The sequence below is a fragment of the Tursiops truncatus genome, chromosome X, assembly GCF_011762595.2.
Source record: "Tursiops truncatus isolate mTurTru1 chromosome X, mTurTru1.mat.Y, whole genome shotgun sequence".
Taxonomy (NCBI): domain Eukaryota; kingdom Metazoa; phylum Chordata; class Mammalia; order Artiodactyla; family Delphinidae; genus Tursiops; species Tursiops truncatus.
In genome coordinates this window covers 77,245,947-77,317,278 of record NC_047055.1, presented here as the reverse complement: position 1 = coordinate 77,317,278, position 71,332 = coordinate 77,245,947, and the positions used below count along the sequence as shown (strand labels likewise).

Sequence of the window (71,332 nt, the reverse complement as noted above, 5' to 3'; positions counted from 1 at the left end):
CTTTGTTGGAAGATTTTTAATCACAGTTTCAATTTCAGTGCTTGTGATTGGTCTGTTCATATTTTCTATTTCTTCCTGATTCAGTCTTGGCAGGTTGTGCATTTCTAAGAATGTGTCCATTTCTTCCAGATTGTCCATTTTATTGGCATAGAGTTGCTTGTAGTAATCTCTCATGATCTCTTTTTTCTCTGCAGTGTCAGTTGTTACCTCTCCTTTTTCATTTCTAATTCTATTGATTTGAGTCTTCTCCCTTTTTTTCTTGATGAGTCTGGCTAGTGGTTTATCTATTTTGTTTATCTTCTCTCAAAGAACCAGCTTTTAGTTTTATTGATCTTTGCTATTGTTTCCTTCATTTCTTTTTCATTTATTTCTGATCTGATTTTTATGATTTCTTTCCTTCTGCTAGCTTTGGGGTTTTTTTGTTCTTCTTTCTCTAATTGCTTGAGGTGCAAGGTTAGGTTGTTTATTCGAGATGTTTCCTGCTTCTTAAGGTGGGCTTGTATTGCTATAAACTTCCCCCTTAGAACTGCTTTTGCTGCATCCCACAGGTTTTGGGTCGTTGTGTCTCCATTGTCATTTGTTTCTAGGTATTTTTTGATTTCCTCTTTGATTTCTTCAGTGATCTCTTCATTATTAAGTAGTGTATTGTTTAGCCTCCATGTGTTTGTATTTTTTACAGATCTTTTCCTGTAATTGATATCTAGTCTCATGGCGTTGTTGTCAGAAAAGATACTTGATACAATTTCAATTTTCTTAAATTTACCAAGGCTTGATTTGTGACCTAAGATATGATCTATCCTGGAGAATGTTCCATGAGCACTTGAGAAAAATGTGTATTCTGTTGTTTTTGGATGGAGTGTCCTATAAATATCAATTAAGTCCATCTTGTTTAATGTATCATTAAAGCTTGTGTTTCCTTATTTATTTTCATTTTGGATGATCTGTCCATGGGTGAAAGTGGGGTGTTTAAGTCCCCTACTATGAATGTGTTACTGTCGATTTCCCCTTTTATGGCTGTTAGTATTTGCCTTATGTATTGAGGTGCTCCTATGTTGGGTGCATAAATATTTACAATTGTTATATCTTCTTCTTGGATCGATCCCTTGATCATTATGTAGTGTCCTTCTTTGTCTCTTTTAATAGTCCTTATTTTAAAGTCTATTTTGTCTGATATGAGAATTGCTACTCCAGCTTTCTTTTGGCTTCCATTTGCATGGAATATCTTTTTCCATCCCCTTACTTTCAGTCTGTATGTGTCTCTAGGTCTGAAGTGGGTCTCTTGTAGACAGCATATATAAGGGTCTTGTTTTTGTATCCATTCAGCTAATCTGTGTCTTTTGGTGGGAGCATTTAGTCCATTTACATTTAAGGTAATTATCGATATGTATGTTCCTATTCCCATTTTCTAAATTGTTTTGGGTTCGTTATTATAGGTCTTTTCCTTCTCTTGTGTTTCTTGCCTAGAGAAGATCCTTTAGCATTTGTTGTAAAGCTGGTTTGGTGGTGCTGAACTCTCTCAGCTTTTGCTTGTCTGTAAAGGTTTTAATTTCTCCATCAAATCTGAATGAGATCCTTGCTGGGTAGAGTAGTCTTGGCTGCATGTTTTTCTCCTTCATCACTTTCAGTATGTCCTGCCACTCCCTTCTGGCTTGTAGGGTTTCTGCTGAGAGATCAGCTGTTAACCTTATGGGGATTCCCTTATGTGTTATTTGTTGTTTTTCCCTTGCTGCTTTTAGTATGCTTTCTTTGTATTTAATTTTTGACAGTTTGATTAATATGTGTCTTGGCGTATTTCTCCTTGTATTTATCTTGTATGGGACTCTCTGTGCTTCCTGGACTTGATTAACTATTTCCTTTCCCATATTAGGGAAGTTTTCAACTATAATCTCTTCAAATATTTTCTCAGTCCCTTTCTTTTTCTCTTCTTCTTCTGGAACCCCTATAATTCGAATGTTGGTGCGTTTAATGTTGTCCCAGAGGTCTCTGAGACTGTCCTCAGTTCTTTTCATTCTTTTTTCTTTATTCTGCTCTGCAGTAGTTATTTCCACTATTTTATCTTCCAGGTCACTTATCCGTTCTTCTGCCTCAGTTATTCTGCTATTGATCCCATCTAGAGTACTTTTAATTTCATTTATTGTGTTGTTCATCGTTGCTTGTTTCATCTTTAGTTCTTCTAGGTCCTTGTTAACTGATTCTTGCATTTTGTCCAATCTATTGTCCATTCTATCTCCAAGATTTCGGATCAACCTTACTATCATTATTCTGAATTCTCTTTCAGGTAGACTGCCTATTTCCTCTTCATTTGTTAGGTCTGGTGGGTTTTTATCTTGCTCCTTCATCTGCTGTGTGTTTTTCTGTCTTCTCATTTTGCTTATCTTACTGTGTTTGGGGTCTCGTTTTTGCAGGCTGCAGGTTTGTAGTTCCTCCTGTTTTTGATGTCTGTCTCCAGTGGCTAAGGTTGGTTCAGTGGGTTGTGTAGGCTTCCTGGTGGAGGGGGCTAGTGCCTGTGTTGTGTTGGATGAGGCTGGATCTTGTCTCTCTAGTAGGCAGGTTCACGTCCGGTGGTGTGTTTGGGGGTGTCTGTGGCCTTATTATGATTTTAGGCAGCCTCTCTGCTAATGGGTGGGGTTGTGTTCCTGTTTTGCTAGTTGTTTGGCATAGGTTTTCCAGCACTGTGGCTTGCTGGTCGTTGAGTGAAGCTGGGTGCTGGTGTTAAGATGGAGGTCTCTGGGAGATTTTCGCCGTTTGATATTATGTGGAGCTGGGAGGTCTCTTGTTGATCAGTGTCCTGAAGTTGGCTGTCCTACCTCAGAGGCACAGCCCTGCCTCCTGGCTGGAGCACCAAAAGCTTTTCATCCACAGGCTCAGGATAAAAGGGAGAAAAAGTAGAGGGAATTAGTAGAAGTATGAGGAAAGAAAGAAGGAAAGGAGGGTAGGAAGGAAGGAAGAAAGAAAGAAAGAAGCAAAGAAGGAAAGAAAGGAGGGAGGGAGGGAGGGAGGAAGGAAGGAAGGAGGGAAAGAAGGAAAAAAGACAGAAAGAAAGAAGATACAGTAAAATAAAATAAAGTATAATAAAGTTATTGAATTAAAAACTTCTTATTTAGAAAAAAAAAAAAAAGGGACGGAAAGAACCTTAGGACAAATGTTGGAAGCAAAGCTATACAGACAAAATCTTACACAGAAGCATACACATACACCCTCACTAAAAGAGGTAAATGGGGAAAAATCCTAAATCTTGCTGTCAGAGACCACTTCCTCAATTTGGGATGATTCGTTGTCTAAAGGAGGGAAGGAAGGACGGAAAGAAAGAAAGAAAGAACGAAGGTAAAGTATAATAAGGTTATTAAAATTAATTATTAAGAAAAAAAATTAAAAAAAAAAACATGGACGGATAGAACCCTAGGACAAATGGTGGAAGCAAGACTATACAGACAAGATCTCACACAGAAGCATACACATACACATTCACAAAAAGAGGAAAGGGGAAAAAATCATAGATCTTGCTCCTAAAGTCCACTTCCTTAATTTGGGATGATTGGTTGTCTATTCAGGTATTCCACAGATGCAGGGTACATCAAGTTGATTGTGGAGGTTTAATCCGCTGCTTCTGAGGCTGCTGGGAGAGATTTCCCTTTCTCTTCTTTGTTCTCACAGCTCCCAGGGCTAAGCTTTGGATTTGGCCCTGCCACTGCGTGTAGATCGCTGGAGGGCGTCTGTTTTTTGCTCAGACAGGATGGGGTTAAAAGAGCCGCTGGTTGGGGGCTCTGGCGCACTCAGGCCGGCGGGGACGGAGGGGCACAGAGTGCGGAGCGGGCCTGCGGTGGCAAAGGCCAGCGTGACTTTGCACCAGCCTGAGGCGCGCTGTGCGCTCTCCCGGGGAAGTTGTCTCTGGATCCCGGGAACCCGGCAGTGGCGGGCTGCACAGGCTCCGCGGAGGAGGGGTGTGGAGAGTGACCTGTACTCGCACACAGGCCCCTCGGTGGCGGCAGCAGCAGCCTTAACGTCTCCCGTCCGCCTCTGGGGTCCGCGCTTTTAGCCGCGGCTTGCACCCGTCTCTGGATTCCGCGCTTTCAGCCGCGGCTCGCGCCCGTCTCTGGATTCCGCGCTTTCCCCAAGCTCTCTTTTTTTTAAAAAAATTTATTTATTTTATTATTTATTTATTTATTTAGGCTGTGTTGGATCTTTTGTTGCTGTGCACGGGCTTTCTCTAGTTGCGGTGAGCAGGGGCTACTCTTCGTTGCAGTGCACGGGCTTCTCACTGCGATGGCCTCTCTTGTTGCAGAGCACGGGCTCTAGGCACATGGGCTTCAGTAGCTGTGGCACACGGGCTCTAGAGCACAGGCTCAGTAGTTGTGGCGTATGGGCTTAGCTGCTCCGCAGCATGTGGGATCTTCCCAGACCAGGGCTTGAACCCGTGTCCCCTGCATTGGCAGGCGGATTCCCAACCACTGCGCCACCAGGGAAGCCCTACCCAAGCTCTCTTGCCTATCTATTACACTTACCTTACAAATCCCAAACCCTGATTCAACTGGAAAATCTGCCTCATCTGTTCTTCTGCCAGAACTTCTGGAGAAGAATTGGATGCCAGTCAAATGGGTACCACTACAAATGTGTGAGTTCTAATTTTAGTTGTTTTCTGAACACTGTTGATCCTTTGATTTCTATTCAACTCTCTCTCCCATTTCCCTTGGCCACAATTCTAAACCTTTGTCCCTTTTTTGAATAGAGGCCATAGGTATGAGCTCCCCTTCCAGAACTACAAGCTTTTGTGCATCTCCTGGTGTCCTTTTCTCTTTCCTTTTGCTCTCAGAGGAGTGTTCCTTTTCCTGCACAAGGCTAATTCTTCTTTCCGTGTTCTGGATCCAATCATCATGCCTCCTTCTTTATTGACTCTTCAATCTCTGCTGGCTTCTTCCCTTGAGACTACACACACACACACACACACACACACACACACACACACACACACCCCATCTCTCTCATCTTCTAAAAACTCTCTCTTGAGCTTGTATTTTCCTTCAGCTACTACCTTCATGTGTTTGGTCTCAGCTAAGCTTCTTGAAAGAGCGGTCTAATTCACGGTCTCCATTTCCTCACCTCTCAGTTACTTCTCAAACCACAGCTACCAGGCTTCTGCTACTATGCTAACTGCATGGGCAACAGTCAGGGCAGAAGCCACAGGGACATTTGCAATCTTTCTTTGATTGGAACTCTTCTCTATACCATCTGTGTTAACTACTTCTGCCTTTTGAAAACCTACCTTGGGTCTCATGATTCTCCCCTACCATGGCTCACCTCCTACCTCACTGACTAACTGCTTCTTCTCAGTCTTCATTGCTGCATCATCCATATTCTATTTTAATTGAAGTATAGTTGATTTACAATGTTATGCTAGTTTCAGGTGTACAGCAAAGTGATTCAGTTCTATATATATATGTGTGTGTGTGTGTGTGTGTGTATATATATATATATATATATATTCTTTTTCAGATTCTCTTCTATTATAGGTTATTATAAGACATTGAATATAGTTCCCTGTGTTATAAGTACTTGTTGTTTATCTATTTTATACATAATAGTGTGTATCTGTTAATCCCAAACTCCTAATTTATCCCCCCATCCATAGTCTTTTATCTGTATTTTAAAATTTGGCAGATTTGAAGGTCCTGTCCTTAATCCTCATTGCCTCTCTCTATACCTTCTCCCTAGCTAGCTTCATACCAAGGAGTCCTCAAACTCTCAGTCCAGTCAAGCCCCTTGGCTGAGCTCTAGACTTATATATCCAATTGTCTACTGGATCTCGCTTCTCCCTCCTCCTAGTATTTTATATGTCCCAAACAAGCTCTTTACTTTCCTGAATCCTCTTCCATCAAACTATGAAACCAGAGCCCATTGTTTCTCACCTTTATTGGTGACGGTATTATCCATTAAATCTCTCACAACAGAAACCCTGGTGTAGCTATCTAGACTGTCCTCTCTCCCTCAATGCTCACATCCAATTAAACATCAAGTCCTATCGATTCTACTTCCTAAATAGCTGTCCAATGTGTCTACTGCTCTCCGCTGCTACCGTCTTCATTCAGGTCTTTATATCTCGCCATAACTAGTGATACAGCTTCCTAACTTGTCCCTTTGTCTATAGCCTTGGTCCTCAGTGATTGCTTCACCCAGCAGCCAGAGCGATTAGATATTCAGTAAAGTTTTGTTGAATGAATGGAGGTCCAAATTCTCTCCAAAGTGATATACAAAGCCTATTCCTACTTTCCAGCCTCATTTCCTCTCTTGCAATTTAGGTTCTAGCTAGTGAGTGCAAGAACAGATCTCACCACAGGACTTCTGATTCCGAGTTTGAGTGCTCTTTCAACTACAGCCCAGCTGCTTCCCTTTCAGCCTTGGAAGTCCTAAAAAACCCTCTACTTCAGAGCATTTGGATACAGTCCCAACTGGAGGCAAGAGGACAGACAATATATGTCCCCTTGTCAGTTCCTGTGAGGGAATGCTATGATGTTAGACATTCAAGGGAAGGAAGGAGGTAGATTCTGTCGAGGTGTAAAGCATGGAAGAATTCAGACCATAATTACTACATTCATTAACTCATTCACATTCATTTATTCAACAGACATTTACTTTGTGCCAGGCTCTGAGGGTATGATGTGGGTTCTCCTGCCTTCAGGAGTATTGATGGACATGATGGGAAGTTTTTGACATAGTGGGAAGCACAAGGGGATGAGCCAGTGGAGCATGACCTTGGTGGTGGTGGGGAGTGAGCACCTCCCATGTCGAGGGGAGAATGGCCAAAGGGCTGCTCCAGGATGTGTCCTGGCCCACTGCAGTACCATGACAGTGTGACATCATGAGATGGCGGGCAGAGAGGGAGTCATGAGTGTGGAGCAAAACATTACTGTTTTAGCGCCTCAATCCTTGCTGTGACCACCTCTTAGAGCAACAATGACCCCCATCTCCCTGGATACCTTGGATGTGGCCAAGTCAACCTTCCGAGATAGGCGGCAGCATCAACTTCCCTGGGGAGGTGTTATTGTATGGAATGGAGCATGTCCACCGAGGGACAATTTGCCCAGAATTCTCAGTCTGAGTTTCCTCCTATAAGCTTCTAGCTCTTCACTGGTGACTCACTCAGGTGTCCCCCAAGGAGGGTCTTTTATCCAGAGTTTTAGAACTTCTTGGACAGTGTTTGAAAAACCATTTTATATACCAGACAACTGCTGCCAACATCGTTGGTGGAGAAGGGTTGGCCCATCACACAGTCACTGGCCTGGGAGGACTAGGGCAGGCAGCGGGGATTGAGGCTGCAAAGCTTAGCAGGTGGAGGAATGTCCGCACTGTGACCCTCTGCTTTCTCCTCAGGGGTCTGAGCCAGACCCCTAGGCTGGTCTCCTCTGTGCCCCTCCCCTCGGCCCCCACCCTTTCTGGGCATGGCTGTACCAGACCCAGAAGACACCGCCCCAGGGGCTCATAACCTGAGCGAGACAGTCCAATTACCTTCAATTTATGGAGCTCAATTGGAGTGAGTTCAGAAAAGAGCAACCTGAACAATTAAGGGACCAGAGGGCTCAGCTTCTGGGGCAAGATAAAAGGCAGGAGGTCTGAGGCAGCAGTAGTGGTTTCAGGGGGAGTGGTGACTAAGGGGGAGGGCCCACAGGAATGTCTGCCAGCAAGTGAGCATTGAAGGGGTCCAACACCTGGGAGGAAGGGGGTGGAACGAGTAGGAAAAAGACAAGGGCTGCGAGTCCCCAGGAAGGGTAGGCAAAAAGCTCAGAGCTCAGATCCAGCCTTTGGGAGTCAAGCCATGTTGAGCAAGTAATAAATTTCAGCTTTCCTAGCCCAGGCTCTGGCTTGAGGGACTCTCAGGCTGCCCCAGAAAACAGAGCAAGCAGGAGGGTGATGCCTCTGACAGAAAGAAGCCTAGACCTGGGGCCTGTTGAACACTCAGGCCCCATAAGAAAGTCATATGGTGGAGAAGATGGTGGTTTGCTAGGCTGGTTGAGCTCCAAAGTATCCTGGAGCCAGGATCTGTTCTAGCCATGTTAAGATCCCATAGGGAAGGATGCTCTTAATCCAACTCAATTCTTAAATCAGATTTTGTATTCAATACTTAAGAGGTATAGTGGGCATGGCCTAGTACTGGTTGACAGGGGCCCCTGCTTCTGGACCAGACTCTGCTCCTGCCAGGCTGTGTGACCTTAGGTAAGCCTTTTCCTTACTCTTGGTCTGTTTCCTTTTCTGCCAAACAAGGAGACCCTTCTAAGGCAGCTGAACCCTCCCCCTTTTCATGAAATCTTAACAGAACCGTACTAAATAAAACAGATCAAAGCAGTGCTCTGTGAATAGAAATGTGTTTACTGAGTTCAAATTTATCTCATTTGCCTTAGTAGAAAGTAAATCAAGCAGAATTATGGGGCGATTTTGATCAAATTAGTGATTTGAAATGAAGGGTTATGGCTCTTGGTTGCTGTCTGATAGCTACCAACACATCCAATGTTTGCAGAACATCCGAAGCTCATCTCTAAAGCCCGAGGCCTCCACAGAACTCTGGGCAAAAGCCATCACCTCAGTTATCTCTCCAGATTCTCTCCAGTTATCTCTCCAGATTCAGTTATCTCTCCAGATTCTTTCCAACTCAGACTTTTTCAGAATCTATACTGTGAGTCTCTAGAAGGCAGGTGCTCTGTCTCCTTTACTTTGCTTTCCCTGTACCTCAGGACCTTTACACCAGTCCAGGGCTTCACACAGACTTTTAAAAAACAAAAAGGAAAAAGAAAGAAGTCTGTTGGATCAAATTGGGGACCTTTGGTCAGGTAAAGGAAGGGGGCCTTGGTAAGGAGGGTGCCCTACTCAGATGTAGGCGCTCTGCTCCCTCCCAGATGACTGGGAGAAACGCTTTCGGAGAAGGAGGGTTTAAGTCCTGGTCTTCTGGTGCATTTCTCTTGCCAACCCCTTTTCACTTCAGCCGAAATCCCCAGAAGGCTTCACCTCTAGGTGCCAAGGAGGCAGCCCAAACCTGGACTTCGTAGAGGTCTAGTAAAGCCAAGCAGACCAGAGTAGACCAGGTGGCCTGGGCAGGAAGGAGCAGAGTGAAACTGACTTAATTACACTTGGACGTGGATGACTGTGGTGTGGTAGTGACTTCTCCAAGTAGTTTACTAAGCAATGGTGCACTCCATCTGAAGAGGGAAGATTCTGTTCCAGCAGGCAATGGGGGTCCAGTGATGTCAGAACTGCTGAATTTTTAAGAAGATAGAAATCTGGATTTTATGTGAACTCTCCCTAATCTATATACAATAAAAATAGTAATAGCAACAGCAAGCATGTCTATAGCACTTACTACATGTCAGGCACTGTTCTAGGTGCTTTAGACATCCTAACTCAATATTCGCTGTAACTCTACGAGGTAGAGGACTATTGTGTAGCTCCATTTCACAGATGAGCAAAGTGAGGCACAGAGAGTTTAAGTAACCTTCCCAGAGTCACACAGAACAAGTGGCACAGTCAGGATGCAAACCCGGGCCATGCTCTTAATGACTATACTCTTACTGAACTTTTGTTTAACACTCTTATTAAACCTCTTATCGAGGAAACTGAAGTCAAATTTAAGCACTGCACAGACCAACACTGCCAAGCCAGACAAAATGCTTTCGGAAGCCTCCGGTTGGAGACCTCAGCTTTAGAGGCTACCTGGCAAGAAGCTGGCTCTTGCTCTGTTGATCCTGCAAACCTCAATATTGACTGAGTTGCCCTGCCATCATTCAGACCCAGGCAGGGTGTCAGCACAGCCCAGGATCCAGGTGAAAGCCCTTTCCTCTGTTTCACTAACGCTACCTGTGTTTTCAACTGCTCTTGAGAACAGAGTGATGGTACAGGGCCTGGGCCAGTTGGCTTACCTTTGGGTCCTAAACAGGTCACCAAACTGTGGGTGAGAGGGTGCTGGCACTGCTCTTGGAGTTGGAATCTCGGCTTCTAGTCCTGGCCTTTTGCTCTGCGTTTTATTTATGGTTTTCTTTCTCTGGTTTTTTTGGTGGTGGGGGCGAAGGTGGGGCTTTTAGCCTCTCTGAGCCTCAGTTTCTTCATCTGTAAACTCAAACTGATAGTCCCTATTGCACAGGGTTATGGTGAGGAGCACCAGACACTGTGTGTACATGTGCATAGCAAATGGAAGAGGATATTCTTAGCAGTAGAGCTTGTTTGGGGGACAGGAAGCTGTCATTTCCCCGGGGAAGCTACCCTGAGATGGAGTCAGGGAAGATGAGCTGTCTCCTCTTATCCCACCCTTCTCAGGGTTATGTTTTTGATCCCAAGTTCTTTCTTCTATCAGGCCACTCCTAAGACCATGAATGAGCCATATCTAACTCTGGGCACGGATTTCAAGGGCGCAAGCAGCCTGAAATTAACCATCAGTACTTTATTTGCCAATACATCTGCCTTTGCCAATTTTCCTGTTCACTTGTATGCTTTTCCATGTTAATTTCCATGTTTATGTGCTGGGTTCAACAAGGCTAAATTCAGTATAGGAGTCTAGCTACCTATAGTCTTAGCATCTGTGAATATTGTTACTCAAGAAAAAACTGCTGAAAGTGAGACTCAGCATCACAGAGAAACCTGGTCATGCATGTCATCAACCACTTTGTGAAAGGATGGTGTGCCTTTGATGAGTAAAAGCCTCATGGACCAGCAGGAGGGGCATAAAGGCGTGGGCAACGTGGATGGGAAAGGGGACAGGGAGATGGCAGGAGAGCAAAACAGATCCAGGGGACAGGGGAGACAAAGGGAGGAGGCAAAGGAATAAACATGGATATGCTCCCATGTTCTAGGGGAGGCAGGTGCTGTGTTCTCTGCATACCTCCAGCTGTGACAGTGTGATCATGAGTTAACACTGTTCAAACAGATGCCTATGGAGCCCTGTACAGAGTCCCACAGAGCCTCCCACTGTGTTCACTTCCCCTTCCAGCTCCTCTTCTACTCGGGGCACCCGACCAGCGGTAGGCCTTTTACTCTAAATGTAAGTTGAGGAGAGGCTAAAATAGTGAGGTCAGTGGAGGGTCTTGAATGCCAGCTTCCCATTTTTCCAAACAATGGGAGCCATTACAGGGGCAAGATGTCAGGCCGGTGGTCCAGGAGGCTCCTGGTCCTGTGCAAGGAAGTCTGGGCTGCAAGGGCAGGAGGCTGGAGGCAGGGAGGCCTGTTGGGAGGTAATGAGGAACTGGGCAGGCAACAGCAGTGAGGATGGAGGGATCAGTTTAGGATATAGAATGCGCATAGAGATATCGGATACCTGGGCTAACAGCAGTGGAGTAGAAGCGACCAAAGGAGGAGTCCCAGATGACTGGCTTCTTGTTTGCTCCAGGGGCCGAGAGGAAAAGCAGAGCTGTTAACACAAAAGGGGAATTGGCCCCTTCATGGCTGGGGCCCCTTCTCACCAAAAGGCTATCCCTGAGTCCCTGACATCCCTTTAGCTCGGGCCTGGCTGCACCGGGTGGCCGAGCGGCTCAGGGCGGCGGCCGCGGGAGCTCTCTCTCGTCCCTGGGGTCCAGGGAGGCCTGAGGCCTGAATGGGCTGAAAAGGGAGGGCGCCCCTGGACCCCACCCGCCCCTGCGCTCCGCCCGACCTCACTTTGGCCTGGCGGGTCGGAAAGCCAAGGAGAGCCACAGGGGGAGGAAAGCGGGTCCCACTGGCTGGGGTGGGGGCGGGGACGGGAAGGGCCTGGACGCGGGGCAGCGCGGAGGAGGGAGAACGAGGCGGACTAGGAAGAGCCCACGGGGCAGGCGCCGACGGACCCCCGCGCCAAGGCCCGGTTCGGCTGTTGCGCCTCCGCCTCCCTGGCGCCTCCTGCCCGGGTAGGAGGAGCCACAGCGCCACCCAGCGGCCGGTGGCGGGGAACGGCAGTCAGGGCTCTTGCGTGGTCCCAGAAGAGTGAGGGAGTTGAGTGGACCAGGTACGCGGAGGAAGGCTTAGAGGGTAGCGAGTGCGAAGGTGGGGCACATAGTGGTTGATGGACTCTTAAACCAGACCCTACGTTCGCTTCGCCCACCAATCCATACGGCACGTGGCACTAGATGACTCTTCCTCCGGGTCAGCTGATAATACTCCTCTTAAGCTCAACCATCTTCCATGGCTTCCCATGGGCCTCGCTGTAAAGCTCAAATTTCCCACCTTGACCTTCAGGACCTTCCATGTTTTGACCTCAGGCTGTCTTTCAGGCTTCATCTTTTGCCACCCACTCCACGCATCCGACCACCACTCACGCCTGCCCAAATGAACCACTGATCCGCATCCACATCCATTCACTTAGTGAAACTTTACTAAGGCACTGGGGAAACAGGGAGCAGACAGAAAGCGCTTGTCTACTCAGAGCTTACATTCAAGTGAAGAGAGAGGCAATGAACAAGAAAGACGATGTGTAAACAAGATCGTTTCAAATAGTTACCAGCACTAGATCATATAGAAACAAGTGGTATGATAGAGCATCTGCAGGCAGGAAGGGCACTACCATACCCAGAATAGTCAGGAAAGGACTTTCGGAGAAAGTGGCATGTAAGCTGACATCTGATAATAAGAAGGGGTCAGTCTTGCAAAAATCTAGGGGAAGAACATTTCAGGCTGAGGAAGGGCAGGTACAAAGGTCTTGAGACAGGAGTCAGCTGAGTGTATCAGAGGAAAAGAAATAAGGCCGGGTGGCTGAAGGAAACTAAAGGGAGTGTACTGGGCGATTGGAGGTAGGCAAGTGACAGGTCATGTAGGGCCCTGTGGGCCATGGTAAGGGGTTTGGATTTTGTTCCGATTAAGCTGGGAAACTATTGGAGGGTTTTGGCAGGGGAGAGACATGATCTGATTTGCATTTTTGAAAGATCACTGTGGGTGGACTGTGTGTGTGTGTGTGTGTGTGTGTGTGTGTATGCAAAATTGGAAGCAGGGAGACCAGTTAGAGTGCCATTGCAGTGGTCCAGGAGAGAGCTGATGGTGGCCTGGTCTACGTGGTGACAATGGAGGTGGGAGAAATTGTCAGACTCTAGAGGTATTTTGGAGTAATTTCTGTTCATGTGTCCAAAACATCTAAGAATGTTTTTGGAGGGAAGGAAAAGCAAGGATTATGAATTCCTCCTCTGTGCTAAGAACTGTGCTCAACGCTATCACATATACTACTTCGTTTAAGTTAATTTATTTAATTTTTATAACGACATCTAACCCTATCCTTTTATGTTAGAGATAAGTACATTAACCCCAAAAGGAAACGGGACTTTATGAAAGGCAAAGCCGTCATAGCACCAAATAATTCACTATTTTGAGTCCTACATGTAAGTCCCTTCCCCCCCATTTCACAGCCTAATACAGTTTATCCAAACCCATTATGCTAAGGTCTTTTTCAGCCTCTTGTTAATTGCTAGTATTACACAATGCAAATATATTTCAGAGTGAAACTGAAGGTCTCGAAAAAGATATAGGGTTTCATGAAGTCAATGAAAGTGACGTAGAAGACCATCTCTAACGTCATGTGGAGTCATTCATAAATGGAATTTGGCAGAGAGAGACCAGTTACCACCAGCAGAAGAGAAAATTGACTTGGGTAATGACAGGATCAAGGCTTCAAAGAGAATGATTCAACTCTCAAAGGATCACACGAGGTCCTTGGGATAATTGAAGAAGCTCTCTAATTTTGGAAAAATAAAACAAAACTCTGTTTATGATTGCGTGGCAAAAGTCAATATTGTGTTGTCATGCACGTCAGTCAGGAAAATTGTTATCCCCCAATGCTTGATTCATTCTTTGTTCATTCTAAGAATTAGTGCATATGTGCAATTATTTACACATTTTAAATTTAAACAAAAATGTTTTCACCTTTCCAATTTTATTTTCCAAGATAAAGTCCCAGTCAAACCCTTCCCTCCTTTTCCCCCACTCTATTGTGAAATGTTGGTCCCCACTTCAAATGGACTCATTGTAAGTGGCCTTTTTCTAGCACCACTTATCTGAGAATAACAAGGACTTCACATAGCCCCAGCCATCGCTTCATCCCGTGATTGGCAAGCCTGGCTGCACGTTAGAATCTCCTGTGGAGTCTGTTAAACAATACTGAAGCTGGGATCCCAACCTGTGCTAATTCAATCCAAATCTCTGCTGGTGGGACCAGAGCGGAAACTCTCCAGGTGATTCTGTTGCATGGCCAGGGGTGTGAGTCACTGCCGCCGCCCCTCCTGCACATGCTGAGGCTGGAAGAGACTGAGGCTGCCTGCAGCTGGACTGCCCTGAAGGGAGAGCACCAGGGCCTAGGCCCAGCGCGTGAAGGGGTCGCTCAGAGGAGCAGCTGCAGGGCAAAATCCAGGAGTCAAAGGGCAACGTGTGGCTGGTAGGGTCACTTCCTTGGCACAGCCATTGTGCCCTTTACTCCCTTAGCACTGTGGGTATATAGCCTCCTCCAGTCCCTTGCCTCTCTTTCCTACGCTCAAGGCCAAGAGAGCCTGGCTCCCTCATGGACATGTGGTGAGACAAAAACTTGAACATTATAGTAAGCATATGATGGTTGCTGAACACATGACATCATGTTATCTTGTGGATCTATAACGTGTCTGTATTTTACTGCTATTCCCAGCACCCAGCATAGTGCTTGACTTATAGTAATTGCTCGATAGGTATGTTTTGAGTGAGTGAATAAGCCAAATACAGGCAGGATGTGGTAAGTACCATGATTAAGGTACAAAGTATTACAGAAGTACTGAAGAGGACAAGGGGGTGTTCAGCTTGGGAGAGGGGGAATGTGCAAGTCTTCACAGCAGAGGTGGCATTTGAACTGGACTCTGAAAGGCAGTGATGGACAGAGATGGAGAGAGGACATCCCGGGAAAAAGAAACCATGTGAGCCAAGGGCAGGAGGTGAGAAGGTGCAGAGCTCATTCAGTGAAAGGTGGGATGGGAGTGTGTGACAGCCTCAGACTGGTAGGATGGGATCAGAATCCAAAGAGCCTTGAAAGTCATGCTGGGAAGTTTACACTCGATTCTACAGGCAATGTGGAACCATCTGATGTTTTTGCTCACGGGTGTAATATGTTCCCTTTGGGAAGATTAGATGTGTGCTTTACGGCAGCAGTTCTTTCACAAAAATATTTATGGCGTGCCTCCTAAGTGCCGAAGTGTGCAGTGCTGGGGAAGATGGATCGAAATTGGAGTAATTGAAGAAGAGATTAGTTGTGGGGTATTGTAGTAGTCCAGGCAAAAGCTGCTGAGAGTCTGAAGCGGCTGAGAGGGAGCGGGTGGAAAGGAGGGGAAGGAGTTGACGCATGTTACACAGGGAGAATTGACGGAACTTGGTGACTGTTTTAGGTGGAGGTCAAGGAAAGAGAAGAAAGACCGGGTGACCGATGACAATAATAATGATCAATAGTTGAGCGGCTCCTTCATGCCAGCTGTTGTGCGAAGCGCTTTATGTCCATCATCTAAGTCTCACAATAACCCTCTTGCTAGATGAGGACACTAAGGCTCAAGAAAGTCAGGGAACTCACGCCAAGTCGTGAACTCATACACTCGGGCTCCAGAGACCACGCCCTAAACTCCGTGCTCTGCTGCTTTCTGGGGAGTTGAGGGACTTGGGTTTTCTCCGTGAAGGAATTCAGCAGCTCAGTGAGGACACCAGATTCCCTCCCAACTAACTCATGCTCTCCCCTCTCCTGGGTATGTGAGAAGGTGGCAGTGGTGGAGGGCTCTGTCTGTCACCTCTCCTGTGCTCCCCAAGTGCCTTCCTGCCTGGGATAGGAAGATGGGCCTGGTGAGGCAGAGTGCAAGAGATGAGACTGGGAGACTAGAAGCAAAGGCCGTGACGAAGGTGAAAAACTGCTAATCCCCAGGCCATGTGGGGCCTGCAGACATATTTAGCCCACACAGAGGTATATGGGATTTTTTTAGACTTGAGCCAACATTTTGAAATTAGAGGCTTCACGTAAAATTCTCGAGTCCTGATGTCCCTTGAAGAATGAGAAGACCTGGCAACGCTGGGCCCACATTCCCACAAGTCAACCCTGGGCTTGAGCTGCCCCTGTAGACATCCACACCCTGCACTTGTCACCACTTCCAGCCTTGGCGTCCATACTTCAGCCAGCCCAGCCCACTTGCTTCACTCACACTTATCTGCCTGATCCCTGCAGGGGGTTGAATTTGTATTTCCTTCTCTAGAATGGCCTACTACAGAGTTTCCCCTTTTTTTCTGAGACTTGAGCCAACAAGCGGTGGCACAGAGGTTCAGCATCCTCTGGTCCCGCCTCCTCCCCAAGCCATAGACTTTTTCCTTGGGCAATTTTTGACACCACAGAACAAAACCAAGAAGGGAAGGTTATCATCAAGTCTTACCATTTATTTCTTTATGGGGTTAAACAAGAGCAGAGAGGCTTCTGCCCCACAGTGCAACAAAACAGAAAGCGGTACACATACAGAGACTCTCACCGAAACACAGAGGCAGGGGAAGGGCGACAACTGAACCATGGCCAGGTGAGGGAGGAAGGGACAGGGACTACTAGGAATCCAGCTTGGAGACTCAGTCATAGGAACTAGTGCAAGAAAGTCCTACTCATGAAGCACAGTGTAGAAAATGGCGTAAGAAAGCTGCCCAGCTCTGCTGCCTGTGACGAACGGCAGGGGCAGCTGGAGGGGTGGTGGAAGATCTGGGCAGTGGGGTGGATGGGGACAGTCAAATGACTTCGAGGTGGAGTGAGGTGCCCCTTTCCCCTGCCACTGGGCAAGGCCCTGGGCTGGTCTGAGCCAGGGGTCTCCTGGGCACTTGGTGAGGGGGAAGAGGGGATGGGAGTCTCCAAGGGTCCATTCCCTGGGGTCCTAAGGTCCCCCTTTACTTCCCGGTCCCTTTGTCCCTCCTGAGGATGCAGGAGTTACAAGGCAATACATAGAGTCTCTCACATCTACAGAAGCATCTCTGGAAAGGAGCCAGCACCTCTTCCCCTCCCCAGCTGAAAAGAGCACTCTAGGGATGGGGTATGTGGCTAGGCCTGAAATGCTGAAGGCCAAACATGGAGTGTGTGGGCAGGGCACAGGGCTGGGCAGGGGGAGGGGAACACGCTGTGAGAAATGAGAAAACTGGCAGGGAAGGACTCCCTGGCCTCACAAAGCCTATTTGGGGACCCAGCTGAGGCCCTTGAATGATTCCCTCTCTACTAGTGAGGTTTCCCATTTATCCCCCAGCCAGCTGATTCCAGCTGTTCCCTCCCCCTCCCCCTTTTGGTTTCCCCTAATGCAGCTCCAGGCCCACCCCTCCCCTTAACTCACTGGCATTGCAGCCCAGGACACAGGCCCTTCTGGCACTGAAAGCCGCTTGGCCTGTCCCAGGAACACAGTTGTGGCTTCCTTTCTCGTCTGCTCCTATTGGCTTGTAGATGTCCCAGGCCATGTGGCCTCCCACCCCTAGGAGATCAGCACAAGGCTAATGGCCCCCAAGGGGCTCTCCAGGCCTCTTCTCTCGTGCAGCTCTCTAGCCTGACTAAACACTTCAAGTCTCTCAACCAAGGGACCACAGCACATCGTCTTTATTTAGCAGGTCCTCTTGCCAGTTTCTGGACTTTCTCCAGCTAGGGGCACGGGTGGCTGGATTAGGGGACCTGCTACAGGGTGAGGAGCAGTGTAGTGGTTCCACATTTGGGATAGTAACCCATGGGGTCAGGGATGAGAAGGGATGAACACTCTTTGGTAGGCTGGGGACGGGGACAGGCTGGGGATGGGGGAGGCTCATCTCTGGAAAGCTCTGGGGCAACGCCACCAGGGTTTCCGTCATGGAGGCCTGGGCTAGGACGAGTTGGGGGAGTCTGGGGACCCAGGCCAGGCCTGACCCTCTTGGGCTTAAGTCCCTCCTCCCCATGGAGATCAGAAATGGAAACGTCTTTGGCCCCAAGGCCAAGATCTCCAGGACAAGAGTGGCCCTTGGGAGTATGTGCACCTTCTGTAAGATATGGCCCTTCAGACAGCGGCAGTCTGACCATGTGCCCTCAGCCTTCTGTTTCAAGGCCCAAGAACCCAGTCCCTGTGCGCCTTCTCCAGAGGGCTCCTTACGCAACCCTTTCTGATTTGGGGATGTGTCCTCGAGCCTGCCTCAACACTGATCATCTGCCTCCCCAAAGCCAGGTGGTGACAGCCCATTTAGCCATCTCTCTAAGCCCTCTGCCCACCTCTCTCCTCTCCTCTCCCTCTTCCCTATCTCCGCTCTCTCCCGCCACTCATTCTGCACCCCCTTCCTATACCTCATGGCCTAGGGTGCTGGGGCACAGCTTAACTGGGGCCCTGACCTAGCCGCAACTGCGTACACCTCACGTCCCAGCTGGGCCCTTCCCTGTGGCGGCCCCACATGGGACAAGGTGCGCTGGAGCGGGAGGAGGGCCGCTGCGTCGTCTGCCGTTGCCTGCAGGGGTGTGGGCAGGAGGAATTAAGGATCGTGGCAACAAAAGGAATGCGGAGGGGGGAAAGAGCTTCTCCCCTCTGTGCCCCCCAACATTCCCTGAAGAGCCAAGGCTGGGTGAGAAGCCTCCTTCCTTGGGGTCAGGGCTCTCAGTGGTGGTGGGCATTTCCACCCCCCACTACCCCCTTTTTTTTTGGCTAAGCCCCATAGATGGGGGCCTGGGAGGGGGGCACCTGCTGCTCCTGCCTTTTTCTCCTGGATGAGTTTTGCAGCTCCCTGGGGCCCTCTGGCGGTTCTGTTGGAGCTGCTTTTGGAGTGGGGGTTGGTAGGGGGCGATGTGTGATTGCCCCATTTCCCCCACCCCCCACCTGGTCCTACACCTCCCATGGGAGGGGCCCCCGCCCCCTCCCCCTGGGGGGGGGCGCTGGAGCTGATGTCGGTGTGTGGTGGAGGTCTGATCTCCCTCCTTGCTGTCACTCTTCCCGAGTCAGGCCCTCGTCTAGGGCAGGCAGTGCCTCCAGGCCCGGTCCCCCACCACCCTGGCCGCTGGAGAAGGACACCATGGTATGGAGGAGCATGAGAACGAGGACGTAGAGCCGGATCCTGCTGGGACTGAGGCGGGAGCCCCCAGAGACCGGCAGCAGGGAGGGATTGTGGCTGAGGTGGCCTGGGGGGTCGTGGCGGGGGTGGTAGTGGGGGTACTGTTGGTGGTAGTGGTGGAAGTAAGAGTGGTGGAATTGCTGGTGGTGGGTTTTAGGGGCTTCAGACTCCTTGAACTTCTTCTTCTCCGACTCACAGGAGACCCACTGCACGTCACAGCACTTGGTTTCCGGCCGCTTTGGCGAAGTATCCAGCAACCCTGCCAATGGATAAGCAAGGCGGGGTGGGGTGCTAAGGGGGCTGCTGGCTATGTCTTTCTGAGAGAGGTGATTGTCAAAGCTGGGGCTGCTCTGGTAGTCCTGCCCAAGACTCTTCCCCCTGCCCCTTAGCATCGTCCCTTTCTGGACACATCTTCCAGGGACCCCAGACAGTTTTTCTGGGGTAACTCCCTGGCCAGGTATGTTTTGGATACAGATGGCCACTCTGCTCTCTCCCCCTATTCCACTTTGCCCCATCCCAACCTGGGGCCTCACTACCTACTCCTGCAGCCACTAACCTTCTCCTGACCCAACTTCCCTGTTGCCCTCCCTGCTCCCACAGCCCCGACCTGGTGCCTGCTCTGGGCCCCTGGCCTCCTCCCTCCTCCCAGGGCCCTGCCTTTACCTGTACAGATAAAGCCAGGGAGCCCTCCGTACACCATTTCCTCATTGTCAGGGAGGATAAAGGGGCACCGGGTCTGCACCTCCAGGCAGTATTGCTTGCAGGGCACCCAGCGCTGGCATTCCTGCTGGGTCACGCTGAAGTATTCTGAGCACAGCCAGGCCTTGTAGACAGCCTGTAGGGAGAGGAAAAAGCATCAGCCCAGGCGCCAGCCCCTTTCCGCTTCAGAGGAGAGGGATGAGGAGGGGTGTACCTGTACTCTATCGGGGGAGGGCACGGTGTGCTCACCAACCCACCCTCAGGATCCAGGGGGTGGGGAAGAAGGGTTTGGGTCAAGACCACTACCTCCGACCCTAAAATCTCCCATTTCATAGCCAGAACTCCCAAGTCCCCAATCCGCAGTCATCCAAGACTTTGAATTTGTTCATTGGTAAAATCACAAAATGACTCCTATATCAGAGCTGGAAGAGGCCCATCCAACCATACCATTTTATAGCTGGTCCCGCGAGATGTCCTGACTTGTCTGAGGTCACCTATATTGAGGTAAATTTCACTTCCATTCAATTCAGCAAACATTTCTTTGGCTGATGGTGTTAAGTTTCTAAACTCAAGAAGAGAGATGGAGAGGATAATCTTTGCTTTACCTCATTAGGGTGTTGTGTAGATCAAATAATATGACACATATGAAAATGTTTTGTAAATTCTATAGTGCAATACAAATGTGAGGGGTTATTTTTAATAAAAACAGGAATCTGCCTTACCAAGCACCACATGTGCCTTCAAGCTCTACTTAACCCGTGCTCTGTCCTGTTGGCGTCCGCCCTGGAGTGGAGCAGACACCACATTTCATTTGGAAACTTTGCTTGGCCGTTTCACTTCGTGGGTATACTTCCTGCCCCTCATCTAGCCCATTTCCACCAGGCACTTGGTCCTGGCTGAGAAAGGTTCCCTGCTCTATACTCTTTGGCTATCATCAAGACCAGAGTTCCTCAACGGCGACACTACTGACATTTTGGACTGGATGATTCTTTGTAGTGGGGGCTGTCCTGTGCATTATAGAATATTGAGAAGCATTTCTTGCCTCTACCCAGTAGTTGCCAGTCGCATCCTCCCCCTCCTCATTGTGACAACCAAGAAATGTCTCTGGCCATTGCCAAATATCCCCTGGGTGGGGGGCAAAATCATCTCCCATTGAGAACCAGTGATCTAACTCCTTGCTACTGAAAGTGTGGACCTGGACCAGCAGCATCACCATCACTTGGAGCTTGTGAAAAGTGCATAATCTCAGGCCCTGCCCCAGACTTGACAAGTCACACCTGCATTTTAACAGGATGCCCAGAGCCCTGCCCACATCCATTCTTCGTATTTTCAGGGGCACCTTCCCATAGTTGCTCCTTGTAGCGATGGTTCTCCGACTTCAGTGTGCCTCAGAATCCCCTGGGACACTCGTTAAAAAGGCAGATGCCCCCCTCCAATTCAGCTTCAAGAGGACTGAGGTGGGCTCAGGAATCTGCCTTTGGAACAAGGGTCCAGGTCATTCTACGGCCAGAGGCCTTTCAACCACACTCTGAGCAACGTGGTCAGAGCTTCTTACACAGATTTTAAACATTTACACTCAAATACAAATAACTCCACGGTGAACATGGACTTGGGCAACGTAATCCCACACTGGCCTTTTCCAAAGTGGGGGCAGGGGCGTGGTGATGGGTGCTAGTGGGTTGTGGTGCAAGTTACCCCCCTGAGGAACACAGATGTGATACCTCACTGGCTTCTCAAATTTAACATGCTCTAAATCTTAAAATTCAGTTCTTGTTTTTACTCCAAATCTGCCCACGCCCCTGAGTCTTGACCACTTCGGTTAAGTGCCATGACCATCGACCTGGGTATTCAATCCAGAAACTTAGGTGTCAGCCATCACTCCTCTCTTTGCCAGCATCCCCACACGCAGTTCATCAGCAAGGCATGCCAACTCTCCCTCTACTTTCACGACTCTGTGCAGGCACTGTCATTTGTCACCTGGACAACAGTCTCCTATGTGGCCTCCCCACCTCCACCCTTGCTCTTTCCAATGCACTGTTTACACAGGAGTAAGAGCAATCTCAAAATCACATTCAATCACATTACTCCCTTGCTTCAAACCCTTCAATGCATTTAGAATAAAACCCAAACTTTCGACCACAGACTTCAAACCCCTGCATAACTTGGCCCCTGTCTGTCTCTCCAACCTCATTTTCTCCCTCTCCCATACGGCTCATAATGCTCCACACGCTGAGGTTTTCTTTCTTTTCCTTGAACATGCCCTACTTCTTCCCACCTTGGGGCCTTGGCACACACTGTTCTCTTGGCCTGATATGCTCTTCCCCTGCCCCCCACCACTTTTGGCCTGGCTAGGTCCTTCTCAACTTTGAAGCCTCAGTTCAAAAGTCACCTCCTCAGAGAGGGTCTCCCTGACCACTCTAGTTAGAGAATGCCCCCTCATTATTCTTTTTCTTAAATGTTTCTTCACCACAAGTATGAGTTTGTCTGCATCCTTGTTTTGTTTTTCTCTGTCAACCTCACTAAAACGTAAGACACATAAAAGCAGACGTGGGTCGGTCTTATTGACCATATTGAGTACTCATCACAATATATGTAAAAAAACAAGTCTTGTTGATGGAATGAACCAGATGAGTAAATGAGGACATGTCCCTACTCTCAAAGAAATTTCAGTTTCATGGATAGACAGATCTCACTTGAAACGATGGCACATTTTCTATATTATAAGAGAAGTTAAACCACGGGCCACTGGAGTGAAGCAAATAGAAAAGCCAGAAAAGATTTCAGTGAGGTTATGAGTTGAGCTGGGGGAGTTCCCTGGTGGTCCAGCGGTTAGGAATCCACCTTCCAATGCAGGGGCGGTAGGTTCGATTCCTGGTCAGGGAACTAAGATCCCACATGCTGTGGGGCAACTAAGCCTGAGGGCCACAACTACCAAGCCCACGTGCTCTGGAGCCCACGCGCCACAACTAGAGAGAAGCCTGCATGTTGCAACGAAGAGCCCGCACACCACAACGAAAGATCCTGCGTGCCACAACTAAGACCCGAGACAGCCAAAAATAAATAAATAAATATTTTTAAAAAAAGAGTTGAGTTGGGACTCAAGGTAGAATTTTAGATGGCATGGGCAGAGATGAGACAAAAGGGCATTCTGGACTGAGGCAACAGCTTAAGCAAAGGTACAGATGTGAGCACATCATGGTGTGCTAAAAGAATGGAGAACGGTTTCATATGAATGAAGTGCAAAGGATACCAATCTCCCGTGGATGGACACTTAAGTTATTTCCAGGTTTCCACTATCACAAACAATGCTTTGGTGAGCGAGCAGGTCTGTACACACCTCTCTTGAACACTTGTGTTACATTTTATTTATATAAACTCAAGAGTGAAATTATTGGGATAAAAGGTATGTGCAATGGAGTGAGAAGGGAGTGGAAGGAGGTGGAAAGGAACAAGTAAAGGTAAGAGGCAGGGGAAGAGGGAGCTACAGGGGTAGGAGAGGGGCTCAGGGGTTGGATAGAGTGGCAGTGGAGTCCAGGGGCACAAGGGAGGAGGGGAGGAAGAAAGAGAGGGTAAGAGAGTAGGGAGTTGGAAGGTAAGAAATGGTGGTTATAGCGGGGGTAGGAAAAAACAGCACTGGGGAGGAAGCAGGGGAATAAGAGATGGAGGGTGTAAGGGAGGTAAAGAGGTACAGTGAGGGTGAGAGAAGATGAAGGGTAAGAAAGAGTAGGGGATAACAGGGTGGGGGACAGGAGACGTGGAAGATGGGCTGTGAAGAGGAGGGGTAAGAAAGACGGAGGAAGAAAGAGGAGGGTTCAAGAGCCAGCAGGGGAATAAAGGGGGGTAAAGAAGATGGGAACAGAGGAAGGCCAAGATAAGAAAGAGGGATAAGACAACAGAAGGAGATGGGGGAGACAGAAAGAAAAGTAAGACAGGAAACAAAAGGATATCCCTAACGCTAAGGGCCCCAGTACCCTGGAGACTCCCCCCCCTCCATCTTGTGGGTCCCAGGGCGCCAAGAGGCAGCTCTGTCCACAGCCTCTGCCCCAACCTCTGCAGCCTGGACCCAGAGTCCACCCCCACCCTCACCCTGAATTGTGTGGAACAGCCCAGTCCTCCACTGCTGGGGTTCAGAGGCCCCTGCGCGATTCTCCCTGGGCTCTTTCGGTTTAATATTCCTGCTCCCAGGTGAGGCTGCAGTGGAGGGCCAGCTCTCCTCCCAGGCAACTGCAATTAGCCTAATAGCAGGCGCTGGTGGCCGGGCACTCCCCGCCTCTGCTCTGGGAGAGAGAGAGGGAGTTGAGGGAGGCGGGGCTGGGAGAGGGGTGGCCTGACAGTGGGAGGGAGGCCTTTCTCCTTAGCTAGACGACCCTCCCTCAGGCCCCAGGCCCCAGAGTCACCATGGCGAGCAGGTTGCCTGAGGAGGACACCAGGCCTGTGGGAGGCAAGACAGGAAAAGGCAAGGAACTAGTGAGAGGAATGGAGGAAGTAGAGTGACACGGGGCTGAGAGGTAATCCAATTCCTTAGCCCCACATATGGCCAGCTGAGGTCATTGCTGGCCCATGTGCTTTAAAAAGGGGCTGGGGTCCTTCTCAAATGAAAAGTCTGGCTCTCAGGGCTACCACCTGGACAGCAAGCCTGCCTTAGTCTCCGTAGCCCTTTTCCCTAGGCAGGCCTAAGTCACTTGCCCCATCTCATCAGTGTTAGGACTGAGCCAGAGGGGACCGGGTTGCTTGGGCAGTTGCAGGGGATGTGGGCACTCATCCACAAGGATGGGGAAGAGCCAGGAGAGCTGTGGGGCTTGCTGGAGGCGGGGCATGCAGAGCAAAGGAAGAAATGTCTCAGAACCAGACAACAGTCAATTGGGAGACCCTCGGAGGTCTTTTGCTCTAGTTCCTCAATTCTGGCTGCATATTAGAATCATTCAGAGAGTCTTTTTTTTTTTTCCCCAGGTATCCTGCTATTTTCTTTTTAACTAGTTTTTTAACATCTTTATTGAAGTATAATTGCTTTACAATGGTGTGTTAGTTTCTGCTTTATAACAAAGTGAATCAGTTATACATATACATATGTTCCCATATCTCTTCCCTCTTTTTTTATTTCTTATTTTTGTTTACATCTTTATTGGAGTATAATTGCTTTACAATGGTGTGTTAGTTTCTGCTGTATAACAAAGTGAATCAGTTATACATATACATATGTTCCCATATCTCTGCCCTCTTGCGTCTCCCTCCCTCCCACCCTCCCTATCCCACCCCTCTAGGTGGTCACAAAGCACCGAGTTGATCTCCCTGTGCTATGCGGCTGCTTCCCACTAGCTATCTATTTTACATTTGGTAGTGCATATATGTCCATGCCACTCTCTCAGTTCATCCCAGCTTACCCTTCCCCCTCCCCATATCCTCAAGTCCATTCTCTAGTAGGTCTGTGTCTTTATTCCTGTCTTACCCCTAGGTTCTTCATGACATTTTTTTCTTAAATTCCATATATATGTGTTAGCATATGATATTTGTCTTTCTCTTTCTGACTTACTTCACTCTGTATGACAGACTCTAGGTCCATCCACCTCACTACAAATAGCTCAATTTCGTTTCTTTTTATGGCTGAGTAATATTCCATTGTATATATGTGCCACATCTTCTTTATCCATTCATCCGATGATGGACACTTAGGTTGCTTCCATATCCTGGCTATTGTAAATAGAGCTGCAATGAACATTGTGGTCCATGACTCTTTTTGAATTATGTTTTTCAGAGAGTCTTTTAAAAATGCTTCTGCTTGGCCCACATTGCACTCCAGATCAAGTCAGTCAGAATCCTTGTGGGTGGGGCCCACACATCTAGAGTTTTTCAAAACACCTCAGTTAATTTTAATATGCAGAGAACTTAGCCCTGCTTCATTTTATAGCTGAGGAAACTGAGGCCCAGAAAAGGTGGGGGGGAAGGACTCTTCTACAGTCACATAAAGTAGTGGCAAAGGGAGGAACTTGAAACCCAGTTTCTCGACTCTAACTCCAGGGTTCTTCCTACTGGACCATCCTACCAGTGACTGCATTCCAAACTCAGGGGGCAGGACACATTAGCGTGGGGAGGGGAGGAGAGCTGAGGAGAACCAGGCCTGCTCTTGGCTTTCAGGCTCTTCAAACTCCAGCCCTGGCAGGAAAGCCTTCTTCATCATGCCCTGTCCTCTGAGCTTAACCATCCTGGACCCTCAAGGTAGCAGCAGATGATGGGTGGGGTGAAAAGCCTTGACCTGACAGTGCCCTGCTTTCCCTACAGAATCCCCTTCCCCACCTCCAGCAGGCCACCGCTGGGCTCAATCAAGTTCTGGCTGCTACAGCCAAGTTGCTATGGGAACTGGGAGGGGAAGGAAGCAGGGAGTAACTAGAGGGAACACCAATTAACCCAAAAAGGAAGCTGAGAAGGCTATCCCACCCCTCCTCCCGGCTGGGCTGTTAAACCACTCTTTTTTTCGTTTTTGTATAATGTCTTTTTTTAAAAAAATATTTACTGGGGCTTCCCTGGTGGCACAGTGGTTGAGAGTCCGCCTGCCGATGCAGGGGACACGGGTTCATGCCCCGGTCCGGGAAGATCACACATGCCGCGGAGCGGCTGGGCCCGTGAGCCATGGCTGCTGAGCTTGCGCGTCCGGAGCCTGTGCTCCGCAACGGGAGAGGCCACAGCAGTGAGAGGCCCGCGTACCGCAAAAAAAAAAAAAAAAAAAAAAAATTACTGATTGATTTTGCCTGCATCAGGTCTTAGTTACGGCACGCGGGATCTTTAGTTGCAGTATGTGGGCTTCTTAGTTGCAGCATGCCTGCGGGATCTAGTTCCCCGACCAGGGATCGAACCCGGGCCTCCTGCACTGGGAGCAGGGAGTCTTACCCACTGGACCACTAGGGAAGTCCCTTAAACCACTCTTGAAATGGAAGCAGGTAAGACGAGGGGTATCCCCACCCATCCTGGGCTCTGCAGCTGCTAGTTTAGGGAGGAGTGGGAGGACCTGGAGAGCCTTACCTTCCTGCTCCCTGACTTGCAGCCCTGGCGGGCATTCTCATCCCTATGCTCCTCTGGGAAGAAGCATGTGACTTCTCCTGGCCCCCAGGGTGCTACGGGAATGCATACAAGTGTGTACCTACAAACACAGCCCACAGCCAAGACTCAGGGCCAGAGGGTTTAGGAAGAGGAGGCCATCCTGGGCTCCTCGGTTAGGGGGCGGGAAAACCCTCCAGAGAGGAGAGCTTCAGTTCCTGCCAACCAGGAAGTCGGCAGTTTCCTTCTTGGATTCCAGCTTGCTTCCCTCCCTAGGGCCTATTTCCCCATCCAAATCCTCCCTACAGACCTCTTCATGGCTCTTTGCTTTCCTAATGCACTCCTGGGACACTTGGCCAGGAGCTGCAGCTGCAGAGACCGTGGAGGCAGAGTGGCAATCTGGGCTGGGCTTGGGAATGAAACCCACTGTCCACAGCACATACATAACCACCCTGCCCCTGGAATTCACCTAGGTGGAAACTGAGGCTCAGAAAAGGGATTTGGTTCAGCCAAGTCAGAAACATGCGAGAAATCAACTATAAAGCCAGGATTAGAAGGGAGGTACTCTGGTGACTAATCCCATGTCTCTTTGTGCTGCATCCATCAATACACAGAGCATTGTGTGAAGGACCTCCTTGGGCAGGTCTGAAAAGAGCCGCACGCTCCTATTCCTGATTCTGGGCTTTCAGAAGGTTGGGTCAGAACAGGGTAAGGTCAAGGTCAATCTCTCCAACCCAGGGGAGGGAGATCTTGGACATATCTCTGGGAGTAGTTCCTTGGGATTGGCAGAGTCAGACTGAGATGAGAGGCATTACAGGGCAAATGCAGGTGGATGACATGGCTTTACTTTAAGTGGCTGTAAAAATAAGCAACAGCTTTCCTGCTGCTGAGAATGAGCAGTCATGAGTCAGAGTGGCCTGGCCTGGCCTGGCCTGGAGGAAAGGCGGGGGAGATGGCTTGAAAGGTGGATAAGAACCTAGAGCTACTGCAGTTCCAGAGGGTCCAGTCACCTCCAAGCCCCTTAGGCCACCTGCTCCAAGGCCAGGGGCAGCCTGGTTAGTGGAGAAGTGGTGTCCCTAGTGCAGGAGCAGTTCTCTGAAGGAGCCTAGATGACCCATATCAATCAGGTGAGCAGAGGAGGCAGGTTCATGACCACTCGAGAATAGGAAGGACTGTGAGAATCACAACTCCACCTCCCTATCTGCTGTTGGAATTTCCACTCCAACGTCACTGCCACAAGCTATCCAGCTACTGACTGCACACCTCTTGTCACAGGGCGCACGCTCTCTCCTAGGGCAGCCCGTATCTTCAGACAAGTCTCGCAGTTAAAGAAGTTCTTTCTCCTTCTGAGCTGAGATAATGCCTCTCTGTGGCATTGCTCGTGGCTCCTCCTAGCTCTTCTGGGACCATAAACTTCCTGTCCCCATGCCAGCCCTGCAGTAGGTATTTGTAAACTTCCCTGAATCAGGTCAGGTCTTCCCATTCATTTTTTCCTGCAATGATCAATTTCTGAACATGTTCAAGTGCCTGGCACTGTGCTGGGGAACTACATATGACAGAGATAGGGAAGACAAGATTGCTATCTTTAAGGAGCAAGAGAGACAACCTTGTGCATCAATCATTAGAAGTCACTGTGATAAACAGTATGTACTTGGTGCAATGATAGCATAAAGGGAGGAAGGATCAATGGTGTTTTGAGGGCTGAAGCACAGGAAAATACCTCCATGTGGGAGAGGCTAGAGTTGGGGCTTGGAAAAAATGGGTAGAAGTTCACTGGGTGGAATAGGGCAGGAATAAGTGCACTTAAAGCAAAGGAATAAGTAGGTATAAAGGCCTGGAGGTGTGAAACAGTGCCGGCTTCAGGCACTGTCGGTAGTTTAGCATAGTTAGAGGGTACAAAGGGGGCCATGATGGGAGATGAGGCTACGGAGGAAGGCCATGCCCATATTATGATATGTTCTGCATGCTGAGGAGGAGCCAGGCTTCATCCTATAGGCAATGGACAGCCTTTAGTGGATTTTAAATAACTGCTTTTTAAAAGATTGCTTATCACTTTTAAGTCAGTGATAAGTTAGTCTTATCACTGACTAACTTTTCAGATTTATGTTCTGAAAGTGTGGATGATGGAGCACAGGCATCAAGGCTGGAGGTAGGGAGGCCAGTTAGGAGCCTATTGCAACAATCTGAATGAGAGGTGATGGGGATACCAGGTTTCTGGCTTGGGTGGCAGGATGAATAGTAGTTTCATTCATTAAAGAAGGGAAACCAGGAGGAGGAGTAGATTTGGGGGTGAAGAAGATGAATTCAGTTTTTGGTCATGCTGACTTTGAAATATAGGTCAGTATATACTAGGCTAGGTAGAAATGTCAAGGAGGCAGCTGGACACAATGGTCTGAGCTCAGAAGGAGGGTCTGGGCTAGAAATAAAGGTTTGGGAGTCATCAAGGGTTAAGGAGTTAATCATCAGGAACATAGTAGGACTATACTTTCCCACACCCTTTGACATTAGGTATGGCCATAAGACTTACTTTGGCCAATGAAATGTGAGTTGAAGTGACATGGATCCCTTCTGGGGAGAAGCTTTAAGAGCTGGAGTACGATTTGCCTCCGCTGCTGACTGTGGAAGTGGTGTTGAAATGGACCTTTTGCTAGCCTGGGTCTCTTGGTGACTATCATGAACAGATGCTCCCTGCTGACCTATTTTGGACATGTATTATGAGCAATAAATAACTGTTTGTCGTGTTAAGCCTCTGATATTTGGGAATTGTTTGCTACTACAGCGTAACCTGGCTCACTCTGACTGATAAAGTAATAGTGGAAGCCAAGGATATTGCCTAGGGAAAATTAATGCACAGAGAAAAGGACCAACAATGGATCCCTGGAAAACACTAACATTTAAGGGGCAGGTAGAAGAAGGGAATCTGATGAAGATGGGGGAGTGGTTTAAGAGCTTGGAGAAGAAACAGAAGAGAGTGGCATTCTATAAATTAGGGGAGGAGAGTTTCAAAGAATAAGAGTGGTCAGCAGATGTGGACATGCTGGCAGTCTCATCATGGTGAGATCAGTTTCAGTGGAGCAGTGGGGGCAGAAACCAAATTGAAGCCAATTTAAAAGGGAATGTGAGGGAAGAAAAATTGAGAGAGCTATGTGTAGACTACTCTTCCAAGAAGCCAAACTAGTTTTTCAACTATTTTTTGGGATGTGGTTTCCAGTTCTCTGTTCTACCCTGGTTGTTCCTATTCAGACAAGTTCCTATTTTTCTATGTCCCTTGCAACTGAATGCAATCCCCAGACAGAGTTTATTAACACAGAGTCAAGTAGAAGTATCAGCCCTCCTATCCTAGAAGCTCTGTTTCTGTTACTGCAGCCTAAGACCACATTTGCTCTCTGGGAGACTGTATTGTATTCTTTTGGTAATTCAGTGGAGATGGAGAGGGGAATTTCTGCCTGGAGTGTGGGATCAAAGACACAGCCTAGATCAAAGTCCCTGGAAGGAGCTCAAGCCTTCTGGCAAGTCATCTGAATGAATTAAACATCCTTGAGACGGTAGGCTCCCTGAGGACAGGGACTGTGTCTTATCTGTGTAGTTCCCTTAGGACTCCACATGGAATTAGGTATACAGAAGAGATGCCTGCTAAGTACTTGAAATCCAAGCACTTGTAAACCAAGCCTCCAGCAACTAGCCCAGACTGGAGTAAGGTGGAGATCTCCAAGAAAAGGGTGAAAGTAATGGCTTATGTAATGTGTTGCATGAATCTTACAGCTTTGATGGAGAAATTGGGGATGCATTAGCAAAAAAACAAAAAAGAAAAAAATCATAGAAAACTAAGCAAATAGAAAAAAGAGAGGCAATTATTAACTCCAGGAAAACAAGTTGGCCAAGGAAGAAAATGTAATCACAGTATTCTACATGACTCAGCTGTGAACAATATTTATAATCCTTATAATGTAAATATGGAATACTGTTAACACCAGAAATTGTGATATGACAATATTGGATATATGAGGGGAGTGCACATACGGTGCTGCTGGTAGTAAGAGAGCTAAATCCCACTCTAAAAAAATAAAAAGGCAGTACATATTTAAATCAGAAAAAAAAATAAAGAAATGACAGTATTGGTATATCATTTAGGGATGTGGAGGTAAATATTAGAAGAAACAGCTAAGAGGTTTAGAAGTATTTGACTATGAAGAGTGAAGCTTAGGGTTGGAGCAGAGGGCTTCTGTTTTAATTATAAGCAATGAGCTCTATATTTATCATTTAAAAGATATTACATTACATATCATTTAAAAGACAGATGCTACAAGAATATATATCTATATATGGAATAGATATACATATGTGTATACATGTATATATATGTATATGTGTGTATCTTTGTGTGCACAAAGATATTTCAAACAGAAAAGTCAAGAAATAGCAGTATTGGCACACCATTAAAAATGTGACAATAAATATCAGAAGAAAAAGCTAACAGAGCTTCAAGTGTTTAACTCTGAAGGGTGACTATATATATGTAGCTTATATGTCTTTTAAAATTATGAACATATATTACTTTGATAAAATGAAAATAAAATAAATATATAAACTGATATGCAGCCATGAACCTCAAAAACAACAAAACAAAATCCCTAAGACTTGACCTGACCAAGCTTGCCAGACTCAGCCAAAAAACCCCAGGCCCTATTGCCCAGTCATGGATCGTCTACTTCATCACCACTGTCTGGGGCATGGGCTTAGGTCAGGTCAGCTTAACAGGCCAGCGGAATTAATGAGTGGCCCCATAGCCAAAGAGAACTCATATGAGAGGAGGGGAACTTTGAGGGCCTCTGTGCCCAACAGCTGTGCAGGCCACCCACCATAGAAATGGTGCCAGTGTGACATGACAACCATGGCTTCATTTGAGTTGCACACAAATGTGTTTGGCATAAAATCCCGCTGCCCCCTCCCAGGGGGCACACACTGTTAGTCTGGGCCCAGGCCCAGGTAGAAATCTCCAGCTCCCTGCAGGGATCATTGTGAAACCAGCTCCTTGCCCCTACCTTACTTCTGTCCCCAAACACAGTACCTTGCTAAACAGATGAGAGGCTGGGGAGAGACCTAATAAAAGGACCTGTTAGTTGTGCTTGGTCTCTGGGGGTGAGGTAAATCAAGGCTTTGGAGTCCTTCCATCTCTGGCTCTTCCCTCCCCTACCTGAGCATATCTCTGTGCCCTCATTCACTAGAATCTCTCCAGTTGCCTTCTGGCTCCTAACCTTCCACCTCCACACTAGACACTTCACCTGCTGCTCCCAAATTACCTTTCCCTTCTCCTAAGGGAAAGTGTTGTCAATCTCAATTGAGTATTAAGCAGTCATTTAGATTAAACACATCTAATTAAGGTGACAATAATTATAGCTACCATTTTTTAGGTGCTTAACATACGCCAGGCTCTGTTCTAAGCAGCTGACCTTTATTAACTCATTGAATCCTCACAACCACCCCCTGAGATGGAGAAACATTTACAGGTGAGGACAGGAAGGACCAGAGTTAAAATAGCTTGTCCAGGACTTTCCTGGTGGCACAGTGGTTAAGAATTCGTCTGCCAATGCAGGGGACATGGGTTCGAGCCCTGGTCCGGGAAGATCCCACATGCCGTGTAGCAACTAAGTCTGTGCGCCACAACTACTGAGCCTGCGCGCTACAACTACTGAGCCCACGCACCACAACAACTGAAGCCTGTGCACTTTAGGGCACGCATGCTGCAACTACTGAGGCTGCATGCTGCAACTACTGAAACCCATGTGCCTAGAGCCTGTGCTCCGCAACAAGAGAAGCCCCTGCAATGAGAAGCCCGTGCACCGCAACAAAGAGTAGCCCCAACTCGCCACAACTGGAGAAAGCCCACGTGCAGCAACGAAAACCCAATGCAGCCAAAAATAAATTTAATTAAAAAAAAAAGCTCGTCCAAGGCCACACAGCCAATAATAATATATGGTGGCTACCATTTCCCGAGCACTTTCCATCTCACAGGCACTGTGCTCTTAAGAGATTAGCATGTTATATGTCATTGAAGCCTAATAATGACCCTATTTCTTAGTTTTGAATTCAAAGAAAATGAGGTTCCAAGAGAGATGAAAGGTCTCAACAACTGTTTTATGGAGAAGACAGATTTCAAGCTGGAATGTGAAGTCAAGTTTACCTGGGCTTCAGTTCCCAAGCTTATACACCATATTGCCCCTAGGATGGTCCCTCCATTTCACTATCACCATTGAAGTAATTAGCTTGTTACTTAAACGAATCTTTTTGATGGAATTTCAAGTCAAGTTGGGGAGAGATTTCTAGGACTGGATGGGAGAGTGATTTTCTAAAATCAGTGTATTCAGCTCACTCCCAATATGAGTAAAGTTTTCTTTGTAAGGGAGTGTCAGGGGAAGAATACTTGGGTACTAGGGGCTACAAATGACCACTTCCATTCCCCCATCAAAGCACTCCCTTTCTTCTTTCCTCTAAATGCATGCATGTGTGCATGCATGGGAGCACAAACACACACACACCCTGGGAGTGTTGAAAAGAGGCAACTGTTCCTGCTCTGATCTTTGGCAACCTGTGATGGGAAGGCAGCTCTCTCCTTGTACAAAGGTCTTCTTGCCTTTGGACATGAGTTCTCCTGTTCTAGGTCTTGTCACGTAGGGGCTCCTGGAACTGCCTTGCCCTGGAAGACTCCAATGCTAGAGTCCATTCCTTCAGAAAGGTTTCAGGGCAGCCACAACACTCTACCTAATTGCTCCTTCTCCCCAGCTTGCTCCATAAATGTTCTTCATCAAAAAGCCTTTGCTCCAGTCAGGTGGAGAGTTAGCCAGAGCTGGGTTCAGATTCTGGCTCTGCCACTAACTGGCTGTATGAACTTGGACAAGTCATCTGTAAGGAGGTAGGGACTCAGTCACTAATTTGCTATGTGACTGTAAGCAAAGTACTCTCCCTCTCTGAGTCTCAATTTGGATCCAAGAAGATGGTCCCTAGGGAGGCAGCATGCATGGGGAGAAGACAGGCTCAAACATCTTTAACCTCAAACATTCCTGTGGTCAAATCCCAGGTTTGCTGTCACCAGTTATGAAAACTCAAACAAGTTACTAAATTCCCTGATCTATACTTTCCTTATCTGCAAAATGGAGATAATAAAAGCACATATCCATAACCTTTCTGTAAATGATGTCTGTAAAGCAACTAGCACAAAGCTTTACCTATAGTAAAATTACACTGGTACAGATTGGGTACCCTGGATTTGACCTGGATTCAAATCCTAGCTCCAACTCTTATTAGCTGGATGACCTTGAGCCAGTTACTTAACCTCTCTGAGCCTGTTTTCTCCTAAGTAAAATGGGGATAAATATACATACACTTCACAGGACAGATGTAAGAATTAAGTGAGATAAAGTATATAAAAAGTGCCTGGGATAATTCCTTTCCTTCCCATGCCCTCCTTTCAAGCTGTAAGATGCAAATAATAAATGGAAAAAAACCACAACTGCCATAAATGTAATCAGAAAAAATCATTAATACATACAAATCAATAATAAAAACACAAGACATGGACAGACAATTCATAAAACAGGCAATAACAAATGACCCATAAACAAGAAAAGCAAAATCTGACCTAAGGAATGCAAATTACAAGCCAAGGCTATAACACTTTTCAGCTACAAATTAGTAAAGTTTAAAAAATATGATAATCAATATTAGACAAGGGTGGTAAATTAGTCTCACATTTTTGGTGAGGGTATAAACTAGAAGCAGCCTTCTGGAAAGAAATTTGGTAAGAAAGAAATTTGTATGTCAAAAGCCTTAGAAAGGTTAATACTCTTTGATTCTGTAAGACTAGTTCCAAATGTTCGTCCTGAAGAGTTAATGTGTATGCTTCCATTTGTATGCAAAACAAGGGAAAGAAAAAGTCATTTTGTGTGCAAATGTTGATGTAAGCTCAGAGAGGGATGGAAGGATACACACCAAATCGTTAACATCAGTGACCTCAGGGCAGTGGGACTGTGGGGGGAGGGAACATGAAGATTACTAAGTGGAATACAGAGGTTTCTTTATAAACCTCTGTATTGTTAGATTTGGTACAATGAAGGTGCATTATTTTGTGATTTAAGAAACTCAGCAAAGCAGAGAAATAAGAAAAAAATGATTGAGATACTATTTATTAAAAAAAAGGAATCACAGATCTGACAAAGATTTATGGACAAAGATATCCATCACAGCTTTATTTACAATAGTAAAAGTTTAAAGTAAATATCCAACAATAGGGTACTAGGTAACTAAATTGCACTAAATTCATGGGATGGGATATTGCATGCTCATCAGGAATGATGTTTGTGGGAATTCCCTGGCGGTCCAGTGGTTAGAACTCCATGCTTTCACTACCAAGGGCCCAGGTTCAATCCCTGCTAGGGGAACTAATTCTGCAAGCCATGCGGCACAGACAAATAAAAGAGGTTTGTGAATATCTAATTACATGGAAAGATATTCAGTATAACTTTAGCAATAAGTTAAAAAGAGCAGGGTAAAAAACCTGGATGATTTCAACTATGTAAAAATATATAGTCACATCTATTAGGGCGGCTATTATCAAAAAAAAAAAAGGAAAAGTATAAATGTTGATGAGAATGTGGAGAAATTGGAACCCTGTGCATTCATTGCTCATAAGAATATAAAATGGTGCAGCGCTGTAGAGAACACTATGGAGGTTCCTCAGAAAGTTAAATATAGAATTACCACGTGGTCCAGCAAGTCCATATCCGGGTCTCTAACCAAAAGAATTGAAAGCAGGGATTCAAACAGATACTTGTATACCAATGTTCATAACAACATTATTCACAATGGCCAAAATGTGGAAGGAAATGAAAATATAGGTCCACACAAAAACCTGTCTATGAACGTTCATAGCAGCTTTATTCATAATTGTTCAAAGGTGGAACCAACCCAAGTGTCCATAGAGATGAATGACTTTAAAAAATGTGGTACATCCAGACAATGGAATATTATTCAACCATAAAAAAGAATGAAGTACTGATACATGCCACAACATGGATGAACCTTGAAAACATTATGTTTAATGAAATAAGCCAGACATGAAAGGACAAAAAGTGTATGATTCCACTTATATGAATTACTCAGAATAGTCAAATTCATAGAGATGGGAAATAGAATAGAGGTTACCAGGGGCTGGGGGGAGGGAGGAATGGAGAGTTATTGTTTAATGGGTAAAGAGTTTCTGTTTAGGAGAATAAAAACATTTTAGGGATGAATAGTGGAGATGGTTGTACAACATTGCAAATATACTTAATGCCACTGAATTGTACACCTAAAAATGGTTAGAACGGTAAATTTGATGTTATGTATATTTTACCACAATAAAAAACTATGCTACAAAAAGACATATTAGGAGGAAATACACTATAACATTAAGAGCATCTCTGGGACCTTTTTCCTGTTATATTTCTATTTTCCAAAATTTCTCAGAGACCACCTTTTTGGCAATTGGAAAAAAAGGTATTTTTAAAAGATTCTGAGTCTCTAATAGCTCTGAAAGATTAACCTGGTTGGAAGTTTTAGTTGAGTTCGACACTGAGCAGATATGCTCACCTTTCACACATCAGCCAGGTAGCCATGCTATCTGCTGAAAACCAAATACAAAGACAGGAAACAATGGTAACACTCACCACCACCACTCGTCCTTCTCCAGGCAGAGCTTGGTGAGTTGGCACTTCCTTCTACCTCCAAGAGAAGCCTCGCCATCCCAGGCCAGGGCTCACCAAAAGCCTGGCATGGGAACTGGGTGTCCAAAGGCCAAGCCAGGCCTTCACAGGCTCTGGGGTGATAAGGTCTGATGGTTTCCCCTCCCAGCTCTCCCAGCAGCTGCTGGGCAGGGCTCAGGCCTGCACTAGGTCTGTCTAGGAGACCTACTCCTCTCCTGCCCCGGTTGATCCTTCCGGCAGATTGGGGCTGAGAATCTAACAGATACCCTCCTTCCAGGCAAGAGGAGCCCAGCTCCTCCCATCTCCGTGGTAGAGCCTGTAGAAAAAGGAGGGAGCAAACACCTCCTTTCCTCACGCCCATCCTCTGTCACAATCTCAAGAGGATACTGGTGATTATCATTGGGGCTCAAGGACAAGAGACTGGGGTATTGAACAAGGAGGATGTTGGTGGGTCCCCACTTTGGATCTGAGCTACTCCAGGGGGTCCCTACAAGTTGCCAGTAGGTGCTGCTGGATTTCCCTTGCAGTTCATCAGCTTCTCACTCCAGCCTCTCAAGAGCCAGCTGGGCATTGCCTCTGACAGCTGGGGGAGTTTATTAAGATTTTCTTCATACATGTCTGCACTGGGGAAAGAACAGACAGACCTGGGTTTGTGTGGCAGTCCTCCCACCTTTTAGCTATGTGTCCTGGATGGGTCGGCCACGTTCCTTCACTGAACCTCAGTTGTCACATTTGTAAAAAGGAAATAATGAGAGTACCTGCCTGCTAGGATGACTATCAGGATTAAATGAGTTCATGGACACACATAAAGCCCCTGGCATCTCCCAGGCACTTGGAGGCTGGCAGTTTTCTTTTCCCCTTTCCCTTTGTTCTTTGGCACCAGCCTGCCTTCACCTTCTGGCCCAGAGACTTGTGGCTCAGGTTCCAGCTCCTTTTTCCAGAATCCATTCAAACAGGAGCTTTGGTCCTGGCAGCTCCTGTCACTCCATGGCAACCCCTTCCTTCACCAGGACCAGCTGCAACTCACCTGGTGCCCTTGCTCTCCTCTCTAAGCATGGCTGCCTGGCTCGAGGTATCAAAAATTCAGGCTTTTCTGAACACCCTCATATACCCAGGGAGAAAAGTCTGGTCCAGCATCCCTGCACACACCCCGGTCTGTGCGCCTGTAACCACAGGAACACAACATACCTATTCCCCAGAGGCCTCCCGACTCAGCATTGGAGAATGGTGCTCCTGGAGGCCCATGTTTGTCTAAAGCCCCCTCAGAAGCTGCCCCTGGTTTTCCAGCAAACACCTGCAGCTGGAATCCACATGTGGCTGAGACGTGAGCTGGGGATGGGGGAGTAGGGGTGGGGGCAGGTCTGATGCCCAGTCTGCAAGGGCACAGGGCAGATAAACAGCCTCACAGGGTGGGAACATAAAAGAATTGCCCATAAAAGAACTGCCCCGAGGGAGAAGTTTTTCTAGGGCAAACTCCCACCCTCGAGCCTAAGGTGTCGTCCTACATATGCACCCACACACCGAAGAGTGGGTGTGCCCTTTCCCTGAGACACCGATGCCTGGGGAGGAGACCAACATGCACCCACATGGCTTAGAGGCACCCTCTCATGCTTGTAATGTGTTCGGAGATCCCTGACTCTCCTTTAACCTCAGCCGCACCCACTGTCTTCCCTTTCCTCACCCTTACCTCCACTGTGTTCAGCAGACTCTTCCAGTCAGACCATGAGAGTGGGTGGAAGGCTGCTGGGCTCCCTTCCTCCACTTAACTCCCCTCCGCCCCCACCTTCAGGAGATACCAGTTTATCCTTCATGGAGGTTCCCGTTGCTATGGTGACTATAGTAGTCAGGCACCAGCCTGTGGGAAGGATGGGAAGTCGCCATGAAGAAGATTGTGCCTTGTGTGTGTGTCTATGTGTCTAAGCATGTGTGCATTCACACACACACACACGTCCACACTGAGTGGGGAGGACAGAAGGCAGGAAGGAGAAAAAGAGCAGAGAGGGATAAACGGGACAGGAGAAGAGGGGACCAGAAGATGAAAGGGGGGCAGGAGGAGGGATGGGGATCAGAGAGGCGAAGTGTGAGAGGGGTGCGAGGGATGCGAGGGGTGAGGGGGCATGCAGGAGACAAGGGCAAGAGGTGCAGTGCCGGGACGGGGGTTAGGGATGAGGCCAGAAGATGGTCAGGACGCGGGGTAAAGGTTGGTGGAGTATGAGGTAGAGGTGAGAGATGAGGGGAGTGGAGCTGGATGGGAGATGGGAGAGGGCTGGCAGTTAGAAGGGAGCAGGGAGGGGCGTGGGGGGAAGGGGAGGGGTGGGAGCAGGTGGGGGTAACTGTGGGGAGAAGTGGGCGTTGGAGGAGTGAGGTGTGGGTGCGGTTTGGTAAGGGTCTAGCAGAAGGTTGGGAAGGTTGTGGGGTCATTGGTATGTGGGGGTGTTGGCTGTGGGCCAAAATTGGGAGGAATATGGGGATTGGTAGTGGGGTGGGTCAGGGTAGGGGTGAGGGGATCCGGAGAGCTGTGGGCAGCATGGGGCCACTTTCCCACTCTCACGTTTAAGCCCCTATACCCTGTCTGAGCTACAAACATTGCCTTTTCCGTCCCCGGCCCTTCCCAGAAGCCCGGTGCTCACGTTCATGGCCAGTGAGCTTCGGTGGATCTGGACGCCCCTCCTCAGGGGAGCCTTTGCCATGGTCCTGGGAGGCTGCTTCTTGACTGCCTCCCCCTTCCTCCACCCCCTAATGGGGACAAGGGTACTCTCTCTGCCCTCACGAACCCTGGGTCAGGGAGGCTGACTGTGGGGCACTGCTCCGTGCCTGAAAGCTTGGGTGACAACAGGGACCACTTGCCAACTTGGGGCTCCTGCCCTTTGCCCAGTGCCCCGAGCTTCCTGCTCTCAGCACCAGCGTTAGCCTGGGAATCCTGCTTGGCAGGAAAACTGTGGCAGGTGGGAGGAGAGAGGAAGGCAGTGAGGCAGAAACAGCTGCCAGCCGGAGTGGAGGAAGAGGTCCCCAACGGGTAAGGGCAGAAGGCGAGGTGCTGGCTCTGGCAGCCCCCTCCCCTGGGTGTGGGTGTTAGGCATCCTTCCCTGGCCTTGCCTATCCAATGCTGCTGTTGAGGCGGCAGGCTCTGCTCACTGGCCTGAACTCTGAGCTGACACCGACCTCAGAGGTCAGCTGATCCAACCCGCTCTAGACTCTGGAGCCAGAGTCATCTCCACAGCATTTCCCCCAGGGCTCTGTCTGAATCAGGCTAGACCTTTCCCCTGGGAGCAGGAACTCACCTCCTCTCAAGGCACTCTGTTCCCTCTTTGGAAGGAAAAAACTGTTAACTGAACAACTCTGATATGCCAGGCCTAGGTACTGTGCAGACTTCTCATTAATAATGAGCTCATAGGGCTGTTCTGATGAATTACCTCCATTTTACAGATGAGAAAAGTGAGGCTGAGAGAGCTGAAGTCCCTAGCTCAAGGTCACACAGGTAATACATAAAAAAGCTGGGCTTGAACCCAGGACTTTCTAACCATGAAGTCCCTCTGGGGTTAAGCAGAACATGCCTCTTGTTTTGCATCCTGACAACTCTTCTGAGGTCTGAAGTTGGAGACCACACCTTCCTGAGTCTCCTCTTCTTCAGGTGAAACAGCTCCTTCAACTCTGTCCAGGAGAACTTCAGTTTTAGCCTCCTCCTAAACTGCTCAGTGTGAGACCCAGAACCAAACACACAGTATACCAGGTGGGTGTGGGCCAGTCCCGAAGATAACAGAACTATCGCATCCTTCCTTGGCACTAACCTTTATGGTTGTGGCCCTATGGCTAGTGAGAACTGAGAACTGGCCTTCTATCCCTTCTTGGATCAGAGCTATGAGAGAAGAGGCCAGGGTTTTGTTCCCATCTCCACCACTGCCCCCCCCACACCCCATCAGACTATCCTCAATTTAGAGCAGGGAAGGGGCAGAGGTGGAGGAAGAGGCAATCAGAACCAGGTGGGGTGTGGCAGGGCTGGGAGATGGAGAGGGCTGGGGGAGTGAGGGGGTGGTCCAGTAACCACAGGCAGGGCCAGAAGGGCTAAGCAGAGCAGGAGGCAAGGGCTGAGGGGATGCGTGCACAGGGAGGTAAGGGAGGGGTGGAGCGGGGCCCCAGGGGTTGGGAGAGGCCAGCGTGGGAACGGGCACTGGCCTCCCTAAGTTATCATCGCCCTGCTGTGTGAGAGGAAGTCAGTCACACATTAAGGAAATGTCACAGCTGGTACTAAATTGGGAGGTGTCACAGGCAGCATTGAGGACAGGTATGATGTGTGGGGCCCTGTGTGGCCCGAAACAGGGGCAGATGTTGCAAAGGGAGAGAACAGGGTTTCTGGGGCTGCCCGGGAAAGATCTAACTGAAATACTGGGGACAGGCCCCCGGGGATGGGGGTCACCTGGCCTTGGAGCAAAGGCTCCAGGTTTGGTTTCCAGCAGCAGAGGAAGCCACCTCACCCTAGCCTGGGGCGGTGTGCTCTCCACCCTGGAGAAGCTTGGAGGATGTGTCATTATCTCCAAGGGATCCCATTTTGGGGAGGGGCTGGACAGCAGGGCTTGAAACTGGGGGGCAGGCTTGGGGATCTGCAAAAAAGGCCTGGGATAGAGGTGGGGCACTGGGGTGAAGACAGAGGGGCTGCAGGAAGGAGGAGAGCAGGGCTGTCTTTTCCTGTAGGGCCTATAATACAGCTGGAATCCAGAGGCCTGTGGGTATAGGCCTCAGTGAAGGGAGAGCATATTGGAGAGGGTGGGAAAGACAAGAAGAAAGCTGTGGAGCTGACACTGCCCTTCTCCCCAGCACAGCAGGCAGCAAGAGAGCAGGCGGAGTTCACTTGAGAGGGAGAGAGAGAGTGAGAGTGTGAAAGCGGCAAGGAGACAAAGGAGGGCAGGGAGGGCCCTGGCCATTGCAAACCTGATGAGAGGCCATGGCCAAAGCTTGAGCTTAGCATCGACGCCATGTGGGTTGGAGTCCTGGCACTTCTGCTCCTTAGCCGACTGGCCTTCGGGCAAACTGCTTGAGCCCCCTGCACCTCAGTTTCCCCATCTGTAAAATGGGGCCCATGATGCTGGTATTACCAGCCTCCCCAGGCAGTTGTGATCTCATAATACACGTGAAAGAGGCTACAAACCCTAAGCAGGACATCACTGCCAGGTGTTCTGTTATTCTTACAAAATACTATCAGCTACCTTTTCCCACTTCAATCTCACAGAAGACTCAGGATGTGGGCAGAGCCAGGATTATTATCCTTGTTTTACGAATGAGGAAACAAAAGCTTAGAGAAGTGAAGTGATGTGCCCAAGGTCACACTACGAACAAGTGGTAGAGATGATCAGGCCTCCTGAATCCAAGATATCAGTCGTCTTTCTCCTCCAACAAACTGCTCGGTAAAAATAATCAACATGAGGGATTATCATTCAGTGCCGGATCAGACAGAGCCTGAAGCCAACTATGACCTGGAGAAAACCCCACGGGAAAGTTGTAGCATGGTCTCTTTTTCATCCTGGAGATTGTGGGAAAGAAAAAGTCGGGGCCACGGGGTTGGAGGGAAGGCCACAAAAGGCAGACATCCTTTATTCCGTCTGCTAGTGGCCCGTGTCCCTCTGCTCGCACTGACATCAAGGGTGTGTGTCTCTATCTCTATATGACAAAATGTGTCCTTTTTCATGTGACAGTACTTCTGCCTGTGTGTCTCTGACATCCTGGGGAGATGTGCATATGTATGACACCTTGTCTGCTTCTGTGGCACCGTTTGTGGGTGTTGACGACCTCTCTCTACCTCTGTGTGACTTTGCCCGGGGTGGTGGTGGTGCTGTTTGGCAGTGTGTGTATGTCTATCTGTCTGTACACCTTTAAGAAGTGGAATATCTCATTTGGTAGTGTGAGTGAGGCAGTGAGTCAGCTGAGGCTGAGGGAGGCGGGAGGGAGACTGCTAGGTTACGAGAACAGGAAAAAGGAGAACGAGAAAGTGAAGTCAGGAGCAAGGAGCTACCCGTTTCCTCCCCAACCCCCTGCCCAAATCCCTAAGGAGCCCACCAAGAGCGTGGAACTGAGCAGAAGTCCGCAGGGGTCACGTCAGATGGAAAGGGGCACTTTCTGTCCCTCCCCAAAGCCTCGGAGGGAGACAAGCTAGGCTATGAGACAACTGTCTCCCTCTCCAGCTCTCAGCCCCCAGCTTGAGGATGGGTGAGACCAGCACCCCACCTGGTCTCCTCTTCACTTGACCCTTTGACCTTGCTGTTCTCTTTCCTCTCAGAGGCAGGCCACCTGGCCAGGCTGCACAAACAGAGCAGTAGCACCACGTCCCAAATGTTTACAGCCCCCATACACCCACTGTCCAGAACGACCCTGCTCAGGGTCAAGAAGTTTCTCAACACTCAGCTCTGCCCTAGGCAGGCCCATTCTGCAGGGGCCCCGCCTCTCCTCTGGATGCCCGTCCCCAACAGCCAGTAAGCCAGCTTTCCCTCCACTGCCACCCCAGGGCACTGGGAAAGCACTGGAACTTCTGTAGTGCACCAGCATCCAGTAGTCCTCCCACAAGCTGCTGTGCCCTGCTCCCAGCTCCTTCTCTTGTCAGGGGAGAAGAGCTGGCAGGTACCCTCCTTGGGAGAAAACAGGCACCCTGGGGCTCCACCTGCTTAGACTCTGACTAGCCACCTCAGGTCATATAAGGTCAACAGTGTGCTGTGCCCCATAACCAGGTGCCCCTCCTCTCACCCACTGGCAGGGGCCAAAGGGTCAGGGTTAGGTTGCCAAATAGTCTTCCCCCACCTCTGGCCTTCCCCCTGCACCAGCCAGTCCCAGGACTTTCCATTCCAGCCAAAGAAAGGAAAGGGGCACCGCTAGGTGAGGACGGGGGCTGGGGGAGCCAGAGCCCTCTTTCCATCCCTTTGCCAACCGGGGGAGCCCCCGGACCCCTCCCTCCTCATGCGGGGGGCGGGGCGCGAGAAAGCCCCAGTCAGATGGTGCCCAAAGCCAGAATCAATAGAAGTTGGCCAGGTGGTTACCTGACTTGAATCCCTGAGGCCCTGCTTCCCCGGAGGGCCCCAAGGTAGCACTACCCGTGCCCCACTGAGAACGGTGGGGGTGATGGGGGGAGGTGAGGTGGGTAGAGGGGGAAACCTCCTTTTTTCTCCCGGTCCCACGGCCACGGCTCCCGCCGCCGAAGCGGCAGCCGTTGTGGCCGCGGACGCCAGTCCCTACCTTACAGCCTTTCGTGCAGGACCGGATTGAGTACTCTTCTGCCTGTAAGTATTTATGCAGCACGAGGTCGAACTCGTCATATTTTTCCTGAGCATGTCGGTCGAGCCGCTGGTACGCCTCGATACAGTTGCTACACACCTCCCAGGCCCCGGAGCCCGGGCTAGCCACCAGGGCCAGCAGGTCCCCCAGCAGGGTGTCCAGGCTGCAGTCCAGGCTGTCGGGGCGGTCCATGCCCAGCAGCAAGTCCCAGACCGTGTAGGTGTCGCAAAAGGAAAGAGTGAAGTTCCGAAAGTGGCCTTTGAGCAAGTTTTTTTTGGCGGTGGGGAACTCGGCCGGGGCACGGGAAGGGGAGTCGGGGGGCCGTAGAGGGGGCGCTGGGGTGGTCGGTTCGAAAAGTCTCTGCAAAGATTGCAATTTGGTGCAAGCTGCGTCCAGCCCCGTGGGTTCTGGGACGCCGCCGCAGTCCGGCCCGGGACCGGCGGCGGGGGCGGCTTTGGTCAGGTTGCTGTATCGCGGGCCGCAGGTGCCTGGGGGCGCGCTCGGCTGGTCGGGCGGCTGCGGCGGCGGCGGCAGCACCGCGCGAGGAGGCACCGGCTGCAGCTCCCGGCCGGCCCCCCAGGGCGGCCGCATGGCGCTGCTCAGCTCCCTGGCCCGGGGCCGGGCCCCCGCGCACAGCCACAGATGGTCAGCGAGCAGCACGGTGAAGAAGAGCAGGGACGCCAGGGACAGTCGCCATCGCTGCGCCCGCTCGGAGTCGGCGCAAGGTTTGTCGCTCGGCCTGGGAGCCCAGCAGCAGCAGCAGCAGATAGTCAGCGCGGCGGCGTCTTTCCCGGGCCACATCCAAGCGCCCCTGAACATATTTCAGGGGGGGGTCCGGGCTGGAGGGAAAAGGCGGGCGCGAGGCCGGACGGCCGTCTCGGGCTGGCGGGCGGGCAAGCCGGCTGCGCGCCGCTCCGCGCTCCTCGGCGCCGTCCAGGCTCTACCTCGGGGGCTGCATGGCGAGGCAGGCCGGCCGGCCCGGGGCCCCGCTCAGGCCGGAGTGGCGGGGCGCTCTCGCGCCGTCCCCGCGCCCCTCCCGCGCTCCCTCGCTCGCCGCCCGGGCGCGGCCGCCCGGCCCGCTAGGCGCTGCCCGGCGTCCCGGCGGGGGGCGGTGCGGGGCACTGGGGCGGTGGCGGCTGCGGCGGCGGCGCCGCACTCCTCATAGTGTCGGGCCGCTCAGCTGCCCCGGGCTCAGCGCCACTTCACTCCGCGCCGGCTGCCGCCCGGCTAGCACTCCGCTCCGGCCGTCTCGGCTCGGCGCAGCTCTGCGCCCCTCAGCGCCGCCGTGCGGGCCCGGCCGCCGCGCTCCGCTCCGCTCCGCTCGCCCCGCGCCGCGCTGCTCAGCTCCCGCCCGCCCGTCCGCCCGCCCGCCGGCCGCCCGCTCTGCGCCGCTCCCAGCCTCGCTCGCGCCCTCCTAGGCCCGCCGGCCGGCCCTCTGTTCGGCCCTTCGGGCTTCGCTCGCGCTCCGGCCGTTGGCCGGGGCCGGTCCCGGGCCAGCTCCGCTCCGGCTCCGCGCCCGCCGCTCCCAGAGTTCCGGCTCGGGCGGGCCACCTGGCTCCCGGCGGCGCCACAGGCGCCGGACGCCGACGCGGGGCTTTACTTAGTGCGCCTCTCGCTTCCGCCTCGCGTTCGCACCGCTGTGGCGGCCGCCGAGCGGCACGGCCCCTTGGCTCCCGCTGGCCATGCCCCCTCAGTCTGTCGCCATCTTCCGCTGTGCAGAGAACACCTTGAGAGCCCGTGTGCGAGTGTGTTTGGGGGGGACTGGGGGCGGAGAAAGAGCCACGAAGAGGAGGAGGGAGCGGGACTGGGGCCCCGACTGCGCCTGCGCCTCAGGACTCCCCCCCCCACCCCCCCCAGCCGGCCGCAGCCTGTGCTGTTTGGGGATGTTTCCAGTCCACCCCCAACTCCATTCACTTCAGCGCCTCCGTTCATCCGCCCGCTCCCCGCGTGTACTGGCCGCACGCTGAGTCCCAGGCCCGGCGCTCCCCCTCCCCCGGTGACCCGGGAGCCCGCCTCCCTCCCCGAAGCAGCCGGTCGCTCCCCCTGAGGGCTAGGGGACTTCTGAGGGTGATTGTTAGAGGCAGAAGGAGGCACCTCCGTAGCGTCTCGCTGCCACCCTGGGTCGCCGCCCCCGTCCCCGTGACTAGGCGACGCTGGAGCCGGCTGCGGATCGGACCAGTCCAGTGTCCCTAACTCCGCTGTCGCCCTCACTGTCCTGCCCCAGGCCAAGGCGGCCCCTGGTGCTGAAGGACAGCTCCCGGCTTAGCTGCTGCAGAGGACAGAGCTTAGAGAGAGTCCTGGAGGGGGCAAGACAGTGGGCTAAGATGGGTAGTAGCGATGGGGTGTCGTTTCTGCCCTTAGTAAGATTTCCACCAGCCTCTCCCCTGTCCTAGCTTCCTGGCTCCCCCTACAGGCTGCTGAGAACAGCTGAGCGAGAGTTAGGGAAGCTGCGCCGCCAGGATGGAACCATGTGCTTGGGGCCCTCACAGAGTCACATGGCACTAGGAACTCAGACGTACAAACGTCCTGCTGCACCACTAACCTTGTTTGGATTCCACCAAATCTCAGACTGATCCGATCGCTTGTTTCCTTTTCTCGTTCCCTCCCACCCCAGTAACTCCCACCTCTAATTTTTGTTAATATTAAGAATACCAACAATAAAGTAGCCTTTGTTGAGCACTTACTAGGTGCTAGATACTGCTCTAGGCACTTTACATTCATTATTTCATTTAATCTTCACAACAGTCTAATTACGTAGGCACTGCTGTTATCTTCATTTACATATGAGGAAGCTGAGGTTTAGGGTGGTTAGGTTGCCTAAAGTCACACAGCTAGTAACCAATGAGGCCAAGAGAGAAACGCAGGTAGTCTGGCTCTAGAGCTTTCCACACTCCAGTCAAGCCCTGGGAAGATGAATGGGTGGAAGATAGTCCTGCCTTCTAGGAAATTGTAGTCTTTATGAGGAATATACAGATGAGGCACATATGTTGGCTACTGGGAGAACTCGTGGACTGGAGACTTGGGTTCAGGTAATAGTTCTACCACTGCACATCCTTTGTGCCCTTGAGAGAGTCCTTTCTCTCTCTGAGTCTCGGTTTTCCCCCGAGTAACACGAGGGGATGCCCAGGGCTGTATGAGATGGGTGGGCATTGTTAGCATTACTCAGAGGTGGGCTGGGGTGGGTGCACGAAAGCTCTCTGGAAGAAGGAGAATTTGAGCTGGTTCCTAAAGAAGTAGCAGAATTTGAGTGGGTGGGTGGGTGGGAAGGGCATTTCAGGTAATAGGAATGCAGGTGAAAAGTTTCAGGGATGAGGAGGAGCTTTGTATGGTTGCAAAGTCACGAGTGTGACAGTTTGGCTGTATTGGTGGTGAGAATTTGTGGGGAAGAGTAGAGGGATTTGAGACAAGGGACAAAACTGTCAGGCATTTGGGAGGCTTATTCATTATATTCCAAGCACTACGCTGGGGACTAGGTAGGAGCCTGAGGTGGATCAGACATGGCGCTGCCCTTCAGATGCTCACAATTGAATTAGGGAGGCAGATATTTTAGAGAAGGAATTGTAACCCAGTATAGTAAGGATGATATGCAAGGGAGGAGAGGTCTCCCTCCATAGAGAGAGGGACTGATCAACTCTGCCAGCGTCCCTCAGAGATGATTTTGCACATAGCCAACTGAGTTGGGGGCATTCATTCATTCATTTATTTAGCAAACATCTACTGAGGACCTGTTATGTTCCAGACACTGTACTAGGCATCAGAGATATAGACATGAGTGAAATACATGTCTTGGGCTGCGGGAGTTTAGTCGAAGTCTTAAGGAATGAGTAAGAATTGGTTAGACAGATGGGAGAGAAGGTGGTGTGTGAAGGATGTCCCAGGCAGAGGGAATGTCATGTGTAAAGTCCCAGGAGCAAAGCCAAGAATGGCATGCTCAGAAACCTGCGAAGTAGTTCATTGTGACTACGTGTGAAATGGGAGCACTGCCAAAAATGAGGCTGACGATTTGGCAGGAGCCAAGTCATGAAGGGCCCCGGGTGCCATGCTAAGTAGTTTGGACTTTATCCCAAGGGTACTAAGAGCCATGGGAGAGGTTGAAAGGTTTTCAGCAGGAGGTGACACAATCAGATTTGTATTTTTAGAAGATTGATTTGGCTTCAGGGATAGAGATTGTGTTGGGTGGGGCAGAGGGTGGGTCCGGGGGACTCCAGGCAGGGAAACTGGTTAGGAGACTGGTTAGTAGTCCAGGTAAGAGTTGTTGAGGGCTGAACAAGGCCAGCAGCAGCAGGGGAGGAGAGAAGAAATGCACATGGGAGGGAAATAACAGGGGTAGAACTGAAAGAACCTAGGACGGGCCTAGATGTAAGGAATCAAGTAGAGACAGGGCCTGAAGAAGGAGGATGAAACTAAAGGGTTCAAATTAGTGACATGGGCACGACTGCCCCTGTGCACCTAGGAACCGTCTTTCCAGAGCCATTCTTTGTTTAGTCCTTGGAGGGTTCAGTGTTCTGTTTAACAAAGAATGCTAATCACCTACAGATACTTAGGTCACAGCTTATTGGCAGGACCACAATGATTGACACCCTTGATTGCCAATGAAAGAGCAGCCTGCCAGGCCTAGGCTATCAGCTCTGAGCACCTCTGGAGCTTTCTGTGAGAAGTCACTCAGGCAAGACTCCCTCCCTTCTCCCCAGCACAGACAGGGTGAAAAAGTGTCTCACAAAGGTCCATTTATCACAGGAGCACAATATAACAATAACTTACCCACACAGTACCCACTGTGCACAAAGGAGAAGTGGTAGCACACCAGGGATCAGAGGAAGTTCTCCTTCTCCCGCTCTAGATGACACAAGAAATTGGGATGGGGGAAGGGAAGGCACTGGCCTCTAATTGGGCCCCTGGAACAGAATAGCCAGGTGGGGAGGGGGCTGCTTCTCCCCAGAGCTGGTGGGCCCTGACCAGCCTTCTTCCCAGCCCTTTCTCTCTACCTGCTCCCAGGTCAGCAGGGGCTAAAGCCAGAGGGTAAAGGTGGGTCACTTCTGAGGGGACCCAGACTGCCCAAGAAGAGTGAGAGAGTGCTCTCAAACCAGGCAGCGGGGAAGGCAAGTTGGAGTAGAGGGAGGGAAAGGGTTTTTCCACAGTGAAATTCCGACAATTAGGCAGAAGTAAAAGTGGGATCCATTTAAAGAGACCAATGTGGTGACACAGGGAGCCTTCTGTTAAGCTCAGATCTTAAAAGGTCATGGGCAAAAGATGGAAATGAGAGCCCGTAATTAAGGGTGAATTTACATACCCGTAGGAAGAGTGTCAGGATGGCTAAAGCACAGCTTGAGCTGAAGCTTGTCAGGTTTTGCCTGATCCCACCCTCTGTCCCTTTCCTCCCTCCATAGTTGGAGTAATTTTCCTCCCACCTGCAGGCTATACCTGTCCTAAGGCGGGAAGGGTTGAAGTCATCCCACCCTGCACGCTAGAACTCAGGATCAAGTAGTCCCTTTGCCACAGGTCTGAGTCTGATCTCAGGTTTCCACTGAGGCCGTCTCCTTGTTCAGTTCTGATCCCTGGCCTTGTCTCATGTTCTGTGTCTGAGTCCCCCAGTCAGAGACCCGGCCTGACCACCAGTCGCCTGTCAAGGCCTAGGCCCAGTCATGCTCTTTTAGTACACCATCTAGGGAGAGAGTCCTGAGCCCAAGCCCCGACCCAGTGGCTGAGGCCTGATGTCTTACTGATGGACTCCTCTGATCCTGCTGCCCACTTGTATTTATAAATGTTTAGATGCCTCTAGTCATGTTTGCCCTCCATTTGGATCCCTGGTTTTCCTATATTATAACCCTATGTCAGTTAGGTGTGCTTTGGGCTGCAAATAATAGACAACCACATAATAGACAACTACAACCACAGCTTAAATAGATAGATGTGTCTTTGTCTTATGCAACAAAAGTTCCCTGAGTACGTGGTCCAGGAATGGAAGAGCAGTTCAACAATGCCATCAAGACCCTGGCTTATCATCTCCACCATCCTTAGGCTCAGCTTTCATCTATTTGCTTTTTGCCTCATGTTCACAAGATGGCTGCTGCAGCTCTGGGCCTCCTGTCTGTATTATAGACAGAAAGAAGGGGAAACAGCCACAGGGCAAGATGGCTAAGGACAATGGACCTTCTAGAGAGGCTTTGCTTTTTTAGTCAGAATGGAACACTTTCCCCAGTGATATCTACCTGCATCTCTTTGACTAGAACTGTGTCATATGGACACTCCTAGCTACAGAGGAAGCTGGGAAATCCAATACTTTTAGCTGGCACATTGCTGCTCCGAGCGAAGTTGGGATTCTGTAAGTGAGCAAGAAAGAGAAATCCTTACTAAGCAGGCAACTGGAAGCATCTGCCGTGAACCCCAACCACCAGCTGGTTGCCTGGACTACATTTCCTGCAGATACTGGGCTTTGACTGCTGGACTTGACTTCCTCACAGCAACTACAGCTGGTTTGTTCCACTAGCACAGGATAGAAGAGAACTGCCTGGTTTAACAACAGCACATGTGAAAAAGACCTTGATTTGATTGTAAAGTCAATGTGAGCCAACAGAGTGATGATGCTGCCAAAAGAGGTAATTCGATTTTAGGCTGCATTAATAGAAGTATAGAACCAGAACAAGAGAAAAGATGGTTCTGCCCTTCTCTACACTTGTCACATCCCACCTGGAGCACTGTGCTCCATCCTGGACATCCCATTTAAACAAGGATACAATGACAAAGTGCAAGGTGTTCGAAGGTGAGTCACTAGGCTGGTGCATCAGCAGCCACATCATGTGAGGAACACTTGAAAGACCTGGGCTTATTTGGTCTAGAGGTAAACAGGCCTAGAGAAGGAAGGGTCAGAAGTAATTATTCAAGTTAGGGTTCAGAGCCAGGGATATTACAGCAAGCAGGGTAGTATCAAGTGATTAAGTGGGAGAGAGAATCAATAACAATAAAAACAAACATTTATATAGTGCTTGGTATGTACCAGGTACTGTTCTAAGCATTTAAATGTATTAAGTCACTTAATCCTCTAAGACAACGAGATAGGAACTGCTTTGTCTCCATTTTTCCAGATGAAGACAGACAGGTTAAGTCACTTGCCTAAGGTCACACAGCAAGTGGCTGAATTTGAACACAGGTGTTCATGCTCACCTTACCTCCTCTTGGAAGAGGGCTGGCGATTCTGGGTAATTGCCTAGATTTGACCACCAGAGAGCATTTGCAGCTTGCTTGATTGTTCAGCTGTGGTGAGTAAGTTGGCACAGATGGGGCAGAGAGATATAGGGCCCCATTTTAAGACCTCTAACTCAGGGGATTCCTCTTAGATACTTTGATACCTTCTCAGTCCAAACCAAGAGAAGTAAATGTCCACATCTTAGCCCACCTTGGGCTTTCCCTCTCTTCCAATTTCTAGTGTGAGGAATCCAACCTCAATCCTAGGTTATTGACAGAGTGACCTCACCCTAGACTCTTCCACTCTAGGCTGAAAAGGTAGAGATGGTCAGCCACCTCTGGGGTCACCACTACCCTAGGGCCTGCAGCTCTTGTGGCTGCTACCAACCCAGGCCAAGAGAGCTGGTTTTCTGGCCACCAGGCCCAGAGTCTGATAACTCCTCAAAGATACTAGGACTAAGTCCACCCTGACCCACATTTCCCAAAGTCATCAGTTCACTCCCACAGTGTAAGCCTCACTTCCACCCTCCCACTGATTTTCACATTACTATCAGAGTAGTGATAGTACTACTATCCAATCCATCCCTCCAGTTTTTCTCCATCTTCCCGAGTCTTCCACCAGAGCCCTCTTGACCAGCTGCTCCCTAATCAGCATTCTCAACTTCTTTTACCTAACAGAAACCTAGTTCTACCCAGAGGGCTCTGTTTCCCCTGCTGCCTTCTATGTGAAGGCTGCTTGTTGTCTTGTCCAGTATTTTAGGGTCAGGAGGTAGGGTAGGTGTCTTCCTTGCTCCCCACTACTACTTCTAGACCATTTGTTTTCCTCCCTCTTGCAAAAACTACAGCTCTTTTGAGACTCACATCATGTTGATATATCACTCAATCCTGTTCATTGCTGTCACGTACAGACCTCCTGGTCATAGCCTCCATAGTGAGTTGAAGTCCTAACCCCCATTACCTGTGAAGGTGACCTTATTTGGAAATAGGACCTTTGTAAATGTAATAAAGTTACGAGAAGGTCATACTGGATTAGGGTGGGTCCCTGACTGGTGTCCTTATAAGACAAGGGAAATTTGGACACAGAGGCAGGCAAAGAGGGAAGACGGATGGCCGTGTGGTGACAGAGGCAGATAGTGGAGTGATGGGTCTACAGCGCAAGTCAAAGGATGCCAAGGATTGTTGACAATCACCAGAAACTAGAAGAGGTGCATGGGATAGATCCCCCTTAGGGCCCCTAGAAGGAATCAACTCTTCTAACACCTTGATTTAGCACTTCTGGCCTCCAGAACTATTAGAGAATAAATTTCTGTTGTTTTAAGCAAACCATTTTGTGGTAGATGCTCTTTGTTGAACTGCTCTTCCATCCCTGGACCACGTACTCAGGGAACTTTTGTTGCATAAGACAAAGAAACATCTATCTATTTAAGCTGTGGTTGTAGAGTTGTCTATTATTTGCAGCCCAAAGCACACCTAACTGACATAGGGTTATAATATAGGAAAACTGGGGATCCAAATGGAGGGCAAACATGACTAGAGGCATCTAAACATTTATACACATTTTGTTAGAGCAGCCCTAGGAAATGAATACATGCTCTTTCTCAATGAAGACTTTGGTTTCTGTCTCACTGGCTTTCATTCTCCCCACTGCAAGTCCTGCCATCATCCTAAGAGACTTCAGTGTCCATGTCAACGATTCAGCCATTACTTGGACCTCCTGCTTCCTAAACATCCTCATCTCTTTCACTCCACCTGAGCCACCTACCTCCATTGTCACAAACTGGATCTGCTCCACTATAAATCAGCAATCTCAACTGAGCCCTCAATACTGTTTCATAATCCTACTAGGTACTAAATTGTTTTAGTGTCTCTCACTCTCCAGAATGACAATTTCAAATCTTCTCCACTCTTTTCTTAAACCTCCAACCCCCGTGTCTCCTCTCTGTCTCTCCCATAGCAGATGACTATGAGAGATAACCTCATCATTTACTTTATCAAAAGATTGAAGCATCAGGCAGGGCCTCTACTTCCCACATTACCTCATCAACATCCTCTGTAGGACTTTCCTCCTGTAATGGTGGGGGAGGTGTCTCTTTTTCTCAGAGGGCCATCCCTTCCACTGGTGTTTTTAGCCTATCCCCTCCCTCCTTCTCACACTACTAACAATACCTTTTCTCTCCTATGTATTCAACCTCTTTCTCTCAACTGCACCCTTATCAGTAGCAGGTAAAACAGTCTCTACCATCTTAAAAATAATGTCACCCTCAACTCCACACCCTCATGCAATTATCAGTCATTCTTCTCCCCTGCCAGAATAAACTCAAAAGAGTTGTCTACATTAACTCCTCAGTCTACTCCAAACATGCTTCCTCCCCATCACTATCCTGAAAGTGCTTTCACTTAGGTCACCAATGACCTTCATGCCATTAAATTCAAAGAATTCTTTCAATCATTATCTTACTTGGCATCTCAGTGGTATTTGACATTATTGACTGCTTCCTCTTTATTGAGACACTTTCTTCCATTAGCCTCTTTGTTCTTCTCCTACCTCTCTGAGAATGCCTTATTGGTTTCCTTTGGGGGCTCATTTTTCTCTAACTGGCTTTTCAATGTTGGAGTTCCTCAAATCTGCATTATATTCTCCCCTTATACTCTTTCACTAGGAAATCTTGTCTATGATCATGTTATGTATCCCATATTTATATCTCTACTGAGATGACTGAAACACAACTCAAGTTCAATACACCCAAGACCAAACCTAGGATCTCCTCCTTGAGATCTGGTTCTTTACCAGTGTCCCCTTTTTTTCAGTGAATGGAATCTCCAACTACCCAGTTATGCAATTCAGAAACCTAGGAGTTATTCTCAGCAATCCCTCTCCCTCATATCCAATCCATCACTAAGTTCTGTTTTACCTCTTAAAAGTTTCTTAGTCCATCCACATCTTTCCAATGACACTGCCAGCCACCACCCTTGTCTACTTTGCTGTCATCTCTCATTTTATCTATTACAGTAGACTGTTCTCCACATATCCATGCTGCCTTCTCTCCAACCCAGAGTGATGTTTTCAAAAGTTAAATCTGCTTGTGTTATCATCTTGTATAACAATCCTCCAATAATTTCCTATGACTCCTAAAAGAATAAAGAACTATTAATATGGCCTATGAGATCCTGTAAGATCTTGTCAAACTTACATCTCTAGCCTCAGCTCACATCACTTTCTCCCTCATGCTCTATGCTCCAGCCATGCTGGCCTTCTTTTAGTTCCAAATATACCATTCATTGTTGGCCACAGGGCCTTTGCACATGCTTTTTCCACTTACTGGAACACTCTCTCCACTTCCCACCTCCATCTGTTTTGCTTGGCTAATCCTACTTAATACTCAGATCTTAGCTCTAGCATTACTTCCTCAAGGAAGGTTTCCTAGACCAGTCCATCTAGGATAGGTCAGGTTCCTTTGTTATATCTCTCAAAGAAATGTCTTCCTTTCTTCACAGTACTTATCTCAGTTGGGCTTCACCCTTATTTGTGTGATTCCTTGGTTTATTACTGTCTCAACCACTACACTCCAAACTTCATCAGAGCAGGAGCCATGTCTGTTTTTGTTTCTCCCTGTTTATCTAGCAGCAAGTATAGTGCTTAATACATAGATGGTCAGTATTTGTTGGATGAATGAATGAATGAATGAATGAGTAAGCAAGTGGATGAATAGACACTTCAAGTGAAACCATCCCCTCCCCATTATAGGGATGTGGCTTTGCTCTAACAGATCTGCTAGCATGACTGTGTTTTAATACCAAACATGAACCACACAATGTAGAAACAGAGGGTCTTTCCCTCATAGTTGCCTCCGGAGGTACTAAATTCTCCTCAGTGAAGGTATCTAAGCAGAAATTGAATGACTTTCTTGTAGTTAAATACCGATAAGAAGAACTTTTTGCCATCCAAGGTTTTATGATTCTAGGGTTTGGTACACAGAAAGGGTAGCTTGAACAAAGAGGATTCAGACACCCTCTGGGATAGAAAAATGGAAAGACATGGAAGAAACCACTTTAGGATCCTAGCCCCATTGACACCACATTCATTTCCTTCCCTCTCCAAAGAAGTTCTCTTCTAGTCCATATTTGGGAGGACCAGCATTTTTTCTACATTGAGGATTGCTATGGGCGGTGGTTAGAGATTCTTTAACTTCCAAGTCTCTCCCAGTTCTGTCATTCGCTGGCAACCTTGCTTCCAATTTTCAACTTTCCTGCTTAAATTTAAAGCTATTTCCTCTTGCTTCTCATAGTAAGAATGGAAGTACACTGCCCCAGCTATATCCAGAGTTCTTAATAAAGGTTATTGTTTTGGGCTGGATATAAGTCCCCACATTTCACAGTACAGAGAATTGAGGTGCCATCTGTTATACTGTATGTGGGCTACTCTTGTTATTCGGATGTTAAGGGCCTTGTAAGGTTGAGCTGTTGTTAGACTGTAGGGGTCAAAGCCATGCCTCTCAGTGTAGGGGACTGGCTCTCACCTTAACTGTGGGTTAATAAATGGTATCAATCATAATCTTGAGGATCACCTGAGAAAGAAGTATATTTGTCAGAGAGGGAACCAGGGCTGAGGAGGAGGTCTCTAGGACATCTGGGAATCAGGTTTCTGTAATATTGGCTGGGAGGGAACCTAGCCCTCAAATACTTCCTCACTGAAATTGCAGGTGAGAGGTGACCACCCTGTGAACACAGGCCAGGGACAGAGAGGGAAGGGGCCAGGCCTCTGACCCTTTGGAGCCTGGATGTAGTACAGACAGTGTGTCAGTCCCAGAGAAGGGTTAGCCATGGTTGGCTCAGAGATGTTGCTGTGGAAGCTGAGCTGTTTGGGTTTCTGTCATTGCCCCATGCTTCCCCCAGAGTGCTTCAGGAAGCTCTTTGTGCAAATGCTTCCTGCTGCCTCTGCCATGCCCAGGAAAAACCAAAGATTGGCTTCGTTGCCCTCACAGGCCAGAGTGTTAAAAAGAGAGTGTCACATGCCTGGAGCTGGATATGTGGCAGTAGAGTCAATGAGAAAGAGGCAGAGCCCTACCATGGGGCCCACTATAAGGGTCCTGGGAGTGAGAACTTCCCTCCTGCATACCCTCCTTCCCAAGGTCTTCTTTGCTCCAGTCTGAGAGACTCCATGTTCTGTTTTGCTAAAGGATTGACAGTGGTAAGTAAGGTCAGAGTGAGACCTAGGGCCCTAAGGAGAAAGGGGAGATGTAATAGACCAGCATTGGGAGGCAACCACAGCCTCTTCCCCATGGAGATTCTCTTTTCAGTGCAATGGGTGTCCCATAATGAGGGAAGTGGTTTCTTTATTCACTGGGTAGTTTCTCATGGGTCGACAAGAGACCTATCTATAGAGACAGAAGTAGATTTTCCAGTTGGCATTGGGCAGATGGGGTCTGTCCAGCACTGCTCTTTAGATCCTCTCTGGAGCCAGCCCCCTAGGCTGGGCAAGGCCTTGGTCAAAAGGCTCCTGGTCTGGGATCTGGTGTAGATTGCTTGTGAAGGCCAGAAAGCCCCTCTTTGCAGCTTCCTGCCTCATCAAGCCATAGGGAGCTGCCTAGTGAAGGTGATGAAAGGCAGGACCAGGGGGCAAGGAAGGGCCTCCATCCTCCACAACTCAATACCAAGTTACTGTCTGCCTCACCTTCTGCCACCGGCAGAGCTGAATATAGAAGGGAACTGAGTGGAGGTCGTAAAGCAGCGGAACTGGGCTGAGCAGTAGAGTCCAAGTTACCCTGGATGCTGGTCCATCCGTGATCTGGAACTCTGATGGAAGGAAGACCTGGGTTTCCTAGACTTGGGCTTCTCCCTCAGTCCCTCCCACAACCTGCTCCTGTACCGCTTCTGGCTAGGGGCCCACACCCTGGCATATGCTGCACTTTGGCTCTGTAGCTGTCCTGTCCCCCGGAGGGTCTGTGATTCTCCTCCTTAGTTTTGGGGCATGGTACAGTGATCTAAAAGTTGCCTCTTTCAGCTGGCCTTGTGGTCTCTAGTCTATGGTTCGCACCCTCTTTGGGAAGCAGCACTTTGGTAGTAAAAACAGTACAGACACTGGAGTCAGGCAGGCCTGGTTTTGCCTCCCAGCCCAGCACAAGCCATCAGAGCCTATCAGTTTCCCTATCAGCAAAATGGGAAGAATAGCTACTTCATAAGGTTGTTGTGTAGATAAAATGTCATGATGGCTCTAAAGTGTCTGCTACATGGCCCTTAGTATGTATTAGTCCACCCTGAACTGTTCCTTGTAGGACAAGGTAGGCGTTCCCTTTTCGTCTCTCATGGTGTCTTTATTCTGTTGCTTGAGACACATTCCCTAGCAGGTTATTAAGTCTGGTTCTCAGCTAACAAGAAATTCTCAGAGGGAACAATTTCTGTGTATAGCAGAGACTTGTGGGCTGGGTGCTTGTCTTCATGCCCCTCAGGACAAACATCCTCCGAGATCCAGAGAAAGGGAGTCTCTGTGCCCTTGCTGCTCAGGTATGAGTGGGACAAATGTGTGTGAGGGAGTGTTAGGGGGAAGTGATTCCCACCCTCAGGATAATGAATGCAGAGGGAGAAAGCCCCACAGACCTTCTAGTGGCTATCTCAGAAAGGAGTCAGGAGATAGAGCCCAACATCTTCATTCTCAATCTCCTCAATCTGGGAACTTTGGAAGATGGAAGCTTTGCCATTTTATGTTCATTCCACTGTAACAATTCACCAAACCTAGTACGTGCAACGTGTTGCTTTTGTTACTTCTGTTTTGCCTTGGTGGTAGTCGACAGAGCTCTCTACCTGAGGGTTTTCTTTGGATTTATTTTGGAGGGAGTGCCAGGATGACTTTATCTCACCCTTTAGCCAGCCCAAAGGAGAGTTGTGCCGCACCTAAAAGGATGCGTGCCAATGGCAGCTTTACAGAGGAAAGGAAAGGAGGCTGAATCCCTAGGTCTTCAGGAAGGAAGCCAGTGGATCTCTTGGAGTTGGTGTGAACTTCACACATGGTCTGGGAGCTTAGGAGGAAAAGCAGGTGAGGCTTCTGCAAGGTATCCCTCAGGGAAGCTCAGCGCTTTCAAAGGTTGATCTAAACTCACATCTGGGCCTGTTTGTTGTATCAGCTATGTGGCCTCTTGAGTGGATGCCCTTTGAGGCTCTGATATGTCAGTTATCAGTCTCTCTCTTCCTGTTCTGAAGTCTGAGCTCAGCTCTAGACTATTCCAATAAGGACCTATTTTTCAAGGAGTGCTTCTGGCTTTCAGCTCATTTGTGGGATGTGGATGACCAATGTCTTCTGAGTTTAGTAACTAATTAAGACTCACCCTCTTCCCCAAGAAATCACTGATGATTCACCTTTTTGGTGTACCCAAGGGGAGGGTGAAACTCTTCTCAGAGTCCCTAAATTGCCTTCATATAATATCTGGGTACCTTAAATTTATGGACCATAAAAGTAAAAAGGTGGCTTTTCCAAGCCAGAGAAACCAACGTGGTAGACATGGAGAAAAGCCATTGCTACAGTGATCTGGGGGTGAAGTTGAGACAGCTGTTCTGAGCAGGAGTTCTTCTAGGCTGGCACAGCTCAGGCTAGAATATCAAAAGTGGGATAATGTTTCTATGTGAGAGTCAGTTAGGGAGGGAAAGATTTCTGTGCACAGACATAGTAAGGACTGAACTAAATTATATGCGAAGAACTGTCTTCCTCCTTTACTATGCTTTGAACTTCTCTACTGTGGTATTTTGGGTCCCCAAGCCTGTTCTAGTGTTCTGGAGCCTTTCATCTTCTCTGACTTCTCTGGCTGCTCTTTGGACCGCCTCCACCCTCTACATTGGGTTTCATATGATTTGGGCTTCAGGGAGGTGATGCTGCCTAGGACTGAGCTGCCTCGGATTGAGCTGACCCAGCATGACTCTGTGCACAGGAGCAAACAGATTCTAACCCAGGAGTTCTGAGTCTAGGCTAAGGGTTCTGTAAATTAGCCTCTGCTGCCCACCCCCCCCCCCATGGTAACTGAGGTTACTTTTTCTCACCTGAGGTGACTTGTGAAAAAAGGCTGTCAGACCTCCAAATTACTGGCCACTTTCCCCAGCCCCTTATAGCTACCTCGACCCTCTCTGCAGTGCTGCCATGAACATATCTCTCTCTTGGGACAGGGGAAAGACACAACTTGGTCAAGTCCTGAGACTGGTAAGATTCAGGCCATCACTGAGAGGGGCTGCTGCCCACTTTGGCCTGTATCCAGGACACCCCCCCCCCCCACATCAGGGCTCTTTTAAGGATGTGGGGAGTGAATGGAGAAAGAAGGTGTTCAAGACACTGGGAATGGGATACTTTCTCTCAGAGCATGCTCAGTCTCAAAGTCACCAGCCTGAAGGCCCCTAAGATCCCTGAGCACCCATCTCAAAGTCTAAGAGCATGAGCCTTCCCAAGTATGCCTTGAAGTTAACTCAGGAGCCATGACTTAGCTTCTATCGTTCTTTGCCAGGTAGCTCTGGCAGGGCAGACATGGCCCAGAGCCCAGCTGGCCCACCTTTCACCCTCTGGGCTCTGCGCACCTTTGGACATTAGGGCGTGGATGGAAGAGGAAGCAGGCTCTTGATCTGATGCAAAAGATGTAGGCTTCTCTGTGGACCTCGGAAACGTCCCATTGCTCTCAGAGAGAGTACTACTCTACCTACTGAGCCAGAAAATGAGTTCAAGGCCAAGCCTGACCACCCAGACAAGTTTGGAGGGTTTATGCCTCTCTGATTATGAGCTGGCAGAGTAAGGATACCAGTGGCATCCCACCTCCCAGCTTAAGAATTAGGTGGGGAGAGGGCTCCTAGAAATAGATCTAGCAACTTTCATCCTGGGCTCTAAGGCCATCCCTCAGCATGCTGGGAAACCGCTGCTCATTTTCACTTCTGGCTCCTTCCTTCAGGTATTCCTTATATAAATCCTTCCTGTATCCAAGACCCCTACCCCATCCCAGAGGCAGAGCTTGACCTATCTAGGGGCAAAGTTAGAAATCTGAAGTCATAATAATAAAGACCTCTAGATGCTTTATATGTATTAGTTCATTAATCCTCATAAAAACCTTGTGAAAGAGGGATCATAATTCTTTTTTACAGATGCATAAACCAAGGCTCAGAGAGGTGAGATTGCCAGAGTCTCACAGACAGGTCGTGGAGGACTATCTGGCTTTTAAGCCAGGATTCTTATAGAATATCACTCTGCCACCTTTTGTTATTTTAGATCCCTTCCTCTTCCTTACTCTTTATATCCTACTAAATGCCAAATTTATAGATTCTACTTTATAAATAGCTTCTATGTCTGCTCCCTCCCCTCTTCCTTTCTCTCCCTCCTCTCTTCCTTTCTCTTGTCTCCTATATTCTCTCTTGTAATTGAAATAAAATTTGCATACAGTGAAATGCACATATCTCAAATGTTATAACTCAGTGAGTTTTTATGAATGTGTACATTGTATTTTTACCACTTTAAATCAAAATATAAAACATTTTTATCACACTTGAAAGTTCTCTCATTTGCACTTTCAGTTAATCCTTGGCCCCCATAGGCAACCATGGATATATTTTCTGTTAGTATTCTAAAATTTCATATAATGGAATAACACAGTATACACTTTTTAGGATTCTACTTATTTTGATCATATAATGTTTTTATATTCTACATGTTGTGTGTATCAGATATTGATACTTTACACCCCCCCTTTTTTTGGTAACAGCTTTATTGAGCTATAATTCACATACTATACAGTTTACCCATAGAAGTGTTCACTGGTTTTTAGTATATTCACAGTCATGCAACCATCACCACATCGATATTAGGACATTTTCATTAATCCAAAAAGAAACTCCAAACCCCTTTGCCATCACCCTTCAGCTCCCCCCACCCCTGCCCCCAGCCCTAAACAACCATTAATCTATTCTGTACCTCTATAGATTTGCCTATTATGAATATTTCATACAAATGGAATAATATGTTTTTATTGTGACTGACATCTTTCACTTAGCATAATGTTTTCAAGGCTCATTCATGTTTAGCATGTATCAGTAAGTACTTCATTTCTTTTTATGGCCAAATAATATTTCATTGTATGGATATACATTTTGTTCATCCTTTCTTCAACTGATGGACATTGGGTTTGTTCCCACCCTTTGGCTAACATGAATAATGCTGCTATGAATATGCATGTACAAGTCTTTGTGTGGACATGTTTTCATTTTTCTTGTTTCATATGGTTACCCCATGTTTACATTTAGAGTAACTGCCAAACTGGGAATGTCTTAATTTTTCCTTCATTGTTGAAAAATAGTTTTGCCATATATGTTTCTTGGTTGATAATTTTTATTTCTTTCAGCACTTTGAATATGTCATCCCCACTGCCTTATAGTCTTCATTGTTGTTGATTAGAAGTTAGCTGCTAATCTTATTAGGGCCCCTAGCATGTGATGATATGTTTTTCTCTTGCTGCTTTCAAGATTTTCTCCTTGTCTTTGTCATTCAACATTTTGACTATGATGTATCTTGGTGTGGCTCTCTTTGTCTTTATTGTACTTGGAGTTTATCAAGCTTTTCAGTGTGTGAGTTAATGTTTTTCATCAAATTTGGGAATTTTTCAGTCATTACCTCTTTGAGTATTTTTCTGTGCTTTTCTCTCTGTCCTTTCCTTCTGGTACTCCCATTACCTGTATGTTGCTGTATTTAATGATGTCTCACACTTCTCTGAGGCTCTGTTAGTTTTTTCTTCTTCCTTTTTTCTCTCTGTTTTTCAGATTGTATAATCTCTAATGATTTATCTTCAAGTTCACAGATTTTTTTCTACCAGCTCTAATTACTCTTAAACCCCTCTAGTGAATTTTAAAGTTCCATTTATTATATTTTTAGCTCCAGGATTTCCATTTGGTTCTCTTAAAAAATAATTCCTATCTCTTTATTGATATTTTCTATTTGATGAGACATTGCCATCATAGCTTACTTTACTTTTTAAATCTTAGTTTCCTTTAGTTCTTTGAACATATCTATCATAGCTGTTTTAAAATCTGTCTACTAAGTCTGACATCTGTGCTTCTCTACAGGCAGTTCATACTGCCTACTTTATTTCCTGTTTATGGGTCACACTTTCCTGTTGTTTGCACATCTTGTAATTTTTTTGAAAACTGAATATTTTAGATAATATATTGTAGCAACCCTGGGTACTGATTCCCCTGGTCCCTTGGGGGCTTGTTTTTATTGTTGTTTGCTTGTTTTCTTGGTTATGGTTTAGTGACTTGGCTGGACTATTTCAGTGATATCTGTTTCACCCACAGTATGCTGCCTATTCTGTCACTCCTCAGAGGCACAGCCTTGGGCAAGTGCATAGTCTCCTTGAATGCCTGGGCTGGTCTTCCTCTGGTATCCCACCCAGTTGTTAGCCTCAACTAATTGCTAGCTGATTTGTCTGTTGTTTGTAATGATGGCCTGGGGGTATGAATCACTCCATGGTCTAATCTGATTAAAGTAGATTCCCTTTGTAGAAGCAGAGTGTTAACCAAGGTTTGGGGCTGCTCAGATCCCACATAGGCTTTGTGTCTTTCTGTTAAACTTCTAGGTGGTATACCATTTTGCTTGTTGCTTTGAGTATTCTGGAGCTACTAACCTCCTTTTAATTGTTCACCATCAAGGTCTCCATTGTTTTGAACAACACTCTCAGGCATGAACTTCCCCACACTCTATTCCAAATAATGTCAGTTCCTTTGAAGAGGGCTACAGAGCTCTCTGTTTAAAAAATTTTTTTTTCTTTCAGTTTTAGTGAGATATAATTGACATGCAGCACTATATAAGTTTAAGGTATACAACATAACGATTTGATTTACATGCATCATAAAATTATCACCACAATAAGTTTAGTGAACATTCATCACCTCATATAGATACAAAAATAAGAAATAAAAAAAGATGTTTTACTTGTGATTAGAACTGTTAGGATTAACAACTTTCAACTATAATATACAGCAGTGCTAATTATATTTATCATATTGTACACTACATCCCTAGTACTTATTTATCTTATAACTAGGAGTTTGTACCTTTGGACTGCCTTTATCCAATTTCCTGTCTCCCCACTCCCTGCCTCTGGTAACCACAAATCTGATCTCTTTTTCTATGAGTTTGTTTGTTTGTTTTTGAAGTATAATTGACCTACAACATTGTTTGTTCCTGTTATGCAGCATAGTTATTTGATTTTTCTGTACATTTCAAAATGATCACCATGATAAATCTAGTTACCATATATCATTATACAAAGATATTACATATTTATTGACTATATTCCCACACTATATATTTCATACCTGTGACTCATTTATTTTGCATTTGGAAGTTTGTACCTCTTAATCTCCCTCACTTTTTTCTCTCCTCTTCTCACTGCCCTCCCCTCTAGCAACCACCAGTTTGTTCTCTGAATCTATGACTCTGTCTCTGTTTTGTTATGTTTGTTCATTTGTTTTGTTTTTTAGATTCCACATATAAGTGAAATCATGCAGTATTTGTCTTTGTCTGATTTATTTAACTTAGCATAATACCCTTTAGGTCCATCCATGTTGTTGCAAATGGCAAGATTTCATTTTTTTGTGACTGAGTAATATTCCATTGTGTGTATATCTACCTATCTATTTATCTATCTCACATCTTTATCCATTCATCTATTGATGGGCACTTAGGTTGCTTCCCATATCTTGGCTATTATAAATAATGCTGTAATGAGCATAGGGGTGCGTATATCTTTTCTAATTAGTGGTTTCATTTTCTTCAGATAAATAACCCAGGAATGGAATTGCTGGATTGTATGGTAGTTATATTTTTAATTTTTTGGGGAACCTTCATACTATTTTCCATGGTGGCTGCACCAATTTACATTCCCACAGTGTATGAAGGTTCCCTTTTCTCCACATTCTTGCCAACATTTGTTATTTGTTGTCTTTTTGATGACAGCCATTCTGACAGGTATGACATGATATCTCATTGTGGTTTTTTTTTTTTGTTGTTGTTTTTTTTGTGGTATGCGGGCCTCTCACTGTTGTGCCCTCTCCCGTTGTGGAGCACAGGCTCTGGACACGCAGGCTCAGCGGCCATGGCTCACGGGCCCAGCCGCTCCGCGGCATGTGGGATCTTCCCGGACCGGGGCACGAACCCGTGTCCCCTGCATCGGCAGGCGGACTCTCAACCACTGCGCCACCAGGGAAGCCCCTCATTGCGGTTTTGATTTGCACTTCCCTGATGATTAGTGATGTTGAGCATCTTTTCATGTGCCTGTTGGCTAGCTATATGAATTCTTTGGGTTTTTTTCCTTTGCATTTTTTTAAAAAAATGTATAATTTATTTTTTAAAAAATGTATTTATTTTATTTTTATGGCTGTGTCGGGTCTTAGTTGCGGCACATGGGATCTTCGTTGTGGCATGTGGGATCTTTCATTGTGGTGCGTGGGCAAGCTTCTCTCTAGTGGCATGCAGGCTTAGTTGCCCCGTGGCATGTGGGATCTTAATTCCCCAACAAGGGATCAAACCCACGTCCTCTGCATTGGAAGGCAGATTCTTAACCACCAGACCACCAGGGAAGTCCCCCTATGAATTCTTTGGAAAAATATCTATTCAGGTCTTCTGTCCATTTTTTAATTAGGTTGTTTGCTTCTTTGACATTGAGTTGTTGTATGAGTTCTTTGTGTATTTTGGATATTAACCCCTTATCAGATTTATCATTTGAAATGATTTTCTCCCATTCAGTAGGTGGCCTTTTCATTTTGTTGATAGTTTTCTTCACTGTGCAAAAGCTTTTTAGTTTGATATAGTCCCATTTGTTTATTTTTGCTTTTGTTTCCCTCCCCTGAGGAGACATATGCCCCAAAATATTACTAAGACCAGTGTCAAAGAGCATACTGCCTATGTTTTCTTCTAGAAGTTTTATGGTTTCAGGTCTTACAGTTAAGTCCTTAATCCATTTTGAGTTTATTTTTGTGCATAGTGTGAGAGAGTAGTCCAGTTTGATTCTTTTGCATTTAGCTGTCCAGTTTTCCCAACACCATTTATTGAAGAGGCTGTCTTTTCCCCATTGTATATTCTTGACTGCTTTGTTGTAGATTAATTGCCCATGTAAGTGTGAGTTCTCTGTTCTTATGGTCTGTCTCTCTCTTGGGCAGAAACTCTGTGCCCTTATACAGGAGTTGGGGGAGTGGGCAGTGGCCTGATTCTTCTGCTACTGTGACACTACTACTCTATGAGCAGGGCTCACAGCTGAGACAGTAGTCACTTTTGAACTTGCCCCTTTACCCTGTAAACAAGCTGGAACAAGGGCATTTGAGACCGAACTTTCTCAGCCTGTCATGCCTGGAGTCAAGCTTCTACCTTATCAATGGAGATTGGGTTGGGGAAAGGAGACTGGTCCTCTTGGCAGTGTTTGCCCAAAGTAGAGCTTCTGAAATATGAATCTTGGAGGAATGAGAGATGCTGTTGGCCTGCCCCTCCAAAGATGAAACCATAGTGCCAGACTGGGAGCTAGATGAAGAGAGAGGCTTGTCTTCTTGGACACACATGACTGGTGTAGGAGCTGGGGTGTTGATAAGGAAGTGTGTCATGACTCAAAGGCCACAGACTCTGTCACACCTTTTTTTGAATAGATGTTTCTCCATTTGGTGTATATCTTTAGAACAGTTTCCAGAGACTTTAAATGGTTGTTTTAAAAATAATTTTCATCATTGAGATTGTTGTTTCTCTGGGGAGACGGCTCACAGCATTCCTCACACTGCAATTCTGGAAGTTAATATCCTTTATTCCTTTTTATTGCTGAATAATATTCCATAATATCATCATGTACCCTCTACCCAGTTTCTCCCAAGGGTGACAGCTTGCTAAACTATAGTACAACATCATAACCATGGTATTAACATTGTTATAACCCACCAATTTTATTCAGCTTTCCTCAGTTTTGCTTGTATTCATGTGTGTGTGTGTCTGTCTGTCTGTCTCTCTGTCTGTATGTGTATGTGTTTAATTCTATGCCATTTTATCACACATGTAGGTTCATGTATCCACCTCCAAAGTTAAGACATGGAACAGTTCCTTTACCATGAGGATCTCTTATGTTTCCCTTTTATAAACATACCCACCACCCTTCTACCTCCATGCCTCTCCCTAATTCCTGGTGACCACTAATCTGTTTTTTAACTCAATAATTTCATCATTTCAAAAGTGCTATATAGGGCTTCCCTGGTGGCACAGTGGTTGAGAGTCCGCCTGCTGATGCAGGGGACACGGGTTCGTGCCCCGGTCTGGGAAGATCCCACATGCCGCGGAGCGGCTGGGCCCCGTGAGCCATGGCTGCTGAGCCTGCACGTCCGGAGCCTGTGCTCCACAACGGGAGAGGCCACAGCGGTGAGAGGCCCACATACCGCAAAAAAAAAAAAAAGTGCTATATAGATGGAATCCTACAGTAAGTAACCTGCAGGGTTAACTTTCTTTTCACTCAACATAATTCCTGCAGATTTATCTAAGTAGTTGTTTTTATCAATAGTTTGTTTCTTTTTATTGTTCCACAATATGGGTGTACCACAGTCTGTTTACCCATTCACCTGACGAAGGATATCTAGATTGTTTCTAGTTTTGGGCTACTATGATATTATGAACATTTGTGTACAGGTTTTTGTGTAAACATAAGTTTTCATTTCTCTTGGATTAATGCCCAAGAGTGCAATTGCTGGGTCATGTGGTCATTGTATGCTTAATTTAAGAAAGAAACTACCAGTCTACTTTCCAGGGTGGTTTAACTATTTTACATTTCCATCAGCAATATATGAGTGATCCAGTTTCTCTGCATCCTTGCTAGCATTTAGTGTTGTCACTATTTTTTATTTTAGCCATTCTGATAGGTATGTTGTAATAACTCACTATGGTTTTAATTACCATTTCTCTAATGATGTGCTTATTTGCCCTTGTATACAATCTTTAGTAAAATGTCTATTCATGTTTGTTGCACATGTTCTAATTGGATGGTTTGCTTTTTTAATTATCGAGTTTTGAGAGTTCTTTATACATTCTAGATAGGAATCCTTTGTTGGATATGTGCTTTGCAAATAACATTCCCAGTCTTTGATTTTTAATCCTCTTAAAAGTCTTATGCAGAGCAATAATTTTTAATTTTAATGAAATTCAATTTATCAACTTTTCCTTTTATATACTGGGCTTTTGGTGTTTATTCGTGATGTGCCTTGGTTTGGATTTTTTGGGTTTATACTTTGTGGTGTTCACTCAGCTCCTTGCATGGGTAAATTTATGTATTTTACCAATTTTAGGAAGTCTCAAACATTACTTTTTTAAATACTCTTTCAGTTGCATTCTCATTCTCTTCTCATTTTGGGACTGTGATGAAAAGAATGTTGGATTTTTGTTATCGTTTCTCAGTACCTGAGATTCTCTTCATTTTGTTTTTAATCCTTTTTGTCTCTGTTTTTCAGATATGGTAAATTCTACTGACCAGTGCTCAAATTTACTGATTTTATCCTCTGTCATCTCCACTCTACTATTGAGCCTATGAGGCAAGTTTTAAATTTCTGTATTGTATTTTCCAGTTCCATAATTTCCAGTTTTTTGTAACTTCCATTTATTTTCTGGGATTTTTAATTTTTTTGTGTGGTACGCGGGCCTCTCACTGTTGTGGCCTCTCCCATTGTGGAGCACAGGCTCCGGACGCGCAGGCTCAGTGGCCATGGCTCACAGGCCCAGCTGCTCTGCGGCATGTGGGATCCTCCCGGACCGGGGCACGAACCCACGTCCCCTGCATTGGCAGGCGGACTCTCAACCACTGCACTACCAGGGAAACCCGATTTTCTATTTTTTAACTTGTTTGCAGTGAATGTGTAACTGCTTGTTGAAGCATTTTTATGATGGCTGTTTTATGATCCTTGACAGATAGTTCTGACATCTGATTCATCTTGGTGTTGGTGTTATTTGATTGTTTTTTCTCTTCACATTGTGATTTTTCTGGCTCTGATTCTTTTTATGAAGATCCAGATGATTTTTTATTGTATCTTGAACATTTTGGCTATTATGTTGAAAGACTCTGGGTCCTATTTAAATCTTTTATTTTAGCAGGCAGTTCATCCTGTTTAGGTATAGCACACTGGTCGTGGCCTGCTTTTGTAGGCTCTGGTTCCAATGATAATTTAATTTTCGTAGCCTTTGCTATTCTCTCTTCATCTGCTTGGTTTATCTGGTGCTGCTTGGGTTCCCATTGTTCTCTGATGGAGCGGAAACTCTTTTCCCAGTTCAGGCTGCCTAATGCATATATTATAGGTGGGAAAAGGGATTTTCTACTCACAGGGAAGAAGAATGCTTCCTGGTCCAAGCCACCTGTGGTCCCTCTTGCCACTGGCCTTGCTTCTCACCTATTTTGGAGGGAAGTCTCTGGCTCTGTGGGAGAGGGGGATTGCTTTCTGGTCAGGTGCTTCTTGTGGCAAGATTGCCCCCCCCCGTCTGTCGGAGACTGAGTGGTTTCAGGCACAGACAGCTTGTTGCAATGGGATTTTCCTTGTTGGTACCTCTGAGCGGCCATGTTTCATGTCCCTGGTTGGAGCAGAGGAGTCTCAGGCCCATGGGTACAAATAAGTTTCCAGGTCTAGGTCATTTGTTATGGTGGGGTACCCCTTGCTGATGCTGTCTGGCCACATATTGTCTCTCTGTGGGGGAGGAGATTCTTGGACCTGGTGTGGAAGGAGAAGCTTGCTCTGGCCACTTATTGCCAGAGTTGATCCCCATTAATCCCCTTGCCAGTGCTGCTAAGATCACTTGGGGTTGTTACTGGGGCTCTCGTTCCATCTGGGAAAGAAATGAACCTACCTGGCTTCCTTGTATTGCTAGGTTGGGGGTCAGTTATGATAGGCCTGGGTCAATGTCTGTTGAGTAGGAGATCATTAGGTGCCCTGCTGATGTGCCTTTCTTCAAGTCCTTGGCTCTCTAAACATTTCACTGTCCTCTTTCCACCTTTCATAGTTCTCTTTTTATTGCCTCACGTGTTGTTTCTAGGATTACTAATTGCAGCAAAGAGAACAGGGATGAATTAGTCTACATCATCATGTCTGGTGTCATGGAAATCTAGGTAACTTTTAAAGAGAACCAAATACATTTTTCAGAATGAAAAATGTAATTGTTAATTTAAAATATTCAATGGATAGGTTAAATAGCAGGTTAGACAAATAAAGAGACCTTTAGTGATCAGAAAAGTAGATCTGAAGAAATTGTTCAGAATGCAGCAGAGAGAGAGAAAGTGATAGGAATTATAAGTGAGAAATTAAAAGATATGGATGATAGAATGAGAAAATCTAACATAAATCTAGTTGCATTTCTAGATGGAGAGAATGCAGAAAATGAGAGAGAAACAAAATTCAAAGAAAAATTGCTAATTTCCCTTTATTGATGAAAGACATGGATACTTAGATTCGGTAATTACAACAAATCCCAGGCAGAACAAATACAAAGAAAGCTATGTAGAGACACATTGTGGTAAAAAGACAGAGAATATCTGAAAAGGGACCAAACAGAAATAAGGAATTATTTCCAAAGGAATGACTATTAAACTGAGAGAAGATTTCTCAAAAGCAACAAAGTCAGAAGATAGAGGGATAATACTTTCAAAGTGTCAAGGGAAAATATCTGTCAATCTAGAATATTCATCTTTGAAAAGCTAATATTGATGAATAAGTGCTAAATAAAGACTTTTTCAGATATGTAAAATCAGATGCTCACTAAAGGATCTTCTCAAACAAATTTCCAGAAAAAAGAATGAGATGAAAAAAAGAATAATGAGCAAAGAAACTTAGATAAATATAAACAACTATTACCTATGTGAAACAATGTAGTGACTGAGTTGGGGAGTTTTGAAAAGGGTGGGATTAAATTACTGGACAACAATAAGCTGAGGGGGTGATCAACATTAAAGCATTAGAAGATCCTTGTGTCATCTGGGAGAAAGGTAGAGATACTGATTGAATTTAGACTTGGTTCATTTCAGTATGAATACTGAAATTTAAGTGTAACTACTAAAAGAATAGAAATGGAGCATACAACATACCATCCAGTAGAGGGAAAAATTGAGCAAGAAAACCTCAATTACTTGTAAATAAGACAGAAAAGGAGAAAAAAGAAGCATAAAAAAGAGTAAATATAAAACATTAAATTAGATGGTATGAATAAATAAAAAGTATGTCAGTGATCAAAACAAATGTAATTAGCTGAAATCCACCAAAGTACTGAAATTTCAAATTGATAATTTTTTTTTTTCAAAATCCGGTTGTATATTGTTACAAAGACATACCTAAAACATAAAGACCATATACTCTGGTCACAGTGCAATTAAGTTAGAAGTCAATAGTGAAAAAGTAACTTTAAAAAATATAATTTTTTAACATGTTTATTGTAGTATAATTGCTTTACAGTGGTGTGTTAGTTTCTGCTTTATAACAAAATGAATCAGTTATACATATACATATGTCCCCATATCTCTTCCCTCTTTCATCTCCCTCCCTCCCACCATCCCTATCCCACCCCTTTAGGTGGTCACAAAGCACCGAGCTGATCTCCCTGTGCTATGCAGCTGCTTCCCACTAGCTATCTATTTTACATTTGGTCGTGTGTATATTTCCATGACACTATCTCACTTCATCCCAGCTTACCCTTCCCCCTCCCTGTATCCTCAAGTCCATTCTCTACATCTGCACCTTTATTGCTGTCCTGCCCCTAGGTTCTTCAGAACCATTAAAAAATATATAGAAATTTTAAAAAAGATGATGTTTGATTAACTCATGGATCAAAGAAGGAGCCATAATGTAAATTAGAATATATTTATAACTGAATGGTAATAAAAATACCTCACATCAGAATCTGCAGAATTCAGCAAAGGAATAGTGTACTTAGAGACAGATTTATAGCCTAAAGTACCTTTATACAGAAATAAGAAAGAATGAGCATTTATACATTAAGTGCCCAACTTAGGAAATTAGAAAGGAAAAAATGAAATAAAGCCAAAGAAAGTAGAAGGAAGGAAATAACAAAGATAAGAGCAGGAATTAATAAAATTGAAAATGAAGCTATAATAGGATTTAACTACCAAATTGATAATTGAAAAGATTAGTTCTTTGGAAATAGATAAACCTTTGACAATGCCAGTCAATTAATAAAGAAATAAGGGGGAAAAAAATGAAAGAAGGAGGACTTCCCTGGTGGTCCAGGGGTTGAGAGTTTGTCTTGCAATACAAAGGATGCCTGGTTGGGGAACTAAGATCCCACATGCTGCAGGGCAACTAAGTCCATGCCCCGCAACTACAGAGCCCATGTTCTCTGGAACACGAGCGCCACAACTAGAGAGAAGCCCACACACCACAACAAAAGATCCTGTGTGCCGAAACAAAGACTTGACACA

At 47.3% G+C, this 71,332-nt stretch overlaps 1 protein-coding gene across 1 annotated transcript; it reads right to left on the bottom strand.

Annotated features, from left to right (window-relative positions):
• Window positions 1-16,335: 16,335 nt before the first annotated feature.
• On the bottom strand, window positions 16,336-45,469 carry NALF2 (NALCN channel auxiliary factor 2). Its single transcript, XM_033849429.2, has 3 exons — window positions 43,674-45,469; window positions 19,657-19,828; window positions 16,336-19,252 (listed from the first exon to the last, which is right to left on the bottom strand). Exons 1-3 carry the CDS (start codon window positions 44,529-44,531, stop codon window positions 18,867-18,869), a joined length of 1,416 nt encoding a protein of 471 aa, XP_033705320.1. The 5' UTR covers window positions 44,532-45,469; the 3' UTR covers window positions 16,336-18,866.
• Between the last annotated feature and the right edge of the window lie 25,863 nt (window positions 45,470-71,332).

Excerpts from the sequence above, each read along its gene's own strand:
- NALF2 (XM_033849429.2), bottom strand. The coding sequence starts at position 44,531 with ATGTTCAGGGGCGCTTGGATGTGGCCCGGGAAAGACGCCGCCGCGCTG. Across the intron at positions 19,829-43,673 it reads CCTGCACGAAAGGCTGTAAG|GCTGTCTACAAGGCCTGGCT; the intron begins GTAGGGACTGGC and ends CTCTCCCTACAG. Across the intron at positions 19,253-19,656 it reads CCCTGGCTTTATCTGTACAG|GGTTGCTGGATACTTCGCCA; the intron begins GTAAAGGCAGGG and ends ATCCATTGGCAG.